The sequence below is a fragment of the Capsicum annuum genome, chromosome 7 (assembly GCF_002878395.1).
Source record: "Capsicum annuum cultivar UCD-10X-F1 chromosome 7, UCD10Xv1.1, whole genome shotgun sequence".
Lineage (NCBI taxonomy): Eukaryota > Viridiplantae > Streptophyta > Magnoliopsida > Solanales > Solanaceae > Capsicum > Capsicum annuum.
Window position 1 is genome coordinate 150,519,247 of NC_061117.1, and position 72,089 is coordinate 150,591,335.

The window sequence follows — 72,089 nt, forward strand, 5'->3', positions numbered from 1 at the left end:
CCATAATCTCTAGCTACTATATTTCTAGTAATCAAGGTTCATTAACTAGTACATTAGATTCCTAGCCATCAAGTACTATAGTCACTTAATAGACAACTAGTTACCACAAAGCTTAAACCTTATTTAGAAAGAACAGTCATAAGATTGTATTTTATCTAGAATCACATCAATTACAGATATAATAATCATGAATATACCAAATCTATGCATGTCATCACCAATCCAAATCAATAAAGTCGTAAGCAACATACTGCATCTTCCTTCATCCCATATCAGAGAGATATGTATATAAACATATATATGTATATTCATAAACTATAACCATATCCTTTAAAAGGTTAATGCCCATTATCATTTCAATGAGGAATAACATTGCCATAACTCATAAGTCACAATCTGCAGAACATCATTATAATTTACCAAGTCACGAAGTAACCTTATACTAAGCATTACTATTCTCAATTATTCCTAACATCCGCAACTAAGTCCACAAAGCTAACACAAGACTTGGCCTAAGTGGGCCAAACAATCCCACTTCTAATCCTCAATTTCTATATTTAGGCAAACTATTCCCCAAACTAGGCTAAGGTATCTAGTTCAACTTCTAGATGTCAAGTAAGCTATAACCAATCCTAAAATAAGAAATTAATCTAGGAACATTGGCAATTATGTCAATTCTACCCCAAGATATGATTTCAAGATCACTAGACTAGCCCACTAAGGTTAATCACACTAACCATTATTCCAATGCTAAAACCATATCCCAAACCTAGCATCATAACAATCCCATACTACAAATTAATTCAATCAAGGAAGAAGGCAATAGGATTTTATAAGGGGTCATAAACATACTACCTTATGGGTCCAAAACCCTCATCTAATCCCCAAATATCAGTAATCAACTCGAAGTGATTTTACACATAATCAACCTTAGCATTCATATTTGCATGGAATATATAATACATATTATCTTCGAAGAAGAGTAGGTAGAAGTCTACCTCAAGGTCGAACCGTAAAACCTCAAATCATTCACCATACATCCATCTTTACTTCACAATCCCCAAAATATCATCACACTATCAAAATCATAATCTACTCATCAATTTGAGTCTAACAATTCCCATATTGCACTATTGTGCTGCACATCTAAAAATAACACTAAAAACCCAAAGTGGGTTTCAATTACGGAAAATGTGTTTCGAGGTCAATCCAACACTCATACATGAACAAGGCATCAAAACCCACAAAATTGGGTGAAAATCAAGCAACCTTTGGGCTAAAATCAATCTCAAAGTGGATTTGGGGTTTTGGATCAAGAACTAAAAAATTCACCAATAAAGTGATGAACTCTTACCTTAATTTGGATATAATCGTGATAACAAATGTTAAACAAGATTGTAAGATACCCAAAAGACTTAATTTTGAGTTATTACACTCATTTAGGGTTCCTAAGTCCCAAAAATGAGTAAAAATGGCTAAAATGTGGCCTATGTGTAAGACCCTGCAAAGTCCTAGTCATTTCAGTCCTATATAGCATGCCAAAAGATATTCTAGACTTAGAAAATTTTAGCTAAGTGTTGACACTTAGTCTCATTTTTGGCATCGATATTTCAATGTATCATTTATGATATTTCCATCCTTAAATTGTTGATTTTTAAATTGATTCATGAACAAGGATGTCAATAGGTCATATTGGGCGAGTTTTATAATTTTTGGACATCATTTGAGTCGTGTTTGGATAGCCAAAAAAGTAAGCCAATGCGATCTTGATGTGTCGCATTGGATATTGCATCTACGGCATCAACTCAGCGCGTCGGCAATCACGTCGACACTATCGCGCGGCACATCGCCTGCCGCATCGCTGGGAACATTTTTTCTCATTAAATTCTGAATTTCCAAGGGCAATTAGGTCCTTTTCCGCTCACCCAATTCAACTAAAATACAAAATTCAATCTCTCAAAGGGATAAATTCACTCATTATCTCACAAATACTCTCAAGAACAAAGCCCTAGTTTTATCAAGTTCAAGTCCCGAGAATTAACCATAATTCTCATGAAATCAACAATCAAGGTATGTTAGGTGTTCATCCTTGGGTCTCCTTCCATCCTTGGAGTTCAAGAACCCTTTTTAAAACTACAAGATTTTAGATTCATAATTTAGACGCACAAATTGGTTTATATTCATGTTTGTGTTGTTGTATGGGTTTTCAATTCAAGATTTAATTATAAGTTTCATGCATGTATGTTGATTGATGTAATTCCCATGTTAGAACCCTTGAAATTGCAAGTTTAAGTTGTAGTCATGATGTTTATGTGTTGTTCATTATCATGTGCATTAATCATGCTCCCCAAGTGTTTAATAAAATGTCCATATGAGTAAAGTATGCATGGTAACCTATTTTTGTGTTGCTAAAGTGGTGACATGAATTTATCAATTATGATATCAAGTCCTGGGGGTATTTATTACCCGAAATCTAGTTGTTTACTTAGTTGTAGTATATATAGAATAGTCCAATAAAGGTCAAGAACAATAGTACTCAGTTAGTAATAGAACTCAATGAACTCAGTCCAGTTCAGTCAGTCAACATGCTCAGTGTTAGTTCAGTCAAGCCTACTACGATCTATTGATTAGTTTAATGTCAATTCAATTGGGAGTAGGATTCAGCACCGATCGAACCCAGGGATGGGGGCATTCCTACCAGTTGAGGGTTTGATCCTTAGTAGGAGTCCCTGTATTACAGAACTATGTAGCAAGCGTAGGGTAAGTTATCCTCTTGCTAGAATAGGGTTGACACCATCATATATATATTTTATGAGTCTTCCTACCAGATTTGGGTTGACCCAGCATTGTTAGTAACCCATGGCAAGGTGCTAACAGCCTTCTAACTGGGGTCACAGGTTGGATCCAAAATCATTCTATATCAGCATATGTCGGTTAGATGAACACTCCTACAATTACAGTTTAGTCTTAGTATTCAGCAGAGAACACAATCAGTTATACAGAACCATGGCTATCAATTATTAGTTACTCAGCCATCAGAATTAAGTATTCAGTTTTAGTATAATCTCAGATACATGATGTATACCTACATGTGTAGTATTGCATTATCAGTATGTTCAGAAGTTACAATTTTGCATGTACTCACCTCCAATTACTTCATGATATTCATTCAGTCAGTTATCATCTCATGAATATGAACCCATGTATATCATCCTTACCTAACTTAGCATACCAATACATTTCATATACTGATGCATACTCTCTCTTTTGCACTATGATGTCTCATATCATAGGTTCGGACGCTCAGGTTTCTAACAGTAACAGTTATAGTGGTGAGTCCTCATATTTCAAGGACAGAGTTTATCTATTTCAGTATTTTAGTAGTTCAGTAGATATTTCAGTTAGAGTTAGTTGGGGGTTTGTCCCATCAACTCCATGTTCAGACAGTTAGAGGCTTTCAGACTAGCATAGTCAGACATTCAGTTTTTATATGTTATTATCAGTTATACTAAGTTATTATTTCAGTATTTTGAGAACCTTATGGCATTTACAGATTTCTTCCGTATATATATATCATTATTATATTTAGTGCTCACAGCAGGTACCAGTCATGGGTTAGCTTGTGGTCTTTCGAGATTGTAAGCACCATGTGACGCCCAGGAAGTAGTATCGAGACATTACACTATAGGGTCCTTAAATACACCTACCAGATTTATAGATACCTCAATATCAATCTAGGGGATGCTATGTTTTTGGTGCGATAGCCATATTATTTATCGCGATTGCGGTTGCTCCCTTAGGCACCAGATGACAGAAAAATCAAAATCTGGATTTTGACCCTCGAAACCCAAAATACATGATCCAATAGTTAATATTAAGCATAAACCACATTTCAAATCCATTGGAATCATTAAAACTTTCATCCAAGATCATTTAGTTCAAAAGTGGGGCCCACACCTATAGTTTTATTTTTTATAAAATTCGCTCAATAAATCAAAATAAGTCTGGGAGCCTTAGGACCTGACCAAGGGTCTCCCTAGACTAAAATCAATGTTCTAGATGCGATGGCGAAGTTGAATTTTAAATATGTGGTCTTTTTTGCCCAATGTGGGTCCCATACTCGTATTGCAATTTTTCAACTTTTCGACCAATAGATCAAAATGAGCTCGGGTGCATTGGCACCAAAACAAAGGTATACCTAGCCTAAATTTGATATTTTGAATCTGTTCGCACAGTCAAAATTTTTATCCAAGATCATTCCATTGAAGTTTTTTCCCAGTGGCCATTTAAAACCAACAAAGACTTCAAAATAATGAATTTGCTCTAAAAACTAAACGAGTTGTCCAATAACTTAATTGTTGGTCCTAGAAAGTCATAAATGACTTGGACAACTATGGAGAAGATCAAATGGTGAAGATAAGAAAAATATGAAAAATAATTGGAAAAGTCATTACAGAAATAGGTGCATTTACCACTTTGCCCCGAACATAAACCAAGTAGAAAACATAGTTTTAGTTGGTTTTGGAGTGTCTCTGTGTGTGTGTTAATTTCATGTTATTCACTCCCCAAGCATGTTACACCCTTCTTTTCTAAATATTTAGGTGTTTAATTAGCCCCCATGTAGTTCAAAATAAGTCCCATAGGGATTAGGTATAAGTGCCATACTTTTCCAACACAAATTAGGACTTTAAACCCACTTTAACTTGCTTTTACAGAGTGTGTGCCATAAAGCCTATAGCAGAATCAAACCAGTTGCAAATTTCAAGTTTTGTGTGGTACACAGCTGAAATAATGATCTTTTAGGCATGGTGGATCAGCCCATTCTATGGCATGAAGTGTGCGGAGCGGAGGGCGGTCCAAGTATGTACAATTTTGTCCAGCTCCGTCTCTTTGTTCATGTCAAGCTTGCTCGTGTTGCATCATCACTTGTAGCTCATGTGCATCTTCCTTTATCACCTATTAAACACCTAATATACTCCTAAAACAACTTATCACAAGCATTAGATCATACAATACACAAAGCACATTAAAACATAGAAGAACAGGTATAGCTTCGTCCAATTGAACTAGTTATCTTGTCTAATCTTTCTTTGCCCATTGTGGCTCTTAAATTGATTCATATACACTAAAAACCACCTAAACATGAGGATTAATACACAATTACACTACTATCACTAAGTATTCACATAAACACACTAATTCATCCTCCAAACTAAGTTAAACGAGCATAGATAATGATATTTAGGTGTATAAATACTCCTAGGATCACCACTCCACACTTGAATCCTTGTTCATCCTCGAACAAATCTTTACACACATATTTCTCATGGAGTACTCTAACATCACCAATTGAAATAGGTGATGCAAGCTAGCACTACAATGACTATCATAGGCAGCAAGTTCACAACAAACATGTTACATAATCAACTTCAAACACAGGAATGACTACTCAAAACCTCCTAGCCTTGAGACTTGACTCCACAAAATTAGAAAACTCATGCATAATACTCAACAAATACATCATATAAGTCAACTATATTTCATTAAACATGATCCCTTGCAATATGAGAGTCACCCATAATCACTCATCAATATGCAATTTAACACAGGAATAGGTATAAGAATAGAATTACTCTCACACTCACAAAGAATTCACATGCAACACAAGATGAAGCATAAGCTTAACCTTATGGTAGTACTCCACTAATATAAGTATATCAAAGCTCAATATAAAGAAGATCTTCAAGGTTTATAATGTAGGTCTATGGGGTAGGTAGTAACTATTTTAGATAAAAATAGTGATAGACTTTCAAAAGCTCTTTATTACATTACACTATTTATTTAGCTCATTATTCAACCACCTATTTTCCACCTCTTTTCTCTTCTACGTCTTTCTTTTTATTTGCCCCTCTTTAATATATCTTACACGTCTTTCAGTAGGTAGGTTTTGACTATCTGTTTAAAAAACTTTAACTCTTTTTATTTTACTCGCGCCATCAACACATACACTTTTTCAAAATACTAATAGCTATTATTTTGGGAACTTCAACCTCACTTTATCCTTTCTTCACTTCTCGCTCCTTAATATCTGAACTTTTCAACTAGAGTGCTTAGGAGTTTTGGATCAAATTATGGTCAATTGAAATAAAAGTAATAAGCCACATATGAGGATACCAAACAATTATCTAAAGGTTCAAGAAGACTGACTAAGATTATGCATTATGGATAGATTAAAAAGGTATAGAACATGGCTATCAAAAGAAATTTCTATATCTTATTCTAAACTCAACATTATTTAATTCACATTGTAAACACATTACGCAAGTCCTATACTTCAATATGCAATCATGTAACACAAAAAAAAACCTCACACACACTTGACACATGTTCAACTAAAGAAAGATCCCAACAGATTCTCAATCAAGTAATCGCAAGAATTCAAATTTAAGCTAAAATAATAAAAAAGACAAAAAAATGAGCCTTGGTGTCTGAAAAATAGTCATTCAATTCCTTAACATGCTTTGCAATTCACAAAACATGCATCATATAGTCATATAGCCTACAAAGAGCATATATTATCCAACCAATGAAAGGGTTCTACTTATTAAATCATGATGACTCATTTTTCTTCAAGATGGTTGTCATCGATCCATCATCAAGAAAAAACCTTAAACTAAGAATAAAAATTTTAAAATTACTCCTAGAAAATCAAAAAGGATAGTCGGTTCAAAGTTCACCCTCTTAGAAAAGAACCAAAAAGAAAAACCAAGGGGTAAATGAAGTGTACTCCTGAAAAAATTTAAAAAGGGAATAAAAATAAAACTACTAAAAGAGAATCTTTTGTATTTTCTATTTTCTTAATAATATAATCAAAAAATCAAAAGACTCCTATACCACACTCCATCTTAAGCATAAATAAGAAGATTTCCCACTCCATAATTAAAATCACACTATATCCCTAAAGTATAAATCAGTAATGAAGAATAGAAATACTCTCTAAGGCATCTAGGCCTAGCTAGTAGATTCATATCTATAAAGAAGGTCTGGATGACCTCATACTTAGTCTTTATATGCTCCTTATCTTAGATCATAGGTACTCAGACTTCCCATCAATTTTTCAAACAAAATAAAATAAAAACAAAGGTGATACTAAAAAATGAAAGATAAAAATACCTTTACTTGGGTTGCCTCCTAAGCAGTACCTGATTTAATATCGCGACACGACACACATCTCAATTGTCTCCATGGTCCCTCATCCTTTTTCTCCATTTTGGGGCCCATATTCTCCTTCTTTTCTGAACTCTTTAGTGCTCACAATCAAAGTATGCATCTTTTTTTACATTCACCTTCGCAAGATTCTATTCTAGTTTCTTAAGTTCAAGCATATTTATCAATTTGGGCAACTCTATAAGAGAATCCAAAGAGTTAATGGGAAGTCTTCTCTCCTCCAGCCCACACTCATCCACCTCCATAACTATGATTATGCATAGATCTTTGTAGTATGAGAGCATGTTGATTTCTTTCTACACTATGAGGACCACCTCTTTATCATTCAGTCTCATCTTAAGTGTGCTCTATCTCATATCTATCAAAGCTCCACTGATCGCTAAGAATGGATATTCCAATATGATTGGTACCCTGTCATCTGCATTATAATCATGAATAATAAAGTTAGTAGGCATAATAAACTTACCAACCTTAATGAGAACATCCTCTATAATTGAAGAGGGTTTTTGCATCAACATAAATACAAATAAGTAAAACATCTCTATAAGTATGAACTTTAATGTAAAGAGAATATCCATGATGACAATGAGTATATGCTTTATCTTGAAATTACTTGTTGATGTTACTATTCCATGCTTGCACAGCTTTCTTTAATCCATATAAAGATTTTTGCAACCTCAACATCTTATCATCTTGATTCCTAACTACAAAGCAACATGGTTGTTTAACATAGGCTTTCACTTCTATATCCATTCAAGAAAGCTGACTTAATATCTAGTTTATGTGTTTTCCACTTTATTTGCACCCTGAAAGAGATCGATAAATAAATCATCTCCATACATCCAATTAGTTTATATGCTTTCTCATAGTCAATGCCATGCCTTTGGTTTTATCCTTTAGCTAGAAGTTTTGTCTTGTATCTCTCCATATCTCCATGCGCATTCTTCTTGGCCTTGTATACCTATTTGACTCTAATTGCTTTATAACCCTTAAGAAGATTTGTTAAATTTTAAGTGTTGTTCTTCTCAATTGACTGGATTTCCTTCTCCATGGCTTGTCTCTACTTTTTATCTATAATCTCTTGATCAAAATTCTTTGGTTCACTATCAGCAAAGAGATAACACAAAAAATAATAATTACTAACATTTTTGGTGTCATCATAGATGAAACACCCTAGGTTTAGGACTCTTAGAAAATTTCATGGATTTTTGTTTTTTGGTCAAGATACAAATGGGAGTACAGGTCGTATGCTAGGGTACGATTGGTAAGGCTTGGTCGTACACTAACTAGTATTGGTTGGTGGGTTGGTTGGTTTTTGGAATAGGTACGAGTCATATAGTTGGATATGGGTTGTATAGTTTAGGTTTTTCCTTTACTTAATTTGAGACTCAGTAACTTAACTTAGATCTAAGTACGATGGCTCATAATGAGCCATAAGATAGGGTACGAGTCATACCATTGACTCATATGGTAAACAGTGACCAAACCTCCTTTGATTCAATTCTGCCAGAGATACGGTTTAGGGGTACTGATCGTATGGTTGGGTACGACTTGAGTTGGGTAAGTCATATGGTGGACGGTGTTAGGTCCAATAGGAAGACTAGGATACGAGTGATGGGTACCAGTCGTATTGGTGGATACAACCGATATGGGATGGTTGTACCCTATGGTGGGGATTTTTTTGCAGCTTATGTGTTGTATTCTGGACATTTCCTCACTTAACAACTTAAGTCCCCACAACTTATAACTGTATTAGAATATTATTTTCCCTATTATTCTAATCTTACACACTTAGGAACTCCCTCTTATTCTCTTTAAGGCTCTTGGGTAAAGAAAGTCTAGGATTTTATCTAGCGGAGCAATTTGGGGCTTGTTGGGTAATTTCTCTCCATCATCTTCGTAATCTAAGGAATTTACTCCTCCCTCTTTGTTAGTTCCAACTAAAGGCATGGTGTATACAATGTTTTCATGGCATAATTATTATATGGTTTTAGGGATTTCAAATATATGTTAGGGTTATGGTATAAAATGTTTGGTTATGATTTTCCCATGTTTTAATTATGCATTTACGTACTTTAATGGTGTTTTGGAAAATTGGTTGCAAGGTAATAGTTAATTGGTAATTAGAATTGGTTTTGAAAACAGAATGCCCCCAACATGTTTGATAAAATGCCTATGATAATGCTTTTACTATATTATTGGACTTTTAATGGAACTATTGCATGATATGATATGTTTTGGTAATGGAACTCTAAATGATGTAAATGGTTTAAATGGTTTGTAATGGTTAGATGGAATGGTTTGGTGGTCATGGTTATGGTTAATTAAACTTTCTTGTGGGGTACAGTATAATCCCCCAAAGTATAAATGAGAATGAACAACTTGTGGGTTACATGGGATTCCGCCAAGCAAATTTAATGATAGAACACTTGTTGGGTACATGGGAATCCTCCAAGTTAACTTGATAATGTGATTTATGGGTACATAGGAATCCATTTTCATAAAAAGGTTGGCTAAGGACATTGCTTTCAAGCTATAGTCGATATGACAATACCACTACTCAAAGCCTTGGTTAATAATAATGGAATAATGGTTTGGTTAGATGGTAATGGTTTTAATTGGGCAATAATATCGAGGTATGATAGCTAACCGTGAAGGTGAGAGTCCAATGGATGAACACTGGAAACTCATGTTTGCCAATATGAGGGTTGTTCATAGCGACCATAGATGATACTATGAGGTACATGGTAATCCTCTAAGTACACTGTACATATGTATCATGGAGAGCAAAGGGTACTTGGGAATCCCCTACTCTTATGATATCTCCAATTCATGCGGCTACATACATCGAGGCCCATTTAGGGGGTTACACTGGACTCATATAGCCCATATGTGGTTCTAGGACAGTTAATCTATACATACCCGAGTTAATGGTTTTAAATGCATGCTAAACCCGGCTCCCTTTCCCGGCATGGTTATATATATGTATGGTTGTGTGTATGGTTGGTTTACTTGGTCTTACTGGATGATATTATTTTATCCTTATCCTGAATTCATGCTTGTATTCACCTACTAACCCATATTTTGGCAGTTGTATCCCCACGCGATGTAGGAACTAGCTATTCCACTCATTCTACTTAGTGGTTAAATTTGGGACAGCTAGTGGATTAAAATGGTGAGCTTTCATATTTTGGAAGGCTCCATCTCATATCATGGATGTCTTTACATACTTTGGTTATTTTATAGATATTTGTTATGCATATGGCTGGGTGCATATCCTAGTCGGATATTATTTTTCTTTTAGATAGAGGCTTATGTGAGTACTATGGGTTAGAATGGTCAAGATCGGTATAGGTTTTAGCCTTAGTATTGGCATTGGTATTGGGGTTGATACCGTTGGACTGGATTTATGATTGTTCCATCCTTTTTTATTTTAGATTATATATTTATATTGGAATTTATTTGGTTCACGGTTTGGTACAGTAATAGTTATTGGTTGGATAATGGATGGTTGGACTTGTTTAGGTTGGTCACGGTTATAGACCTATCCCAGAGTCTTAGGTTATGCTTACACACTATCTTGTTAGACATTTGGGCTTCATCCAATTTAGGATATGCGTAGGTTGGTTGGGATGGGTAACGGAGGTAGTCCTCGATCCTTGTTGGAATTAGGATGTCCATTACGATAAGGCCTCGGGTCGGGTTGGGTCAATAGAGTTCTTGTATTCTTCTCATACTATGTGGCCATTTAGTTAAACTCTCTTGCGAAAAAAGAAATGTAACATTTTCTAGTGAGGGAGGTAGGGTTGCATCATGTGTAGGTGTAATGGTCTTCTGTTCTTCTTTATATCTAAAGTATGGAAGAAAATTATATGTTCTTTCTTCCTGAGCCTCCTACGATTCCCAATTTCATGTTACTTCTTCATCAAATTCAACATCATGACTTACCACTACCTTGTTGTTGCATGGCTTGTAGAATTTATACCCTTTTGAACTTGCATCTTTGACACTTTTATTGTCAAGTTTATCCTTCCCTTTATATGGAACATGATCATATGCTATGATGCCAAAGATTTTCAAGTGCTTAACACTTGGCTTTCTCTTACTTCATACCTCAAGAGGTATTTGATCCCTACCATTTCTTGTTAGAGATCTTTTGCTTAGATAGCGGCACCATAAATAGCGTCAACCTAAAATTCTCCAGGCAGATATTTAGTTTTCAACATATATCTAGCCATCTAAAAATTCTACTTTTCTTTCTTTCTACTACTCCATTTTGGTTGGGTTGAGCAAGGTATCAATAGAGGGTGATGCATTACATGAGATTGAGAAAAGTCATTAAATTCTTTTGAAGTAAATTTACCTCCTATAGCAGACTTTAATGCTTTTATTTCATAGTCGCTCTCTTTTTCTACAAGTGCTTGGAAATTTCTAAATGCAACAAAAGCTTCTGCACTTTGCTTCATCAACAAAGAGCAAAAGTACTTACTTTTACCAAAAGAGGGTAGATCTATAGGACCATACACATTAGTGTGAACAAGCTGAAATGTATTGGTTGCTCTTGAAGTGATCTTCTTTAAAAAATTCCTCCTTGCATGTTTTCCAAGAATAAATGCTCTACACAACTGATTGGGATCATTTATTGATAGAATTCAATCAACCATGTTCTTATCTCCCATTGAACTAGGTGCTTCAAAATTCAAGTGCCCAAATCACATGTGTCAAACCTAGATTCATATTTCACATTAACCTTCAACACTTTGCGCAAATGGTCTTAATATTCAAAGAAAATAATCTATTCTTTCCCATATACACTTTATCAATTACATTGTTACTTAAATCACTAAGCTAAAGATGCAATTTTGTATATGAATGTCATATCCTTTTTTAAGAAGTTTCCACAAACTCAAACTGTTACTTTTCAGTTTTGACACATAGTAAACCTTATTAATCAGTATGTGGCCACCATCTTTACAGGAGATAAAAATCATATCTTTTTTAATTTGAATCTTTAAGGTATCTCCAAAAGATGCATTACATTTCACCATCTTCTTGATCTTCAAAAACTTGTCATTCTATCCATATATATGATTTCTTGCTCCGTTATAAAGATATCAGAAACTACAATAATCTGTATCATCTTCCTTGAGTGTCATTAACAACATTGAGTCATTTGCCTTTTTTTTGTTGTCAACGAAGTTAGATTTTTCTTCAACATTACTATGACATTTCTAAGAGTAATGTCCAAACTTATGACACTTGTAGCACTCAATTTTAGATTTTTCATGCCTCATTTTATTGGTACCTTGATAATCTCCATACCTTCTTCCTTTTTGTTGCCCACAAGCACGACCTCTGAATATTCGATGGTTTTTATCTTCATTGTTGAATTTTTTAACATAACTCTTTCCTCTTCCTCGACTTTTATGACCACCATGGTCTCGCCATTGTCCATTTTCTTAATAACTTTTTCACCTCCAAAATCTTTGAAGGATGCCTGAGTTTTAAGAAATTGCTCTAATTACTCTTCTTTTCTCCTTTTTATTTTTTCTTTGTGGGCTTATAAAGAACCTTCCAATTGCCCTATCATCTTAGAGTCTATAGCATTAGACCCCTCAATAGCACACATGACATAATCAAATTTAGGTGTTAGAAAGAGAAGGATGTTTTCTACAAAACACACATCATCTCCTTTTTCCCCATGCCTTTTTAGTTAATTCATAACATCCATATATCTTGAATAGAAATCCCAAAAGATTTGGATTCTTTCATTTTTAAAACTTCAAAATCAACCCTTAAATTTTGAAGTTTTACCTTCTTCATCTTGTTAACTCTGTAGAGAAAATTTTTTAAAATATCTAAAACTTCCTTTAAGGTGGTTGCATCAGCCACCTTCTCAAACATACCATCATTCAGATATTGATGGATGTAACTGAGGTTGTATTAATTATTCTTTGTTGTCTTTATCAAGACATCTTTCTCATATTGAGGCAAATTCTCCTCATTAATGGGTTTTGTATACCCTTTGTCTACTATTTCCCAAATATTTTGAGAGCCAAGAATGGCTTTCAGTCATACACACCATTTTTTATAATTTTCTTTTGTGAGATGGGGGCCTGAAAATATAGAGGATTATTATTTGTCATGGCTTTGATACTGCGTAGTTGGAAAAATAATAATCTCACCCAGGATAATATCTACATTAAATACAAATAACAAGAAAGCAACAACAACACCATAACACTTATTACAACTTGGACTTATCAAAAGACTGCTACTTTTATAAAAAAAAATTATTTCACACAACTCACTACAATATTACTTCTACACTATTTTCTCACAGACTAAAAAATAGCCTATGAATTTTTCTCACTGCTCTCTATTGCTCTCTCCATTTTGATTTGCTTAAACTGAGAGACCAATACTCCTATTTATAGCAAAAGGAACCGTTGCCTTGAACAATAAAAATGAATTGGTTCTGACACCTACAAGTTTATAAAATGCAACTTGCTAACCTGCAAATTGCACAAATTGTCCATAATTGTTGCGCTTACTTTATTTCTCTTTCCTTCACCTTTTTCTGCTTTCATTTTATTTTATTTCATTCTCATTTAAATATTTGTGCCCTACAATTGATGTTTCGAAGATAACTTGAATTTTATGGTAACACTAACTTCTTGATAATAAATCAGCTTACGCTAATGACACATGATCGGTTACCTATCTTCCGAGGGTTGAAGATATGCTTTCATTCAGACTTTCCGTTGAAGTAACTATTTGCATGGTTTTTGTTATTATAATTGAGTTAGATGGGCATCTTCATTTGATCACTGTACAGAAATTATCCTAATCTTGTGGCGAAAAATGCATATTTATCTCAGTAGCACATTGTTTTCTTAGTTCAGTAATAAGTATCCAATGTTGGAATTTTACGTGAAGATAAGGATTTAGCTATGAACTTAGACAATCTTGTAAATATGCATTGAGTGTCACTGCAATTTAAATAGTTCGCTCATAACTGCATTGTTCTATTTCAACCATCCGCATGAAAGGAAAAATTTAAAATGGATTACTCTTGTATATTCACCAATTCATACTCGACCAAAAGGAGGTTCTCCAAGTTAACAACAAATACCTTTGGTTCAGTAACCTCAACCCATTTTATGAAGTAGATTTCTTGCAAGAAAAATCCATTCATTATCAAGGATGATGCACAAAGATAAAACAAAATCATGATGATGGAGATAGATAAATGTACCAAAAGGGACATGTTGTGGCTTAAGAGGACTACACATAAGCAAGTTGGTAAAAATTCCTCAATTGGATCAAGTTTTTAATCAAACAAATAACTTAATGAACAACTACCAAGATGAAAAGTATACATATTACCATTAAACTACTTTTGTCCAGACCCCTGGTGGCCTTCCTATACCCCTCTTCAGTGTTGGATTTGATATTTCCTAAGTAGATAGAGGTAATACATCCCCCTAAATTAAGCACCATAATTATGAGGCCTAACCCTCTTTCTACAGATAGGCTCACCATGTGTCAGTGCTGATGATGCACCAATACTGCATCTAGGTCATATAGTGTTTGTGGAATCAAAGAGCCATTATTACTAGATTGAAAAGCAGTATTATTAGAAGTATGCAATAAAGGCTAGTGCCTTGTATAAGAAAATGGCACAAAACCTAAACTTTAAACGTTCAAGAAAACTTTACTATGCACCTTAAAGATCTTTTTCAAATACCAGAATGCATTTGGATCTAAATTTCACCTCCCAACAATCTCGATAATAACAATGGAAAGCTCATTCAAGAACAAAGCCGAGTACACCAGAGAATGAGACAAAGTAAATTAAGAAATAGTAACAAATTCCTCAAAATAGATATAGGGTAAAACACACTATAGTGAGAGAAGGAAAGGAAAAGAGTTTCAAGTTTAAAAAGTTCAACAGGATAGCAAAACAAGAGGCTATGATGAGCATAGGAAAAGTTATACAAGTTCAAAGAAAAAACGCCAATATTAAAGAACAAGCAAGAGCATTAAAACTTCTAATAGGTTGCCAAAATTTCCATCTTCCCTTTATTTGAAGTTTTTGGGTTTCTGGCAGTGATCTAGATCTTAGTCATTTTTATCAACCAAAAGACAAATTCTACATATTTGAAAATGAGGAATCTTACTAGCTCAGATGGTTGGTGGCATGAACTTTCACCTCCCCTTTTTCCCGTAAAAAGAAAAAGAAAAAAAGTATGTCTTAGAGTATTCAAAAAATATCGGGTGTGTGTAGGACCCTTCAAAAGTAGGGTATTTGTGAAGAACCCAACATAGGTGCTACAATATTTTTGAACAGTGTGGGCAACATTGTAAGAAAACACTTTTTCTGTATATATATATTTTAAAGAATTCATAAATAGCTTTGAACTTAGTGTGCGCTGGTATCTTTTACTGTGTCCAAATGGTAGCAGAAATAGCTACAAATAAATTGTCTTCACGTTCATAAATGGAGAAGCATTGCCATAGTTACTTCTACAAGCATCCCATGGCTAACTGGAGCTGTTGTCAATCTTCTGTTTCGTGCAGCCTATATTGCAAATGATGGTAGGATCAAAGTCACTTTGGTTGTTCCCTAGATACTACTGATAGATCAAGAATAGTTTTTTCCTAATAATATCCTGTTAGATTTACACTTGGAGCAGGAAAAGTATGTCTGCCAATGGGTCGGAGAGAGGATTGGATTTGTGATGAATTTCAATATACATTTTTATTTTGGAAAGGTAACTCAAAATCTGAAATATGAATAAGTTACTCTATTCTACTTTCTCTTCTTACCAGGATGATTTATAGTGTGTCGGAGGAAGCTACTCTACATACATTTAGAATGTATTATTTTCAATATAAAGTTTTGTGTATCCCGCAAAATAAAAATTTTGTTTTCATTTCCTTAGTTTGGTTGAGAACAAATAGTAATGAAGGAAATTCCCATGTGGGACAACCTGGATGTTCACTACAAAAAAAGATGTATTTTTTGGAGGTTTTATTGTGGGGTCGGTATTAAGCTCCACAAATATATCAAATTGCAAGGGTTTATATACCCCTATTATTTTAATTATAATTGAGGCGGTTAAAACTCCCGCTATCATTAAAAATAAACCGCCTGTTATAAATGTATTTACATTATATATAGTGAATGTCTATCAAGATCTACTTTAATATCTATTAGGATTTGAAGCATCTGTCTTTTACTCAGACTAGGAGTAAATTTCTCCTTTAAATAGAGGAGTTTTGTTCATTGTATTCTCAATCTTATAATCTCTCGTCCATCAAGAGAAATAAAGAAATCTCTTTTTTCTCTCTCTATTTATTCTTCTTGTTCTTTCTTTATATTTCATAACATGTTATCTGCGTGAGACTCTGCCAAACAAGATGAGATAATAAATCTAAAGGTAATTTCAAGGTTAGTAATTTCTTATGTTATCTGTCTTTTGCTACTAATAATATAATTATTGTTGGATTTGAGGAAAAATTATTGGTTTGGAACCATTTATGTTTTAAATTTATTCCTCGAGAATAATATTATCAAAGAGGATGATAATATGTTGGGTTCAAGTCTCATTGATTTATGCTTAAGACGTCTTTATATGGGTAAGACGTTGAGTTTGAATCTCAATGCACCATATTGATGATATTATGATGGGTAAGGCAAAATAATGTGTTTTTGATGAAAAGTCATGAAACTTGTCCATTGAATATTCCCTATTCCAAGAAGTGAATGTGGTAGTAATATATGATAAATCTGAAATATGACAATTTGCTTCATTCTTGAAGTGAATGTGGTAGCAATATAGAGAAATTCTCTCTATCATATTTATGCCTCAATTTGCTCCTGAAGTAGCAATATCATGAAAGAGGTTATAATCTATCATAATTTGATAGGCTTAAGGCACAATTATATTCCATTCCCAGGGAATGAGAACCTTATTAATGCAAACGTGCACTTGATTGTGATGGTATCACAACTCACCTCCAAATGAGGCAGAATAACTGAGAAAAGTTATTTTGAAATCTATTTCTAAAGTAGTAAATCTGAAATTTATTCATATAATAGTAAATCTGAAATTTACTAAAGCAAAAGCACATATCATAGTAAACTTAGAGTTTACTAGATTAAAAGTTCATAAGTTGACATGAACGATTGTGATATCCCGAAGATGTGCATACTGAGTGTTGAACATATATTGAAGAATTGGAAAATTCTTTATGAACTTTAATGTTGCTTGTTCTCATGATAAGTTGATTGGACCAACTAATTTTGGGATTGGATCCCTCAAAATCTGAAAAGAATAAAAGGTGAATAAAGGCCCCTTCACCTATCATGTGATATGTTGAAAAGATGCATCAATAAGATGATCACATGTACATTCATGGTCAACCTACGTTTGACATTCATAAAGTTACTTGTTCAATATAAATTGAGCATCATTTTCAGATTGTTTAATCACGATAATTCATCTTGATGATGATGGTTTAGCATTGAATGCCTTCCATAAATAGCTGAACCATTACTAATGAGAATAAGGTTTCATGTATTGGTATGAAATATGATATGTTGCATACAATAGCACTTGTATGCATTAGACTAATAAATGATGATTTTTTCTTCCTTCTTAATTGGTTCAAGGTCAGGAACCAACTATTCCATCTAATAATTTTGATATGCGGTATACGATTAATGAATATACCAAGATGCACGAAGATGCAATCCTCAAAGAAAATAGATGATGTATGTTATCTTTCCTAACATAAGAGGGAGATTATAAGAAGCTATGAAATATGTTAGGAATTATCATCGGATCCTCATTCAAAAGATAATTCAAGTCAAATGCCGAAAGTATCTCATATTAAGCTGCAAGTGCTCCTATTTTGTGTTCCTAAAGGATAAAGTCTATGCATGTGTGAAGCGTGGTAGACCAACCGGTTCTAAATGAAGTAATCCTTAAAAAAGATAAGGACCAAATAATCATAATAAGAAGGCAATGCTCTTTTGAAGATTCTATGACATAACACTTCATAAAACCTTATGAAAGGTTTAGGTACCTGAAAATAATGAAGTTATGAGATCTCAAAATGTTATGTCATATTGTGAACTGATATAAAATGATATATCATCGACGATATTTTTGATACAATATTGGCGCAATACTGTGAAAGATTACGAAGATCTGAATTCTATGTTTATTTAAGCATGCTGACTTGGAAACATTATCAAGTGACATGAAAAGATGAATTTTGTTAAGCGTAAAACTTATTTTATTTGTAGTTCAGACACTTGAAGATGTCACTCATGAAATGTTGAACATTGTTACTTGACAAAACTTATGTGAAAAACTTTTAAGGATTCAAAAGGCTTGAAGCATATAAAAGTTTCTGGAAAACTTATTTACAATCCTTATATTGAATAAGCTTATAGCTTGAAAATCATTGGAACTCTTAGAGAGTTTTCAAAGCAATAGATTATTTGCTGAAATTAGAAATATATCGAATTTGATTGGTTATGAAGTACCATATCTTAGTGTAATTGATGCACTCATGTACCTTGCAAATACTACAAGGCCTGTAGCCTTTTTGGTTAATATGTTAGCAAGGTATACTTCTACTCTTACTAGGAGACATTAAAATGGGATAAGATACATGAGCTTTATTTTATTCAAAAAATTGCACTCCCGATCTTTTGGTCATGCTGATGTTGGGTACTTATCTAACCTACATAAATCTCGGTCTCAAACATGCAATGTGTTTAGCTATGGGGATACTGCCATATCTTGGAGATATACAAAGCAGTCTATCATAGCCATCTCATCAAACCATGCGAGATTATAGCTATTTATGAAGCAAACCAACAGTGTGTGTGGTTGAGGTCCACGATACATCTCATTCCTGAAAAATATGATTTGAAATGTGATAAAGTTCCCATGATTTTTATGAAGAAAATACATCATGAATAGCACATCTTAATGGGGGATTCATAAAAGGAGATAAAACGAAGCACACTTCATCAAAACTTTTTTACATACATGAGCTACAAAAGAATGGTTATATCAACGTGCAACATATTCGTTCAAGTGACAATGTGGCTAATTTTTTCACCAAGTCTCTTCCAATTGCAGCTTTCAATAAGATGGTGCATAAGATCGGGATGCAAAGGTTCAAGGATGATCTCATTAGGAGGAGTTAATACGCGTTGTACTCTTTTTCCTTTACGAGGTTTTGTCCACTGAGTTTTCCTTATAAGGTTTTTAATGAGGCACCCTATCTGCATATTGTTAGAGATGTGTACTCTTTTTCCTTCACTAGATTTTTTTTCCATTTGTTTTTTCTAATAAGGTTTTAACTAGATACATTATCTATAAATTAGACATTCAAGGAGGAGCGTTATAAATATATATAAATTTATTTACATTATAGTGAATGTCTATCAAGATCTACTTTGATATCTATTAGGATTTGAAACATCTGTCTTTTACTCAGACTAGGAGTAAATTTCCAAAGGATTTTATTCATTGTATTCTCAACCATTTTCTCACCTTGGTAAAGTAAGGATCAACCTCACGCTTGAGTCAAGGGCAATAATCAACAATTTTCTCACCTTGGTAAAGTAAGGATGAATTTTGATTTATTTTCTTCATTTATTTGGTACGAATTATTGCAATTTGGATCAGTTGAAATTAAAATGTAAATTTAATGTGCACTTTTTGTAAATTTTTATGAATTGATGAAGTTGAGTGTTTTTGTGCTTCATTCTGAGTGCTCAAATGTGTTTATGTTAGGATCGAGTTGAGTGTTTAATGTGTTTGTGATGGACAGACGCTAATTCTTTTTTCTCTTTTCCCTTTATGTGAGGTTCATATCTGTCATCTTACCGATAGAAAGATGCATTCTTTTCTTTGCATGTAGAAATTTGGTTTGTCTATTTTAGTTTGGTTAGCACTATTTCAAAATCGCTTTACCATTTAAAGAGTATGCAGTGGCGACTCCATTGAGTTGATTTTCTATATCCCTTTATTCCTTTAACGAAGATACGTCGTGGTGACTAATAGAAGAATATATATGGTGCAACTATATGGCTCCTTGTTTCTAAGATAGAATTGATCATAAGTCATAAAACCTTCTGCTGCTCGAAGTAGCCTAAGAAGTCCTGATGTTGGTGATGCTACCTTCAACTTTGACAAACTATACATGGAACTACAAAATGATTATTATAATTATTCATCTGGCAATGGGATATAATAATTTCTCAAGTATGTGCTATTTCATTCTATGTTAGTGGTCCAAATTCTTTTTATAATGTCATTATATATTTCTCATACTCCAATTGCCAACAGATTAAATCATGTTGATTTGTCTGTTTAGTCAGATATGATTCTACTTCTGTGCTTGCCCGATAATGTCCCATTGAAGCTTTCTTGAATCTATCCTTTTAATAATTGAACTTTCCCTGATTGTCTTATGTGTCATTGCACTGTGGAAAAGTCATTTGTGATATGGTCCTTCATTTGTACTCTTATCACTTGGTGGTTGCTGCTCTTCCAAACATTAGCACCTAAGGTGTAGAATTTTGTTGCAGTTACTATTACTAACAGATTTGACAGTCAATCTATTGTGTATATAGAATAGAATTAATCAGATTATTGAAAGGCTTAAGAGCTAAGTGAATCCGAAAAGGATCTGAGGAAGATGTAAATCATAGAGAAATATCCATAGTTAGATTTTGTGATGTTTCAGTTTCCTATTATTTAATCCCAGTTGTGTTTTGTTGAAATGTAGAACCAATTTTTTAATAGAATTGTCATGTTATGGTGATATGGAATTAGAGGCGATTCTATGATTTTACTCTGTTTCCAGTTGATCTAAATAACCTAGAGCAAACAGATGGTGTAATAATCTATATGTGGTTTCTATATTCCCTTGGCTATGTGATTCTGAACTTTTAGCTTTCTGTCCTAATGGCTCCACAACCCAACAGTTTATAGTGAAGTAACGATGAGTATAATGAGTATAATCATGTGATGAATCTATTTGAAATGATTTGAGTTGATAAGATTGATTCAGATTGTGACTGTGTATGTATTGTTTTGTTTCTATGATTTGTTGCACTTTGGAATTTCTTATGAATTGATGAAACTGATTGTTTTTGTTCTTTATTCAGAGTGCTCAAATGTGTGTGTTTATAGTAAAGTAAGGATGAGTAAATGAGTGTAATCAGATGATAAATCTATTTTAAATAACATACTTTCTCTCTTTGATAATCTAACTTTGCTTTATCATTTGCACTCTTAATTATGTTGTAGATTAGTTCTTAACATATTTAGATGGATAAATCTTGGATTGGAAAGCCCAGGAACACATCTGAATATAAGTGTGGTTTGACTCAATTTCTAGGATAAGACCTTTAACCCACTTCAAAGCTGATCTGAACTTATGGCTAATGTTCCAAATAAAATTTCACCGGATCAATGGACTTCTTATGTTGATTATAGTTTGGACAAGAAAACCCAGGTATCTTCTTAAATACTTCATTTGAAGCCAAAGTTATTATTTGTTTATTGAATTCAAGTATTTCTTTTCTAGAAAATGTGCAAGCAAAATGCTGAAAATTGAAAGAAATAAATTATTCCACACATTGGTGGCTCCAAGTCTAACGCGAGAAGAAGAGCTGAAATAGTGAAATATAATTGTTCACCATATTTTACTTTACTTTATTAAACATGAAACAATCCTTAATTTGTTAAGTTAATATTGTTTGTAGATGGTTGAGAATGGACATAAGCCTAGACGAGCAGAACTTTATCTTACTACTCATAAGAAAGAAGATGAATCATATGTTAATGAAGTGGCAAAAGAGATTTGTGTAAGTACTCTGTTGAGCAATTTTTATCGTTTTAACATTGTGTTGTTGAATCTAAAGTCTAGCGAAGCCGTGTGGGGATCTTTCAATTCACTAACATTGTTGCCTTGTTATTCATCTCATTTTCTTGTTCAAAACACAAACTCAAAGTCTAGTGAAGTCGTGTGAGGCCTATTTTGATTCACTAGCAACTTTTTTTTCATCTTGTTGTTCTTGTGTGAGTTGGAATCTCTTGACACACACATACTCTTGTATCAATACGGCATTAACATGTCCACTCAATAGATAAGGTTGTGAAATCCCTTGAGCTAGAATGAGGAGGTCCTGCCAGAGTACTTTACTTTTTTCTACTGTATTGAGCCCATAAATGGCCATAATTAAGAACTCATGGTGTTGGTTAAATAAGTGTAGAAAATTTGGTCTTTGTAATTGGCTCCATGTTGAATATGATGTCTTTGAGAAGTGAGATAGTTTCTTTCAATATATGAGAAGGAATGTGTGTATGATTCTCTTATAAAGTTACTTGAGAGTTTAAGGATGTAGTGTCAAAGAATGTGGGCTAACTAAATGTTAGGACTTTGTTCTCGGAGGACGGGTGGCTGGCTTGGTAGATTTTCAGATCAGGCTTCACATTTTAGTCCTTCGACCATGGTGTCTTAGTTGGTGAAATTTGTATGATCCTTTGCAGAAATTAGATGAACGTACATGTAGGAATTGGGAACTAAACGTGGTAGCAACTGATTATCCTAGCCACGACTCTTTATGTTTTGGCATGAATTATTGGATGGAAATTTGTCTCCCTAGTCGAATAAAAATCTGGAAACTGGCATCAAAGTTGTTTTTTTTTATGTAAGTTTATGGAACACTTCCTTTTGAAATAGCTTCTGTTAGCATTAGAATGACAGAATAGAAGATCTTTTCAAATACCAATTTCTGCATTAAAACCTTAATTTAATGTTTGTACTTCTGGTGTAAGGAGAGAATACCATATTGTATAGATATCCAGTTAATTGGTTAAGCCTTATTATCTATAGCCATTGGTGTTGCCTCATTTTTAGCTCCTCTACTCTGCATTTAGAATAAGGAAAAGAATCAGTATTATTATAATTTCCTAATCTGAATGATAACAATTTGTTAGTGTCACTTTGTCAACTTGCTCTAATTTGTTCATCTTTGAAAGATACTACCGTAAAATTGAGCATCCTTCTTGTTGTACTCTCTAATCTTTTCTTTAAGATCTTTGTATTCTAACTTGACATACCTAATCACCGTATTGCAGTATAAGCACAATAATCTCCGAGTGAAAAGTTGCAGTTTGCTAAGAGGAAAAAAATTGCATCGCTAGGACACTTCAAGAATATTGTCGGGTGTGTTTCAGATCCTCCAAAAGCTATGTTGTTTTGGGGGATCCAACATCAGTAAACCAACATTCTTGGAGGGTCTGAGCAGCATAGGAAGAAAAATACAATATTATACCATTGCCTATTTGACATTAGGTGTTTATTGTGGTGTCCAAGAGTTGTCTTCTAGATATTGATTTATTCACTTTCCTGTAAATCACATTAACATTATATGAATATATTTTGCGTGTAATTACTGTGCATGCACTAACACATTTGAAATATATGAGCATAGTACTATAAGCTGCAGAAGTTATTATATGGCAGTGCATTTGAAATGTTAAATATCTTTCTAGTTTGAAAGTTTCAGCATCTATCTCTTGCTTATTTTTTCTTTCTTCTTTTATTGTTCACTTCTAGATGAAGTTATACTATGGTTTGTGTTGTACTATATTTTAGTAAAAAATTGAACTCGCAGTAAGTCAAAGCACCATGGACGAGTCTGAAGTTTCTCCAAATGATGTTGTTGGTAAGGTGCTAGGAAAAGAGTATTCTGGAAGGGTGAGGTGCTTGGGATTAGGAGTTGTTCCTAGCAGATTCTTCAAACAAACACGTTCTCATTTTATCAGTATGAGTTCTTCAAGTAGTAACAGTTCATGTCCATCTAATTGTCAAGGAAACTACACTCAAATGTTAGATGGTCATAAGAATAGCCAAGAGAACTACAAAGAACTGGTGAATTCTCACAATCTAATGATGAACGCTTTCAAGGCATATATGATAATGAAAGAAGGCATGATGCCTGAACAGTTTGTAGGATTTTTCACTCCTACGGTAAATAATTTTGATTTGAGGAAAATTAAGTTAATGTATTGTTATAAAATATTTAGTATTCAAAAACCTTACTGTTTTTATTTTTACTTTTGTAGTCAACTGATGTCTCTAGTGGACCTCTTTCGGATGCGAATGGAAGATCATCTGGTGATAGTTATTCTAGTGATAATCATTGATATTTGTAATCGTATTAGTAATTATGGTAATGTTATCGAATCGCTGTTGGAGAAGTATTTTCTGTTTAAATTAGTTTTTAAGACTAATGACAATACTTTTGTGGTACATTTTTATGATCTAATATATTTTGATTTTTGTTTGGTCCAACAGTGTGATATATATTAAATCTATTAAATAAAATTCAAATTTAAATATTGATCATGAACAGTGTAATCTTTCTTTTTGAAAAAATATCAAGTGAATTGTGGGGGTTTTGACTCCTGCAATTTTTAAAATATACGGTGGAGGTTTTAACCACCGCTATATTTTTTAAAGTATTAATTGGGAGCTCATTTTAGTTTACATATTGTGGGGGTCGAAACTGCCGTTACTTAACTGCCACTAACTGATTGCGGCAGTAAATAACAAATCGCCGTAAAATGATTGTGACGCTCATAATTGTGGGGGTTTTGAAAATCACCTTGATATCACATTGCGGGGCTTTCTAACCTCCGTAATATGTAAATATAACCCCCATAAAGTGAGCAATTTTTTGTATTGGTTCAAGGAAATAGTACAGCTGGCAAGCATCTGCACAAATTTATCTGTTTGCGTAACATATTCGCAGGTGTTGCTCGTACTAATAAGGACAACTGGTCCAATGACATTTCAACCCTAATCATCACTCCTCTATTAAAGGAAAAGGATGCTTCTTCATCAAATAGTTTTTGCAGAAATCTAAAGAGTGAAGCGAAGAAAAAGGCAAAAACTACATTTCAATACTGCTCAAGTTCGTAATTGTATGTGTGTGCTTAAATAGATATGGTTCTTGAGTGAGGATTGATTTGTAAAGAATTACTCATGTTAAGAGTAATGAACTTTTATCTTTGACTAAAGAGTGCTTAGTAGAGTTGCCTAAGTTTGATACTGCTTAGAGTTAATCAGTGTAGAGGGTCCTTGATAGAGTTGTCTAGATGAGCTTATAGTAGAGTTATTACAAGCAAAAGGAGCCTAGATTTAGACTAAAATTGAGTTTTTAATAAAGAGGTTGATTATAGTGGATTTCGTTAGTGCTTGTGAGGGCTAGTTGTGGTTTTTCCTTCCTTGAGCAAGGGGATTTTCATGTTAATATCTTGTGTTTTTACTCTTCCTGCACTATTTTTTTTATTCTTGGTTATTTTATTGTGATTTACCTATGATAGACTTTGAGGGACCTGGTCCCTCACTGTGTGGTGCAGCCCCTAGGGTTTCAATAATTGGTATCAAAGCTAGAACACTCCAAAAGATTTACACCTAAAGTGTCTTGGTTAGTATGACTTCTCCACCTAACCTAGAAGAAGGGAAATCTGCCACTAAACCACCTAGATTTGAGGGACAGCACTATGGGTGGTGGAAAACAAGGATTTTTTACTTCATTATGGTTGAGGATAGTGAACTGATGGACATAATTCTTGATGCTTCTCATGTTCCATTCAGCTAATTCAAAGAAGGAAAAGTAACAAGAATGGTTGTCAAAACCAAGAGGGAGTTCAACGATGAAGATAGAAAGAAAATTGGAAAAGAACTACAAGGCCAAGAAATTACTAAGTCTATGGTATAGGGCCTGATGAACACAATAGGATTTTTGCATGTGAAAATACAAAAGAAATCTAGGACTGCTTAGAAACAACTCATGAGGGAACTACATATGTGATGCATCAGTTTTAGGTTGAGCTTGAAGAAAAATTACAGAATTCCTGAAAGCATCTTATATCTGCACTCTAGAAGAATGAGGAATTGGAGAGGGACCTGGTCCTTCTAAGGGAAGAACTTAAGAAACCCCTTCAATGGATTTCATCCTTACAAATCCTTTCTAATCTAACTGGTCGTGGAGTCAATAATGGAAAGGACCTTGGGATCAGCACAAACTTAATCGTCTGGGTCACAAGGTAAGGTTGTTCAAAATGTCAAAAATAAAGCATATAAATCCTTGTGCACTCACTATAGAAGAGATGGACACCTGAAAGAAGACTGTCAAAGCTGGCTCAGAGCAAGAATAATAAATGTTAGATATGTTCACCAGGGGAGCACCTATCCCAAAGGTTTAAGACCTTAGAAAAACATGAAGAAGTTTACATTACCTAGATGGACAAAAAAGGATCAAATCACATCTAAGTCTAATAAATGGGTCCCTAAGTCTAATAAATGATCATAAGTACGGGAGGGAGAAAGGGTTTGCAATCAGAACAATCTTCTTAAGATTTAGTTACTTAAGGCTATGAATGGAAGGTTTGATTGTATTCTCTTTCATAAGATGCTTCAAGGTAAAAGTGTTTTATATGATTAGGTAAAAAGGGTCAAAAATTAAATACAGCCGATCGAAATAGTCAAGAGACTAATAATGAATAAAGAAAATAATGATTGGTGATCCAAAAATCTCAATCACGAACATCGGCTCAAGTAGAAGAACTCCAAAGAAGTGTTTCATTAGAATTCATAGAGACCAGGTCCCTGTGGAACTCTCCTTGAAAGGACAAATTGGAAGACATATCCGCTCTTCTTACTAGACATGCTAACGTTATATCTGGAGGCAAGAGTTCAAATAAAAGCCTAAGTCTGAAATCTTTTTTTTTTTGCATTCTTATCCCAAGAATGAGCTCACAATGATGTAAAAGAGGTTGGCAAGGTCAAAGCAATGAAGAAGGAACTCTAGACATTTGAAGAATGCCAAATATTGGACTTGCTCCTCAACTCTATTTCCAAAACAAGTCGTGGTCTGATGTGGTATAATGAATCTAACAAGCTGATACTGGGAGTAATCAGATTAGCCTGACCTACTATTAAGTGAATCAGTGTCTCTTCAAAAATTGGCTATGTTTAGGAGACAGGTATCCTTGGTACATTAGGTATATGTTGGTCTAACATAGTATCATACCATTGCAGGTATACACCCATGGGAACAACTTTGGGGGTGGACAGATGTGACAAGCACAAAGTTGAGGATTTACTCAAACTAGAGAGGGACCTGGTCCCATCTCTCAGGTTAGTATCTTGTATGTGCAAATTTTGTATGTTCTGTAAAGAAAAAGTTTTGTTCTCTCCATCCTTGTGTCAGAAAAAGTTGTCCTTTTCTAAAAGGGAAGGTGAGTCACCTAAAATCTAAAATTGATCATATCTTGGTCACACAGAAAACCCTTCCTGGTGCTCATTATTCCTTAATATTGCTTCACCCACTCTTTCTCTTATCAAAGAGGAAAATCTTAATTCCAAATAGCCCTTCTAAGAAAGAGACTATCCTGATGGTTGTAGCTCTCCCATTTTAATGTCCTTCAAAGGATTCTAAGCTTAGCATTGTTAAAAATCCTTTCCCAATCCTTCTTGAAAAACAGTCTTCGCCTCCTACTTTTCCAAATTCTAACCCCTTCATCATTTAACTTGTTGATGAAAAATCATCTCTAAATCCTCAAAATTGTTTTGATGGTGTTGTGATGGATGAAACCTGGGTTGCTAAAAACCTCATATTATTGCTAAATATCCCAGGAAAGAGCATAGTTGATCACAAGAAAAATAGTATTAGTAAAACACCAAGATTCTCTTGGAAATAGTCTAGAATTTTTACTGAGAAGTAACTGACGCTTGAGGGACCTAGTCCCAAGAATTTGTGATCGCTTATACTAGAAGAAAGAATGCGGATAAAAGTAAGGGTGTATCCAAGAAAGTTAGAATCAGGTTCTTGAAGAATCAAAAGGTGTTAAATGAAAGGATTTTTAATTCAAATATGGTAACAAAACCCGGTATGGTGGAATTAGTTAAGTTGGTAAAACATCATGAATGGATGTATCTCATAGAAGGATCTATTCCCACTATTTTTGGTGAGACAGTTAGGGATTTTTATTTCATTTAGAATTCTCATAATATTTGTTGAATCTGACTGCCCAGGTCCATGGAAAGAAAATAAAGCTAAATGAAGAAACATAGAAAAGAAATCTGGAAGTCCCTATATATAGTGTGAGAATTGTCTTAAAGCTGCTGCCTTCAATAGAATTCTTAGCTAATGCATCAAAAGTCAAAGGAAAATTTATGGCTGAAGTGAATTGAAAATAACTCAAGAGTGAGTTTCAACTGGTCTTTGACTTTATGAACAAGGTGTTTCTTCCTAGATCACAAAGGAAATACATTGTCTTAGCCACTTATTTGTATGTGGTAAAATGCCTTAGCAGCTTTGAATTCATTAATCTACCTACTTTAATAATGGAACATATTGACAAAGTAGTTCTTGAAAAAATAAAAAATATGGCATGCCTTATGGATATTGGTTAAACAAGGTATTAAACCAATTTGGTATTGTCTGTTAAAATAGAACCCAAGGTACTATGCAACAAATACTTAACATGAAGACATTGGTCAAAATTGAATGTGTTAAATCAGGTAGCATTTCTCAGAGGGAGTTCAACAAGGAAATAGAATAACTAATGTTCAACCTAGCTGGCAAGGAAGAAGAAATTAGCAAGCTCCAGGTGACAATTCAGCATCTCTCCAAAATAAGCCCATGTGTCTCTAAAATGCTCAGAACTGAGAATGTTGAACTAAAGAAGAGGGTGTCAATCTTAACTAATGAGATCCTTAGCCTGAATGAAGAGATAAGGCATCTCAATAACAACCTGACCCTAATCCTTCAAAATATTTTTCCTGGTCCTTCACTTGTTAATCCTTTTGATTCCAATGGCTTTGTCCATAGAACAGTTAAATTATGTACTGCAATGATACTTATCCTCTATTTATGAATGAACCTATGCTTTGTGTATTATATTTGTTCCTTTTAAACTGCAAAGTTATGCTTTATGTTAGTGTTTCCCCAGTGGTCATGAGTTAACTAACTTGTGCTTATTTTACTCTTGGTTTACTGTTATTCCTTTTCAGTAATGCCAAAAGGGGGAATACTAACTTCATATATAAGTCCCAGGTATATGCATTCATGTTGATAGGGGACAATATGGTAAGGGGGAAGTGTGGTAAGTCACAGTGACAAGGGGAAGCAAATGTGCTCAAAGTTTTGTCTACAAATGACAACAAGGGAATAGGTTCCTGTGTTGCGTAATGATGGAAGCATGATGATAAAGGAAATATTCATCTTTAGTGTGGTAATCACACTGATTAAATGTAATGAATGTGCATTGATTCTCAAAGATTTATGGTTGGTTTGTCATCATAAAAGAGGGGACAAATGCTATATGCAGTTTTGATGATGAGAAAATAACAACAGGGGACCAGGTCCCAGGATGTTCAAGGTAATAGTATAGCTGGCACGCGTCAGCATAGCTTTGTCCATTTGTGTAACAAACTTACAGGTACTCTTGTACTAATTAGTACACCTGGTCCAATTATATTTCAGCCCTAATCATCACTCCTTTATAAAAGGGAAATGATTTTTCTTCATCAAATGGTTTTTGCATAAATCTAAAGAGTGAAGAGAGGAAAAAGGCAAAAACTCTATTTTAATACTGCTCAAGTTCTTAGTTGTATGTGTGTGCTTAAATAGATATGCTTCTTGAGTGAGGCTTGATTTGTAAATGAATTACTCACATTATAAGAGTAATGAACTTTTTTCTTTGATTAGAGAGTGCTTAGGTAGAGTTGCCTAAGTTTGATACTGCTTAGAGTTAATTAGTGTAAAGGGTCCCTGGCAAAGTTGCCAAGATAAGCTTGTAGTAGAGTTGTTACAAGTAAAAGGATCCTAAAGTGTAAGACCCCGCAAAATCCCACTCGTTTCAGTCATATATAGCATGAAAAAGAGGTCTTAGACTTAGAAAAAAATTTCAGCTAAGTATTGACACTTAGTCTCATTTTTTGCCTCAATATTTCAATGACTTTTTTTCTATCCTTATGACCTTAAAATATTGATTTCTAAGTTGATTCATGATCAGGGATGTCAATATGTGTTCTCAGACAAGTTTCAAATTTTTTGGATGTCATTTTAGGCATGTTTGGATGCCCATAATAGTGGATCGACGCGATCTCAATGCATTATATCACCCATCGAGTCGACAGTGACATCACCAGCTCAGGCATGCTTCTAGTGAGCCAACGCAATCTCGATGCGTTACATCAACCATCATGTCAACCTCATCTATGCGATGCATCAATTTGCGCATTGCTGGGTGCATTTTTCTGTAATTAAATGCACGTCCAGAGGGGTAAATAGGTCAGTTTTCCCACCTTTATTCAGCCCTAAATGATGAAATTAAACTATCCTAAGTGCAAAATCACTCAGTTTCTCTCAAATCTTCTCAAGAACAAAACCCTAGGTCGTTCAATTTCAAGTCCAAGGCTCAAGCAATCACCAACAACTTTCAGAGAATTAACAATCAAGGTATGTTAGGTGTTTATCCTTGGGTTTCCTTCCACCCTTGGAGTTCAAGAACCCTTTTTAAACTATAAGTTTATGATTTCATGATTTACATGTTAGAATTTGATTGTGTTCATGTATGTATTGACGGTTGGGGTTTCAATCCATGATTAATTGCAAGTTTCATGAAAATCAAGATAGTATGTGTGTTGAATTATGTGATCCTCATATTAAACCTTCTAATTGCAAGTTGAGTATCGTATTATGATGCTTATGTGTTGACCATTATCATGTGCATTAGTTATGCTCCCCAAGTATTTGATAGAATGCCTATGTGAATTGAATAGTGATATCATGATAAGTTAGCATGTGTTCCCATTCATGTATAAGTTCATGTCTCTCAAATGGTTAACAAAATGTCTAAGTGAATGCATTGTTAACAAGAAATCATTGTTATGCTTTCAAGATCATACCATGCTTTACTATTTATGTTATCGAGTCCTGGGGTATTCAATACCAAAAAATCTAGCTGTTTACATAGAATTACAGTAGCTACAAAATAGTCTCAGTAATGTCACAAACAGTAGTACTCAGTCAGTTATAAAATTCAGTGAACTCAGTCTAGTTTAGTCAGTTAACATGATTAATAAAAGTTCAGTCAAGCCTAGTACAGTCTAGTGATCATTTCAGTGTCTATTCAGTTGGGAGTAGGATTCAGCACCGAGCAAACCTAGGGATGGGGGCTCACCTGCCAGTTGAGGTGTAACATTTAGTAGCAGTCCCTTAGTTCTAGAACTATGTAGCCAGTGTAGGTTAAATATATCAACCTGCCAATTGAGGGTTAATAAAGTGTTCACCTGCCAGTTGAGGGTAACACATATCTCACCTGCCAGATGAGGGTGATTCTTTGGTGGATCCACATAGCCATTATTAGTACCTATGGCACAGTTCTAAAACCCTTCCAACTGGGGTCACAGGTTGGACCCCAACTCAATTTATAATTGGGGTATGTCGGTTAGATGAACACTCCGACAGTTATAGTTTCAGTTTTAGACTCAATATAGAACTCAGTTCAGTTCTACAAAATTAGGACTTTCAGCAACAGTCACCTAGTTATTAGTAATACAATTATCATAAATCTCAGATATCAGTCACTTAATTATCAAAATTCAGTTTTCAGTTCCAGTATGATCTTAGTTACAGCATATATATATGCACAACCTTGAATAATCAGTATTTACAGTAGTTTCATCTATCCATGTATTCTCATTCAGTTATATACTTATCATTCAGTCAATAATTATTAATACATACAAACCTATATATATCAGTCTACCTCACTTAGCATACCAGTACATTCAAAGTACTAATGCATACTCTTTCTCTTGTGCTATGATGTCTCATATTATAGGTTCGAATGCTCAAGTTCTTGACCGCGCTTAGCCAAATTTAGTTAGCAATAGCAGATTAAGTAGTGAGTCCTCATCCATTGAGGATATTATCTTTTTTTAATGTTACAGTAGATTCAGTATCTTATTAGTCGGCCTTAGTTGGGGGCTTGTCCCATCAACTCCACTTTCAGACAATTCAATAGAGGTTTTTCAGACTAGACTAGATCAGACAGTGTTTAGTTTTTAGATATTATTATCAGTTGCTATATTTATCAGTATTCAGATTATAAACCTTATGGCATTTCAGCCTAATTTTTGCATTATTTCAGTATTATTATTCCGTGTTTGCAGTAGGTACCAGTCAGCCTAAGCACCATATGACATCCGGGGTGTAGACTCGGAGCGTTACAAACTTGGTATCATAGCCTAAGGTTCAACAGAGTCCTAAGGAGTCTGAAACCCATATGAAGTAGAGTCTTGTGCATGGGTGTATAGCACGCCATACTTATGAACAAAAGTCTATGAGACATTTTTACGAAAAGTTTCCCTTCTTTTGGCATTCATGTCATGCGAGTAAGCATGATCTCAAGTTAAAATATATATTTAATCTAAGTTACGCTTCCGTTTATAGAATATGCCTCCAAAAAGACTAACAAAAGAAGTATTAAAAACTAGCCAGCACCTCCGCCCGTTCATGCAGATCCCCTAGATGAGCATGTTTCTCACGTAAAATTTAGAGCACTTTTCACCACTCTAGCCCATTGTATAGCAGCTCAAAATGAATGCCTAGCTACTCTTTAGGCTAATCCAGTGGCCAATACTGCTGCAGCTAGAATTCAGGACTTTACCCGAATGAACCCTCCTTTATTTTCAGGGTCTAATTCTAAAAAAAACCCACAACCATGTCTTGACATAGGGCAGAAGGTCACAGATATTATGGGGGTAACTGCTAGTGAGAGTGTTGAGTTAGCTGCATATCAATTACAGGATGTGGCTCATACATGGTTTAATCAATGCAAGGCAAATAGGGCCGCAGATGCAAGGCCTATAGAATGGGAAGAGCTTGCTACTACCTTTCTAGATAGGTTCTTCCCGTTGGATTTGAGGGAAGATAAGGTGTTAGAATTCATTAACTTGAAGTAGGGTAGCATGACAGTGAAGGACTATCCTCTTAAGTTTACTCAGTTAGCCAGATATACTCCTCATGTGGTAGCTGATAGCAAATCTAAGATGAGTAAGTTTGTGTTTGGGTATCCTACAGTGTGGTCAAGGAATGTAGGACCGTGATGCTAATTAAGGAGATAGAATTAGATAGATTGATGTTCTATGATCAGTAGATAGAGAAGCAGAAGACTAAGAAGGAAGAGAGGGAGAGCAAGAGCGCTAGAACAAGTAGCTTCAACTTCACTCAGCCTAAGTCAGAAGGTCGTATCGTCCTCAATTTCGCCCAAAATCTTTAGTTCCAGCCCCGTCCTCAGCCAGTGCTTTAGTACCTAAGTTCAGAAATGATAATAAGGATAGGGCACCAGGCTCTAAGTCTCAGGGTAGTGTTAGCAGTTCTCAAACAAATCCTCTTTGCTAGAAGTGTGGCTGAAACTATCAGGGTGTCTACAGAGCTGGAAGTGATGTGTGTTTCAGGTGTGACAAGCCAGGTTATAGAATCAGAGATTGTCCTCAGTTAAGTTTACAGGGTCAGTATAATCATCCCCCAGCTCAGTTCGATCGCCCGAATCAATAAGTGACCTTCCAATGTCACCAGCGGGCAACGCCCAAATAGTCTCTATACACTTCAGTGTAGATAGGATTAGGAAAGTTCTCCTGATGTGGTCACTAGTATGTTACAAGTTTATCATGTTTATGATTTGCTAGATCTAGAAGCTTCTTTATCCTTTGTAAATCTTTATATAGATGTTGAATTTGGAGTTAGTCCTGAAATCCTAGCAGACCCCTTCTCAGTCTCTACCCCAGTAGGTAGGTCTATCATAGCCTGGCAAGTATACAGGAACTATCCAGTTATGGTATCTCAGAAAGTTACTTTAATAGACTTAGTAGAGTTAGTGATGATATATTTTGATGTCATTCTTGGCATGAATTGGCTTTATTCATGTTATGCTTCAGTTGACTGTAGAAATAGAGTTGTCCATTTTCAATTTACGAATGAACATGTCCTAGAATGGAGGGGTAGTACTTCAACACTTAGGGGTCAAATTATTTCCTACCTTATAGCGAGAAAAATGATATCCAAAGGGTGTATCTATCATCTCATTTGAGTTAAAGACTCTAGTTCTGAGACCCCTAACCTTGAGTTAGTTTCAGTACCATTTGAATTTCTAGACACGTTTCCTAAAAATTTTCTCAGAATTCCTCCTGAAAGGGAAATTGACTTTGAATAGACCTTCTTCCAGACACTTAGCCCATCTCTATTCTGCCATATAGAATGGCTCCAGCAAAACTCAAAGAACTAAAAGAGCAGTTGAAGGATCTCCTAGATAAGGGATTCATCAGACCTAGTGTTTCCCCGTAGGGTGCACCAATTTTATTCATATGTAAGAAAGACAGTTCTCTCAGAATATATATTAACTATCGTTAGTTGAACAAAGTTACCATCAAGAACAAGTACCCATTTCCTAGAATCGATGATTTGTTTGATCAACTTCAGGGTGCCAGTTACTTTTCTAAGATAGACCTCAAATCGGGCTATTATCAGCTCAGATTTAGAGAATGTTACATTTCCAAAATAGCTTTTAGAACTCAGTATGGTCACTTTGAATTTCTAGTCATGTCATTTGGTTTTACCAATGCTCCAATAGATTTTATAGACTTGATAAATAGAGTATTCAAGCAGTACTTAGACATATTCATCATAGTCTTCATAGATGACATTTTGGTCAATTCCTGCAGTGAACATGATCATGCAAACTATCTTGGAATAGTATTATAGACCCTCAGAGCCCATCAGTTGTTTGCCAAATTTAGTAAATGCGAATATTGGCTAAGGTCAGTAGCTTTCCTTGGTCATATAGTTTCCAGTGATGGCATTAGAGTTGATCCTCAAAAGATCAAAGTACTGAGAAATTGGCCCAGACCCATCTCTCTATAAGATATCAGGAGTTTCTTATATTTGGTTGGCTATTACTAATGGTTTGTTGAAGGATTTTCATCTATTGCATCCCCTATGTCCAGATTAAATCAGAAGAAAGTCAATTCCAGTGGTCAGATTCTTGTGAAAAGAGTTTTCAGGAGTTGAAGAATCGACTCACTACATCCCCAGTTTTGACTTTACCAGACGGGTTTGTTGTGTATTGTGATGCTTTCAAAGTTGGTTTGGGGTGTGTTTTGATACAAAGAGGTAAGGTCATATCATATGCCTCTAGATAGGTTATGCCCTGTGAAAAGAATTTTCCCACCCATGATCTTGAGTTAGCAGTTGTAGTATTTGCCTTACAGATTTGGAGGAACTATTTGTATGGGGTACATGTTGGTGTGTTCACAGACCATACAAGTTTCCAGTATGTATTTTATCAGAAAAACTTGAACTTACATCAGAAGAGGTGGTTAAGGTTGTTGAAAGACTATGCCATGAGTGTCCTGTATTATCCGAGAAAGGCCAATGTAGTGACTGATGCTCTCAGTAGATTGTCCATGGATAGTGTTGCTCACGTTAAGGATGGTAAGAAGAAGTTAGTTTAGGAAGTTCATCAGCTTGCCAGGTTGTGCGTTCATTTGGCTTAATCAACTGAGGGTGGTGTCTGGTGCAGAATAGTTTGGAATCTTCTTTGGTTTCCAAAGTAAAAGAAAAATAGGATAGGGATCCCAGTTTAGTTTAGCTAAAAGAGTCAGTCAGAGATCAGAAAGTAGAGGTTTTCTCCTAAGGGAAGATAGTGTGTTGTGTTGCCTGGGTAGATTATGTGTGCAATGTGTAGATGGCGTAAGGCAGAGGATTCTTACATAAGCATATGGTGCGGGTTACTCAATTTACCCAGGGGCCACTATGATGTACCGTGATTTATGGGAAGTCTATTGGTTGAGTGAGATGAAGAGAGATATTACAGAGCTTGTGGCTAAGTTCTCTATATGTCAGTAGGTTAATATTGAGCATTATAATCCTAGTGGGTCCATGCAAGAGTTCAGTATTCCCATAGGGAAGTGGAAGGAAGTGATCATGGACTTCGTGATGGGTTTGCCTCGAACTCGTCGTCAGCATGATTCGATTTGGGTCATTATAGACAGGATGACCAAATTCGCTCATTCTTTCCAATTCACACCACTTACTCAGCCAAGGATTATGTCAAGCTCTATGTTAGAGAGTTAGTCAGATTGCACGAAGTTCCATTATCCATTATTTTTATAGAGGTACGCAGTTCACCTCTCAGTTTTAGAGATCGTTCCATAAGGGTCTTGGTACCCAAGTTCACCTCAGTACAGCCTTCCACCCTCAGACAGAGGGTCAAGCAGAAAGGACCATTCAGACTCTAAAAGATATGCTAAGAGCATGTATTATTGACTTTAAGGGTAGTTGGGATGACCACTTACCTTTGATAGAGTTTATGTATAATACATGTTATCAGTCCAGTATTCAGATAGCTCCTTTTGAGAATATTTATGAGATGGGATGTAGATCTCCCATTAGTTGGTTTGAAGTAGGTGAGGCCACAATTGTAGGGCCTGACTTAGTAGTTGATGTCTTAGAGAAGTTTCAGTTGATCGGGGAGAGACTTAAGATAGCTCAGAGGCAACAGAAATCATATGCAGATGTGAGGAGGAAAAATCTTGAATTTGAGATTGGCAATTTTGTGTACTTTAAAATCTCTACCATGAAGGTAGTGAAGAGATTTGGCAAGAAGGGCAAACTCAGTCCCCTGTATGTCGGTCCTTACAGAATTCTCAACCATTTCAGAAAGGTAGCTTACGAGTTTGAGTTTTCTTCAGACTTAGCTTCAGTACACCCAGTGTTTCACATCTCTTTGCAAAAGAAGTGCATAGGTGACTCGGCAGTTGTAGTTCCTATAGAGAGTATAGATGTTCAGAATAGTTTCTCTTATGAGAAAGTCCCAATCAACTTCCTTGATCATCAGATTCGCAGACTGAGAAACAAAAAAGTTCCTTTAGCTAAAGTTTTTTGGCAGAATCAATCCATTGAGGGAGCTACTTGGGAAGCAGAAGCAAATATACGAACCAAGTATTGTCACCTCTTCTCCGCAAACTCAAACTCAGCTCAAGGTAACAACCTTCCTTAGATTTACTCAGTTTCAAGCTTAGATTTTCTATACAAACTTGGTATCTTATACAGTTGCATATCATCCCCATGACAGTCATGCATTCATGAATCAGTTCAGATATGTAATCATGCTTCAGTTATGCATGTTCAGTGGGAAAACTTAGTTTATTAATTGTTTAAGCCATATAATCATGCTTCAGTTGTGCATGTTCAGTATGTAAACTCAGTATATCTGTATTCTCAGTTCAGTCAGTCTCATTTGAGGACAAATGTTCCTAAGGGAGAGATATTGTAAGACCCCATAAAATCCTAGTCGTTTTAGTCATATATAGCACGAAAAAGAGGTCCCAGATTTAGAAAAAATCTCAGCTAAGTATTGACACTTAGTCTCATTTTTTACCTCAATATTTCAATGACATTATTTTCTATCCTTAAGACCTTGAAATGTCGATTTCTAAGTTCATTCATGATCAAGGATGTCAATATGTGTTCTCGAATGAGATTTGGATTTTTCAAATATCTTTTGAGGCATGTTTGGATTCCCAAAACATTGGATTGAAGCAATCTCGATGTGCCGCATCACCCATCGCATTGACAGCGTCATCACCAGCTTAAGCATGCAAATTTCAGTGAGCCAACATGATCTCAACATGTCATGTCGGCCATCGCATTAACCCCATTGATGTGACACACCGGTCTGCGCGTCGCTGGGTGCATTTTTCTGTGATTAAATTCAAAGGGGTATTTAGGTCAATTTCCCCACCTTTATTCAGCCCTAAAACACAAAATTAAACTATCCTAAGGGTAAAAACACTCACTTTCTCTCAAATATTCTCAAGAACAAAACCCTAGGTCATTCAATTTTAAGTCCTAGGCTCAAGAAATCACCAATAACTTTCAGAGAATTAACAATCAAGGTATGTTAGGTGTTCATCCTTGGGTTTTCTTCCACCTTTGGAGTTCAAGAACCCTTTTTAAACTACAAGTTTATGATTTCATGATTTAATGTTGGAATTTGATTGTGTTCATGTATGTATTGATGGTTGGGGTTTCAATCCATGATTAATTGCAAGTTTCATGAAAATCAAGATAGTATGTGCGTTGAATTATGTGATCCTCATATTAAACCTTCTAATTGAAAGTTGAGTATTGTATTCATTATGCTTATGTATTGACCATTATCATGTGCATTAGTTATGCTCCCCGAGTGTTTGATAGAATACCTATGTGAATTGAATAGTGATATCATGACAAGTTAGCATGTGTTCTCACTCATGTATAAGTTCATGTCTCTCAAGTGTTTGACCAAATGTCTAAGTGAATGCATTGTTAACAAGAAATCATTGTTATGCTTTCAAGATCATGCCATTCTTTACTATTTATGTTATCGAGTCCTGGGGGTATTCAATACCCGAAAATCAAAATGTTTAACTAGAATTATAGTAGCTACATAATAGTCTCCCAGTAATGTCATGAACCATAGTACTCAGTTAGTTACAGAATTCAGTTAAATCATTCCAGTTCAGTCAGTTAACAAGATCAATAACAGTTCAGTCAAGCCTAATACAGTCTAGTGAATAGTGTCTATTCAGTTAGGAGTAGGATTCAACACCGAGCGAAACTATGGATGGGGGCTCACCTGCCAGTTGAGGGTGTGACATTTAGTAGCAGTCCCTTAGTTCCAGAACTACGTATCCAGTGTAGTTTGAATATATAACCTGCCAGTTAAGGGTTGATAAACTGTTCACCTGCCAGTTGAAGGTAACACATAACTCACCTGCCAGATGAGGGTGATTCTTTGGTGGATCCACATAGCCATTGTTAGTACTCGTGGCACGGTGCTAACACCCTTCCAACTGGGGTCACAGGTTGGACCCCGACTCAGTTTATTATCGGGGTATATCGGTTAGATGAACACTCTCATAGTTACAGTTTTAGTTTCAGACTCAATATAGAACTCAGTTTAGTTCTACAAAATTAGGACTGTAGCAACAGTCACCCACTTATCAGTGATATAGTTATCATAAATCTCAAATATCAGTCACTCAGTTATCAAAATTTAGTATTTAGATCCAGTATGATCTCAGTTACAGTATATATATGTACAACCTTGCATAATAAGTTTTTACAATATTTTCAACTATCTATGTGTTCTCATTCAGTTATATACTTATCATTCAATCAGTTATTGTTCATGCATACGAACCCATATATATCAGTCTGCCTTACTTAGCATACCAGTATATTCAAACTACTGATGCATACTCTTTCTCTTGCGCTATGATGTCTCTTATCATAGGTTCTGATACTCGGGTTCCTGACCGCGCTTAGCCAGATCAGTTAGCAGCAACAGATTAAGTATTGAGTCCTCATCTATTGAGGATATTATTATTTTTTCATTATTACAGTAGATTCTGTATCTTATTAGTTAGAGTTAGTTGGGGGTTTGTCCCATCAACTCCACTTTCAGATAGTTCAGTAGAGGCTTTTCAAGATAGACCAGTTCAGGCAGTATTAAATTTTTAGATGTTATTATCAATTGCTATATTTATCTGTATTCATATTATGAACCTTATGGTACTTCAGCCTAACTTCGATATTATTTCTGTATTATTATTCAGTGCTCACAGCAGGTACCAGTCATGGGTTAGCTTGTTGTCCTTCGGGGTCATAAGCACCCTGTGACGTCCGGGGTACAAACTCGAGGTGTTACATATATTTAGGATGAAATTAAGTCTGTAATCAAGAGGTTGATTATAATGTATTTCATTGGTGATTGTGAGGGAAATCTGTGGTTTTTCCTTCCTTGATCAAAAGGGTTTCCACGTTTAAATCTTGTATTTTTACTCTTCCTGCACTGTCTTCTGATTCTTGGTCATTTTACTGTTATTTTCCTGTGATAAACTTTGAGGGAACTGGTCCCTCACTGTGTGGTGCAACCCCCAAGGTTTTAACAAGTACTATACATATTCAAATTAGCTTATAAATAAAATTGGGAGATATACAACTATTTGTAAAGTTGTGTCTCTTTGGGTTGATAAAAGAGTTTTCTCTAAAGTGGAATGACATCTTTTCCCCCTCTCCAGAAAAATAAATGCAGAAAGGAAAGACTTTTCTTTCTTTCTCTATCAAGTTCTTGTAAAAGATTCTTTTGAAGAATCTTTTACGAAATCAAAATAAACTTCTGTTACAGGTACGCGTTATAGACTGTGGTTATATCGATGTAGTTCGTGTTAATATACATGTGATTAGACTATCTGACTAGTAAAGAATATTTAATGATCATGCTTCCCTTTTATCACAAAATTAATATAAATATATAATATTTAATTATATATATAATTCTCTAGACATGGATCCGGACTGACCCACATGGATTGCCGGATCCAATTTTCATTCCTACTTACACATAGTGGGTCAACTCTCATTCCTGTAACATTCATACTTAGCAACTAGATTGTGTGACCACTGGGTACTTTAAGAGGTTCGTTGTTATACATCTGTTAGGAATATACAACATCTTAATCAAATATTTAGAGTAGATTACAGTATGCAATACCATTGATCATTTATCACATTCATATTTCTCATCATCTATGTTGCTTAATTTTGAGTTCATCATTATGTACTTGTCTCATAGACAAACATAAAGGATGTCACGAACACAATTAATGTGATAATACTCAATGATCTTTCTCATTACAAGAATTTCTAAATTTCAATATGATATGATTTTCTAGAAATACCCTGCCAGACCAAATTGACCATAATCTCTTGGAAACATACTAAGATAGCAAGCACCAAAATTGAATCTCAAGAAACTGATTATTAAAGTCATGAGGGTACAGTGTAAAAATTACTTAGAATTTTGAGGGCTTGACACGGTAGTATCGCCTTTATGGTTCACTATAAGCATACATGGTATGAAACATGTATCACAATACTAACTCCTTTCATATAAAGTGTATGTATTTTGTATATCAAATATTGTGTAGATGATAGCTCAGACAACTCATGTCTATGAGCTTACAAATCTACTCAATTATTTTATTATTTAGAACTCACATTTGGCATTAGAAATAGATTAATTTATTTTGATCACGTATGATTGATTACAATCTAACAAATGACATTTTGATTATAAACTTTCATCCTTCTCTTGTCATCACTTCTGACAATAATAAATTTATAATTGTCTAATCGCTACTGATAACTTCTATAATAGAGGTGATTGTCTATGTGAATAGGCTAATCTTTTTTGTCTATTTGACATACTTTTTATTCTTAGAAATTTATCTTCACCACATAAAAATAATATATGTATATGAACTAACAAGATGAAAAATTAGGCATAAATCAGTGTTAACTTTTATAATGTGAATTTACTCAACATGAATGGAAAAAATAAAATATAAAGACATCAACATCTACGTAAATTCAATGACTTTTCATGTCTTGAATAAGCATCACATGTTGTGGGATTCACTAGGGGATCTTTTATCATTTGACACACACATATATATATGTCATGTTCACTTCTTTTTGTACAATCACGTCCCTTACAAAATTATACATTATATCAATATTTTTTATCTTTCCATGGTACTATGAATCCTTTGTATAGGTTATTGTAGCCTGACTATCACAATTGATTATAACAGGTCTAACAACGATATTATACACACCCAAGTGGACTAAAAAAATTTTAAGCCAAACAATTTTTTGCACAGTAGATGAAAGTGCTACGAATTCAGCTTCCAACCTTAAATAGGTTATACATGACTGCTTCTAGATACTCCATGATATGGAGAAATTGGTAAGCAAAAATGCATATCCAGAGGTGAATGTTCTCTCATTTAAGTCTCATCCTCAATTAGCATCAGTGTAATCTTTGAGTTGCATATTATTTCCTTGATAACATAAGAATTACTTGATTGTGCCTTTGAGATACCTCAAAATCCATTTAACTACTTTTCCGTATTGTAGTACTAGATCGTATTGATACTTTCTAACTAACTCAATAGTATAAAAAATATTAGGTCTAGCATACATTATTCCGACAATGTTGGCATAAGAAATTTTTCTCATTTATTCCTTCTTTTGTGGAGTATGAGGGCACATCATTTGGTTTAAAGCTTCACTTTCAGAATCTGAGTGTTTATGGATTTTCAATCTTGCATATTAAAGCATTCAGTAACTTTATAGTCACACCTCGAGATGAGGCCCTGGACGTGGAACGCACTCGATACTATTACTAGTATGAGTGAATGTTCTGGCATATCTTATGAGCATACTTTTAATACAAATGAATAAAGCAAAAAAAATATAAAATTTAATTAAGATTTTCTCAAGGTACAAAACTTCACAAAAGTTTTTTAGCACCGCATAATGTCCAATAGTACTAATAGTTATGATAAATAAAAAGTGAAAATTACAAAGTTTGCTTGACAACTACACCAGCCTGTGAAACCTCTAATAAGTACCAATACTGAAAGGAAAAAATATAAGGAAGTCATCATATCTCATCAAGCCTCCTGGTAAAAGGCTCACCAATAGCATAAGATAGATATCCTAATGACACACCTGGCCACAGACTTAAAAGTCAGAACTTACATTATGAAATAATATAGCACCAAAGATTATCAATACGCAAAATATATTGGTATGTAAAACCATTTTAGGAGGGTGGTACTACAAGAGATTAGAAATGAACATAAAATTCAAATGTAAGTGAAGACAACTGGAAAGAAACAAGAATATGAGTAAAATTTATAATTGATCAAGTAAGATAGATGTAATTACTTTGATTCTTTTCGGGAGAAAGTAGAGAACCGTCATAAACCACCATGCACCATGTGAGTGCATGGAGCCTGATCTTGGATCAATCAATGAAGCCATCCTCTACCTTTTGAGAAAAGGACATGAAATGACATAATTTACTAGTGAGTATCCATGGTTAACCCCTTTTGGGACACATGAAAAAAAAGAGTCATCTGAATTGCAGAATAATCTCTATCCTATATCAGCAAACATAGTTTCAGGCATTTATCGTTTAAACCTATGTCTTCATGGTCATTTATATAGATCCCTTATACTCATGACGTTATCTTATTTATTTATGTTCAAAGTGGAAGAAATCTTAGTGATCTGTGAGCAGCTGTTAACATATTTGAGGCTTTTAACTCTAAATAATTGCGAAGTCTTAAGCAACTTTTGGTTATTTTTGATCGTTTTCTCATGATATTGTAGTTTTACCAAGGATGGGAGGAAAATATAGGAAAGATGAACAAAATAAGTAAAATTTGGTACAAGTGAGCTGATTGAGTCTGATGACATTTCTTGCAAGCCGCTAGAGATGTGGTAAGCTACCAGAAAAAGGCGTCAGTAAGAATACTAAAGAAGAGTTGCTGGATGAAGGTGAAAACATTCTCAATATGTCGTCACAAGTATGGTAACCTGTCAGAAGATGCCGTCAAGTGGGATAGAACATGGTGAAATAAGTTGAAGGTCTGACGATATTTGCTACACGCCATCACTCCTCTGGTAAGCCATCAGAGGACATCATCAGAGTGAGGCAGAACAGGTTAAGAAGGCATGACTTCTGATGATATATCTAAGATGCCGTTAGAAGCCTGACGATCAACACCAATATGCCGTCACCTAAATCCGAGCCAACCTGTGATTTTATTATTTTATTACCTTAATTAGGCTTTAGTATAAATAGCATATTTTAGGGTTTCATTCACAACTTCGGAAGCAGCTTTTGACATCTTGTGACTTAGTAAAGGGGAGTTCACTTATTTTTGAGTCTCTTTAACTTAGAATTCAATTTTCCATCCTTTGATTTAGTTGTGGGAAATTCTTATTTTACTTGAAGGAGAAACAACTTTGAATTTCATCTTTTGTAATTTCACTTGATTTACGTTATGAATTTAATATTTGTTATCTCTTTCTATCTTATGAGCAACTAAACCCCACAACTAGGGTTGTGGGATCTGTGATTATTACTTCATTGATTTAATAGTTGGATTACGGTTTGAGTGATTGTGGGAACGTCTTGAAATTCTGTTGTTTTAACTTGAATCTATTGTTTGCAAACATTAGGTTATGCCTTAGGTTTTATTTACTTCTAATGGAGAAATAGACTAGAGGTCATGAATTATCAACAAGGACTCGGAAGCTACCAACCTTTTGTTCAATGATTGATCTCATAAGTGGATCAATCTACCTGAGATAACATCCGATTAGAAATAGATATGTTATCTAAGTTCAAGAGAATTAGATAATAAATTATATGGTGAGGTCGAGAGATAAGTCAGATAGTATCATCGGCAGGGATAATCTGTTGTTCCCACCTATCACGAGAATCATGAACAGGTATTATTCAATAGAGATTAATAGTAATAGTGATCACAACCCTAGTTTCTCTATATCATTGATTCAAAATATTGAAATCTAAGTTTTGAGTTCTAAAATAAGTTGAAACGTTAAAATTTGTTTGATTGATAAAAACCCCTATTTTGTATTTTCTTATTATTTATTTGAATTTAACTTGTAGCTATAGTTTCGAACTAGTTTAATTGCCACTCACATTGTTCCCTATGGATTCGACCCCAACTTTGAAGTTGGGTAAATATATTGACGACGACCGCCTTGTACTTATTTGAGGTGTAAGTTAAGCGTTATCAAAAATGGCGTTGTTTCCGGGGAACAATTTGGCGTATTGAGTTAATTTGAAATTTTAGCTTACTTGCTTGAATTCAAACTTGTAAATATTTGTTGTGATTTCCTTTGTTCTTGGTTAGGTAGATTTTCTTTATTTTTGTTTATTTCTTACTATGGCATCATAGAATGAATGTAAGTTTGATGGTTGGAAATCTTATCTGGATGATCCATGTCCATATTATGATGGACCCCACTTTTGGCAAGATTGTAGATATGCTCCCCGAAGAAAGATGTGTGCACCATCTCCATCCTACCAGGAGTATAATTGTTCTTTATGTGGTGGTCAAGATGGACATTGGAGTGATTGCCCAAATGCCCCTTCCCCCTATTGCGCTAACCCAGGTTATAGTTCTTCTTATAAGTATGGCAGGTCTTATGGTCAAGAAAAGAAAGAACAAAGCACTGGAAAGAGTGACATTGAAGCTATGCTTCAACTAATGTTGGATCGTATAGACACAACGAATGATACCATATGTGACATACATTAAGACATTAGGGAATTTAATGAGGGAAGAGAAAGGATAGAAGAGATAGATATCAAGGTCAATCATCCAAAACATTTTTCTACATTATGTTTAGATGATATCTTTTTTGTGGAATTATTTAAAATAATGAAAGAGTGTGACGATGAATATCAACATTCCTATACTGATGATGAGCTTGATGTTGATCAACCCTTGAAGATTTCCCAACCAATCGAGCCAACCATGAGGGATAGTGCCAAGATTGAGGGAATGGTGCTAGAGGTAAAAGAAGAAGCCAAGTCAATCTCTTATGAAGACTCTAGCCCAATTCAAAGTAAAAATATTGAGAAGATGAATAAAAATGAGTGTGTAGAGGATAGTGTAAATTTTGAAGTAGGATTTGTTGGGCCACACTCGAAGCATTTTTCCACATTATGTTTAGATGATATCTTGTCTGTGGAATCATCTAAACTAGTGGAAGACTATAAAGATGAGGAACAAGAATCCTATATTCTTTATTTTACACTTGATAAACAACATAAAAACACACCTCACTTTAAGGTCGAGTTGTTTACCATGCGTCATTCATTACTCGGCTTCTTAATCTTTGTAACACCTCCCTATGAGCGAGGTAAGAAGATGCACTCTAAGTTGGCGGTGAAATTCATATCCTTAAGGTGGAGGAAAAAGCTGTGTTGGGTCATTCCGTGACATTAAACTAGGCGCTTCTTAGGAGGCAACCCAAGGTAATTCATTGTTTGTATTCGTATTATGTGATTGACATCAGATCTTCGCACCCATGGTGCCACAGGTATGCCTCTAACTCTCTTATTTTGATTTGACGTGTTGGGAACAATGCATGATATTAAGTTAAGGGTGGGGCTACTTGTGGGTGTTGATGTCCTCCTGAGGTTTTTGTTGCCGTGCCTCTTTTTCTCGGAGTCTTGTTCCTAGTAGATCCGGCATGTTTAGGTGTACTGTGTTTGTTTTGTGATGTGTTTTGGTTAACTGGAGAAAAATAACTATATAGAGTAGTTAACATATTTTTGTTGATTTTTGAGACTAATAAACACCTCTCCATTGGTCTGTTTTATAATCACCATTGGTCTATTTTATAATTGTGTGATATATATTTATGAGTGACCACTGTGTATTTTGTTATGGCATTAGTACTAGTGACATGATATCCGCTGCTAAACAATCACATGAACCGGATAGGTAGTAGCTTGTGATACACCTTTGTGCCATGTGTGTGTGAGATACTACTTAGTTCCCTTTGTGTGTTAAATGCAAAACTTGCCCGGTTAGTCTTACCTTGGTTGAAAGATAGGGGTTAGGAAAGGATCATAGGCCGTTTTGATTTTTAAGTCACTTTTTGAGTAAATGGCCTTCCCTGTATGCATGATATCTCTTGATCCCTATTTTGAGCCTAAATTGACCATTTCTTTCTATGAAACCTATCACCTTCCCGTTTAGATCATAATGAACCTGTTTTGGCCCTGGTCCTTTATGGACACTGTGCACCTAGACTTAGCTAAACAACCTAAGTTGAGGGTGGCTATCATAGAGGTGCGTGATATAAACTGAGTATGAAGAAAGGTAGAATAAAAGGAAAAGAATAAGTGAAAAAGAATAAAAAGTTGGGTGGTGTGGAAGAAGAATAAGAAAAGAAAAAGAATGAAAAAGAAAAGCCACATCCATCCTGAATAATGTGTGATCAGGAAAAGGAGAAAAAGAAGAAAAAGGTTAATAAGTGAACCCCAAAAGTTAAGGTAGTGCCAAGGAGGCTTAGTCACTCTAAATGCCATTGAATATCATACCAGCCCTTAGCCTACATTACAATCCAAAGAAAAGACCTACAGTGATCCTAACTTACCTGTCTTGACACCTTGGTAATGAAAATAAGGGCAAGTATATGGTATTTAACATGCCTTGATTGGAATTTCTTTCTGAGAATGAGTGTCTCTTGACCGTCCCTACATTGACATGCTTAAGTTCATATATGAGTGAGGAGGGACTTCTTTGTTGTAAGGGCACATCAGTTGCATTGCAAGCTGTTAACTTGTTTGGATAGTGTAATATTTGTACATGCATGGTTGTTGTTGCTGAATTGATGCCATATCTTGATTCCTTTGGGTCACATTATTAATCTTCATGGTTATGCACAATTGGATTGAACGTGGAGAGTGGCAAGAGTTTTGAGCTAAACTTGATAATCAACTGTGATAGGTATCTTATGTGTCTCTTGGTTAAGCATCATAGTATAGTGTTATGTAGTTTCTTGAGGACAAGCAATTGTTTTAAGTTGAGGGTGTTGATATGTGAGCAGATGGTAACACATTTGAGGCTTTTAACTCTAAATAATTATGAAGTCTTAAGCAACTTTTGGTTATTTTTTATCATTTTCTTGTGATATTGTAGTTGTAGTAAGGATGGGAGGAAAACATAAGAAAGATGAACAAAATAAGTAAAATCTGGTACAAGTGAGCTGATATGAGTCTGATGGCATTTCTTGCAAGACGTCAAAGATGTGGTAAGCTACCAGAAAAAGGAGTCAGGAAGAAAAGTGAAGAAGAGTTACTGGATGAAGGTGACGACATTCTCAATATGTCGTCACAAGTGTGGTAAGCCGTCAGAAGATGCCGTTAAGTGGGACAGAACATGGTGAAACAAGATGAAGGTCTAATGACATTTGCTACACGCCGTCACTCCTCTGGTAAACCGTCGGCGGACATCATCAGAGTGAGGCAGAACAGGTTAAGAAGGCATGACTTCTGATGACATATCTGAGACGCCGTCAGAAGCCTGACGATCAACACTAAATACCGTCACCTAAATCCGAGCCCATCTGTGATTTTGTTATTTTATTACCTTAATTAGGCTTTAGTATAAATAGCATATTTTAGGGTTTCATTCACAACTTTGGAAGTAACTTTTGACATCTTGTAACTTAGTAAAGGGGAGTTCACTTATTTTGTGACTCTCTTAACTTTGAATTCAATTTTCCATCCTTTGATTTAGTTGTGGGAAATTCGTATTGTCCTTAAAGGAGAAACAACTTTGAATTTCATCTTTTGTAAGTTCACTTGCTTTAAGTTATGAATTTAATCTTTGTTATCTCTTTCTATCTAATGAGAAACTAAAACCCGCAACTAGGGCTGTGGGATCTATGATTATTATTTCATTGATTTAATAGTTGGATTACGGTTTGAGTAATTATGGAAACGTCTTGAAATTCTGTTGTTTTAACTTGAATCAATAGGTTGCAAACATTAGGTTATGCCTTAGATTTTATTTGCTTCTAACAGAGAAATAGACTAGAGGTCGTGAAATATCAATAGGGACTCAGAAGCTACCAACCTTCTGTTTAATGGTTGATGTCGTAACTGGATAAATCTACCTGAGATAACATCTGGTTGGAAATAGATATGTTATCTAAGTTCAAGAGTTAGATAATAAATTGTCTGTTGAGGTTGAGAGATAAGTCAGATAGTATCATCGGCAGGGATAATCTACTGTTCTCACCTATCACAAGAATCATGAACAGTTATTATTCAATAGAGATTAATACTCATAGTGATCACAACTCTAGTTTCTCTATATCATTGAATCGAAATATTGAAATCTAAGTTTTGAGTTCTAAAATAAGTTGAAACGTTAAAATTTGTTTGATTGATAAAAACCCCTATTTTGTATTTTCTTATTATTTATTTGAATTTAACTTGTAGCTATAGTTTTGAACTAGTTTAATCGTCACTCACATTGTTCCCTGTGGATTCGACCCCGACTCTGAAGTTGGGTAAATATGTTGACGACGACCACCTTGCACTTATTAGAGGTGTAAGTTGAGCGTTATCACTTAGGTTCATGCTCGTGGTTTATCATTTCTAGGCTCATGTTTATAATTTGGCCATTTTTTTAGGCGCAAAGTCATAGATTTGCCACTTTAGGCCCATGCCTCAAAATTTCCATATTAGGTTCACAAATCATGAGTTCTTACCATTTCATAAATATGTTTGGGAGTCACTAGAGGTAAATTTCATCATAATTTATGTCATGGCTCATTGTCTGATTTTTGTAACATATAGGGAAATTATGGTGTAACCTAAAGTATTCTTGTTGAGGGTGAATCATATCATGTCAAAAGTGTGAAAATTCTTGTTATTATGCTATATAAAAATAATTAAGAATTTACACCTTTTAGTTGTGAGGAAAAAAAGAGTTCACTCGGGATTACGAATAGTCCATCATTTATCAAATGTTCAAATTGAGGATAATTCAAGAAAATATTATAGAATTCATGGTTCATATAAAAATAATGGGGGTTTCAAGTTATGATTGTACAATAGCTTTTTTTTTGCTAGAAAATAACAAGAGCAATTTATGGTTAAGATCTTAAAAATCTTCACAAGATCCATCATTGATCAAGTTCATAAATTAGGAACTCAATAGACTTTAATATCGTTCATGCCATAATTCAAATCATAATACAAAATAACCACAAGGTTCATGGTTTTCACAAATATCATGAGTTTTAAATTTTCCAAACTCAATAGGCTATCATCAATGCATAAGGATTAGTCAAATTCATTTAACTTTTTGGAATATTCATAAAGTTGAGAGTTTATCCAAGAATTTCCCAAACAACTTGCTAAAAGAACTCTACTCTTTGACAAGGACATGGGAATTTCTGCAACCTAATTAGAATGAGAGTAATGAAACTAAAGGAGAACAAATTTTAAAAGAAACATAAAATGAGTAGTCATACTACCACAAATCTTCAGAGAAACTTAGTGATAGTGAAGGAGGTAACTAAGCTTGATTCTTGAGCCAATCATCTTGGATTTCTTAATCTTGAGTTTGAGATAAAGGAGAGAGATGTTAAGGCTGAAAAAAATATTTGAAACTTACTAAGAAAGAGTTTTAAAAGGTATTGGGGGTTATGGGAAAAGGAAAGGATGAAATCACTCCTCTAGGAATGTGAAAAGCTAAGAAAAGAATAGAAGATTTTTGTCCGGTTGGTTGTTCTGACTATTGTTAACAAAACACACGTAAATTTTTACTTGGGACTTGTATTTATGAGCTATTGGTGGCATTAGAAACAAGATTCAAAAATCTTTAATTTTATAGGTAATAGGTCATGTAACTCTAAGTATTCTAGGATAAATTCTTGTTTAAGTTTGATCCTTGTATGAGCCTATATGAAGACTTAAATCATTAAATGACCTTTCAATTCAAATTTATTTAGAGATTTCTTATGCCCTTAATTCCTATTCAATACCCCTACGAAACTTAAGAAATGACTTTTACACCTAGATCCAATAAAATTTCTAAATTCAGGTCTAAGTACATATGAAGAATTTGTTTTATTTTTAGCTCGAACATTCGGGGTGTTCCATTTATCAATGTATGATTCTTATGATAGAGATAACAATCTCTTTGAACGATCACTTGAAATCTTTACTTTAATAATGTATGATATTTCATCATTATATTTCATCTCAAAAGTAGAACATAAACACACTTTTATTTCTTTACAATATTCGATGTCACTTACAGCTATAAGTATGTCGTCCGCATACAATAATAAGATCACAAACTTATCTTAAAATCTTTTGATGTTATACAATAATTTTAATGAATCATAACAAAATCATATGATATTATTGCATTATAGATATGTAAGTATCATCGTTTAAAATATTGTTTATGGTCATAAATTTTCCTTTAAAGTCAACATACTTTATTTTTTACACCTTTTAGTATAAAATCTATGGGTTGTTCCTAATAGATTTCTTCATCTATTTTCTCATTGAGAAATATAGATTTCACATCTATTTGATGAAATTCAAGATCCAACGTAGCTACAATAGACAAAATTAATCTTATTGAAGTAAAGGATACCACATGTGAAAATTTTTCTTCATAATTAGTTTCTTCATGTTGTGTGTACCCCTAGCTACTAGGCAATGTTTAAATCTTTTGATACTACCATCTGCTTAATGCTTGAATTTTATAATTCATTTATTACAAAACCTTTTAGGCCTAGAAGTAGATCAATCAGTTCCCACACATGGTTAGATTTCATCTCCTCCTCCATTGTTTTTAACCATTTTTAAGTGGGGCATATAAGAGCCTTATTTATATTTCTTGTCTCTTCATCGTCCAGAGTAACGATAAATGCTTCCACTTTGATCTTAAATTGATAATGTGAAATTTGTAAATGACTAGTTCGTCAAGGTTGAGATTGATAAATTGATTTATCAATTGATATGTTACATCTATTCGGATCAGCAATATCACTAGGATTTATGTAAATAGGAATTGCTCCATTATCATCAATATGACTCCCACTCAAATTCTTTTTAATGTCATTAACAGAAGTGGTGTACTCTGTAGTTTCATGAAGATATAAGTGTTAACCTATCTCGCCATGCTTAAAAAATCATTCCCTATTAATCTAACATCATAGGACTCAACTTAAGTTACAGTTTTACTATCTTGATCACCTATGAACAAATAACTCTTAGATTGTTCAAAGTATCTTATAAAGTTACACTTCATTTTCCTTGGACCTAATTTTTCATATTGGGAAGAAGGGTTATGAATAAAAGCAGGACAATTCCAAGGCTTTAAAATTCTCAAATTGGATTTTTGTTTAGTTCATAACTCACACAATGTAGTTGTAACTGATTTAGAAGGGACATTATAAAAGTACAAATTGCAACAGTACGCAACGTATCACTTCAATAGGTGATTGCCATTTTTCTTGTTCCCTCATTGACCTGACCATTTCTAACAAGGTTTTATTTCGTCATTCTGCACTACTATTTGTTGTGGAGTGTAAGGAATAGTTAATTGTCTTGAATTCACTTTTTATCATACAATTATTTGAACTCATCAGACAAATACTCTGTTCTTGATCGGTTATTAGAGATTTAATTATTCTATCTAAGTAATTCTCATCTAAGTTCACAAACTTAATGAAGTAATTCAAAGCTTAAGATTTGTGAGGAATCAAATATATATAATTGAATTGAGTAAAATCATCAATAAAAGTGATGAAGTAAATAACGTCATGTCTTGCTCTTACATTCATTGGACCACAAATGTCAGAATGAATTAATTTCAATAAAGTATCAAGTCTTGTGCCTTTTCCAAATAATTTTCCTACAGTTTTTTCGGCTAGGCAAGATTCACAAGTAGATAATTCTATCTTATCTATACTTCCAAGAAGACCTTTTTTAGCCAAGCAATTCATTCTTTACTAACCAATATGGCCAAACCTAGCATGCATGTGTTTACATCATTCTCTTAATTAGAAGATGGCATAAATATGAAAAAACTAATATTATTATTGTTGGAACTTTGAATAACATCCACTACAAAAAATAAATCATTAAATAACTAATATCATATTTTGTCTTGACCAAATATAAATTCATATCATGTTTATGAATGAAAAAAAATAAATTCTAACTTAATAAACATTCTAACAGAAATTAGATTTTGGTATATTATTAGGGAAAATAGTACATCATGTATATATAGAGTTCGTTCACCACATATTTCAAGGTTGCAGGTATTGATCCCTTTGATCTCCTCTCTGGAGTTATTTTTTGCCTACACCTATTTGAATTTTTGTGGGATTCATCAAAAATCTTCGAAAGCATCTCTATTCGTCGTTATATGGTCAGTGGTTGTTGAGTCTACAATCCATATAGAAAGTTATTTAGTTACAAAATCTGAATAAGAAATATTTACATCACTATGTATATTATTAATAAGATCGTGTACCATTTTAGGCTCAGGGCAATCACGAGCAAAGTGTCTCTTATTCTTAAAGTTATAACACCTAAGCTTAGCCATTTTCACCTTTTTATTTTTCTTTGGAGTAGAAATATTTCCCTTTCCTTTTTGATCATTCTTAGGCTTCTTTGATATTTTTTCTTTTCCCTTCTTTTGAGAAAATTCACCATGCTTGTATTTGTTATTATGTCCACATTTTGAATCTGAACTAGTCATAACGCATTTGTAGCGGAATTGTCTACTCGATGTTGCTTCTCCTCGAGTTTCAAATGATGCTTAGCATATTCCATAGTTTTGATGCTAACATTATGTATTTTCATATTTTCCTAGCTTTGAGGTAAGGAGCAAATCATAGCTTGAAGCAAAATTTGAGTTTACTCCATGATTATTTGGGTTGATTAATTAATTTGGGACATACAAATTAATTAGTCTATTTTGTTATATTCCATATCAACAAGATGACCCCACATGTCCAAATGATGTGAAAACCTCATTCAAATTCAAGAACCAATCAAAAGTCGCCAAGTGTCAAAATGACATGTTTCTGTCAATCACAAGCAACCTGGCCTACTCCCTACAACTATAAATAGGAGATAACATAACATTCTAAAGGGGAATCTAAATAAATACTTAGACAAGCATTGACAACATCAACTACACAGTTATTCAAAGGAGTGGTCAACAGAGTTCTAACCGAAGTTCAATCAGAAATGACAAAGTGTTGCACGACGTCTCCAAAAATCGATCACATCTCAATGAGGTCTAAATTATCCTACATTTGAGAAACACGCTACTAACAGCCCTTGAATCACAAAAAATCGTAGGAGAGAAGAATCAAGAGAACAACAAAATTGTACTCACAAGATTCATTAATAAAAATTACTTTTTATTTTTTATTTATCATTTGTTGTAGTTAATTTTTGACTCTTTGAAAATTTGTTCCGAACAAATTTTGGTACACCTAGTGGGACTAACTCTGCTCTTCATCTCTTCCTTTAATAAATTGGAAATCACAAATTCAACTACTGCAGAGATGTCTACTACTGCCGTATCTACTGATATCAAACTTATTGGCCCCATCAATCAATGCAAACTCAATGATTGTGCTTTAGATGGATCTCAATACTTTACCTTTTTAGTGATAACGAAAAGGAGAAATCTCAAATTTGGGCTATAACTACAATCTTCGGGGGAATCCTTTCATCTATGTTATCAAATGAACTTTCTGAAACTGCCTTCAACTTAAGAGAATTTGAGGACCTAATGAATTCTCCAACTTCAAGGATAGTCAACACCTTCATGGTTAATGCGGTTGACATAGATGAGAAGTTTGCAATGATGGAGTAGATTATTGAAGCCTTTAAGAAGTTTGTTAATGAGAAAGATATTCAAATTACCCAACTTATAAGCAAGTTATATCTCTACATTCTTGGAGATTCAAGTTATAATCTAACACCGGAAGGAAAAGTTGATGGAAAATTTACTGTCAAGTTAATTGATAGACAATATGCTAATAAATCCGCTTCAGTGGAACACCATCAAGGCACAATATGGTGGTCTGACACAAAGTTTAATAGTATACTCAAATTCATATTTTCTGCTAATCGAGGTCTTCCCTATGACGATTGGATATCAACCGCTAAAGTTTTAACAATTTGATGGAAAGGAAAATTCAAGCAATACATCGCTCATTTTGTTGAGACTTGTAGCAGTGCTGGTACATATGGTGATCTTCTTGTCAAGTAGTTTGTTCGCTCTTTGAAAGGCAACGCCTTAGATTGGTTCACATACTTGGAGTCAAAATTAATTGATTGTTAGGAACAACTAGAAACCAGTTCCTATATCATTTCTACAATACCCGTTGTTTGGTCAGCATGATGGAGTTGACAAACACACAACAAAGTAAAGATGAGCCTATAGTTGATTACATCAATCATTGGCAAATATTGAGCTTTAATTATATGGATAAAATTTCTGAGACTTTCGCTATTGAAGTTTTTAATCAAGGGATGCATTAGGGCCTTGTGTATATCCTCTACGGAATTAATCCTATCACTTTTAAAGAATTAGCTACGTGCACACATGACATAGAGCTAAGCATTGCAAATCATGAAATAGTGTCACCTGTCTTTGATCTTAGAAAAGAATTCACAAGATTCAAGAACTCATCAGAAGATCAAAATAGGAAATCTATGGCTACAACTGTGAGTTATACAAAGGTTTCCACAAAACAAAATTGAAAGAGAAAGCTCCGAAGCAACAAATGCAAAAAGTGAAAAATCAACCAGCCTTGAAGGTGTTACAAGCAAACGTATATCCTTTTCCTGACTGTGATGTTCCTGCGATTCTTTATGAGTTGCTAGCCAAAGAATTCATTGAAATTCTAAGTCAAAATGACCTGAAGAATCAAACAAAGTCAATGATCCTAAGTACTACAAATTTCAATGCATTATTAGTCAACATACCACAAAATGCTTTATCCTAAATAAAAAGATCCTGACATTAATGCGAGAGAGAAAGATCATCATTGATAATGACGATCCAGTTGATGCAAATTATGTTAGTGCCGAACTACACAATATGAAGGGTTCTATTTTAAAAGCTCTACAACCCATGCACTATATGGCATCACCAAAAGTTGAAGGAATTGTCATGCTAAAATTTGAGAGTTTTGATTCAATTAGGGTTCCAGTCTTGAACAAAACCACAAGCAAGTCCATGGAAAATGACTTTCCTAATAGCAAGAAATATGATAATTGGACATTGATCGCTCGCAAAGGAAAAATGTCAAGGAACTTCTAAAAGATGACATGAGATCAAGTGCAAATCTACTTCAACCAATGCGGGCCATAAAATTCAATACCAAATTAAAGGGAAACAATACTTATCACAAAAGGTTGGAACAAAAGTTACATTACAATAATTCTTCCCTAAAATACTCCTTAAGTCACGAGCATAAACTGCATGCCACTCCTTGCCCGCAAGAGTATAAACTGTTTGCAGCTCAAATAAGAATATTAGCTAGGTTGAAAACCTCAAAAGAAGTGTCCTAGGCAAAATTAGGACACACACAAAAAAAACAAAAAAATCGCTCATCTTGAACTACGTTATGACTTGATCCTCTTCACCAAGGTACATAGGCACTTAGAGTTTCATTGTAAGTTTAGCTATATGAGTATAAAAAATGGTGTCACATGATCGCCATATTAATTCTCTCAAATAAGGAGCCATATGTAACTGAAAATAAATACAAGCAGCTTTTGGGAAGAGATGATTTTTGGCTAATATTCATATGTATTAATTCTTTTGCTGAGGGGACAACTTTATAAAAAAAAAAAGAGTCAGAACTATAGGACCTCCAATTGTCCATAAGTCCCAAAGTGATATGGACATTTCTCCAATAAAAGTGGAGAGAGTATTAGTAGATGGAAGCAAAAGCTCACAAAAAGCGTGAAGCACATTGTCATCATAGTCATACATAAACAAATACGTATTTATGGAGTCATAAATCTTGATGCACTCCAAATCTTCATTGTATCGAGGTAGCACGTCCTCTACCCATTCTCAGTAGCCAGGAGTATAGAAAATGTTTCAAAAACTAGAAAATGGAACATTTTAATTACTACGACATTCCTTAGAAGAAGAAGATTCAGTGGGTGTGATTCCCTTATGAATTATGGATTTTAGTAGGTGACCATTCACGCTTAAAGCCTGACTCGAGAAATTTTCATGACATCTTTGGTCTTAGCTTGTGACCATTCAAGTGAGAGTCTACCACTGGCAGGAAGAAGAACCTTCAAGGTAAGCTTTTGGCATTCAGATTCCATTGATCACTCACAATCTCTAGATGAGAATGTGGAATATCACGGTCTCCAAAATGCATCATGTCACAGGAGCCGTATAATGTTCCTCAAAAATCTGTAAAAGAAAGTTAAAGGAAAAAATTAGGTTCGTAAGGTCATAACTTTAATTTGGCAGTTATCTAAAGGCTGACTTCAAACAAATACTTGAAAGAATATAGATGTAATTAGATTGTGGATTTCATATATTATGTAGATTTATGAACCTTCTTTCCAACGCCGTAAACCACTAATGATTTCATTGTTCCTAAGTTAAGATAAATATTTTTTTCATAAGGCCACATAAAGCCGGGACTGTAGCTCACCAGAATTTTAGCATGAATTCAAAGTGTTACTTGGGACCATTTACGAGCTATTTGATTTTGGATTTCAGATATATTGTAGATTTATGATTCTAGTTTATGGAACATAAATTGATTAAAATTTCAGAATTTATGCGGCAAGATATGAATTTTCTACCATTGTCATGCAAAGCTGTGAAAAAGTGACAGAAATCATATGCAAAAGAAGGTATTACCTTATGGATATAGACTCAATTAAGTTGAATGGTGTCATAAATTGACAACCAACCACTGTAGGAATGTGGGTATTTATAGATGTCAAAAGAAGGTAACATAAGTCCCATCCTACGAATTATAGGAAATTATAGTTATGAAAAGATTTATTAGTACTGAAATTATGAAAAATTTCTCTTAGAGCTTAATTATGGAAAGTTTTCATGGAATTCAAATTATGGAAAATTTTTAGTGGAACTAAACTATGAAAAGTTTCCTTTGATGCCTAATTATCAAAAATTTTCTAGTAGAACCAAATTACGGAAAGTATTTGTTTGAGCCGAATTATGGGAAGTCTTGCATTAGAGTCAACATGTGAAAAGTTTAGAAAAAATTCACTATATACGCATGAACTCTTCCCATGATATTTGTAATTGGTCATGTCAAAATGTCATAAGTATATACTGTCTCAATGCCCATTGTTTTTCATAAATCACAAGGCCACCACATGAAAGAAATTTTAGTTAGATCACTCACAAGTAGTGGTCAAACTAGAATACATCGACAAGAAACAAGTACCTTTAAAGTTACAAAAATGAAAACGCATTCATGAGTACTTCAAGTATCGCCACCAAAATTCTAAAAGCCTACACGTCGACAAGCCTCGAAGCAAGGGTATTTGCAGACATACAAAATTCAACAAGTTAAATTCATACAAAATTTAGGTTTAATCTATCATTATTTGGGTTGATTAATTAATTTTTGTCTTACAAATTAATTAGTCCATTTTGTTAAATTCAAAACCAAGGTCCATTACATATTGGAGCCCAAACCCATGATACCTGTCAAGGTGACATGGCGTCCTTATCGAATTAAATACCAGCAAGATGACGCCATATGTCCAAATGATGTGGAAGCCTCATTCAAATTCAAAAACTAGTCGAAATTCGCCAAGTGCCAAAATGACATATTTCGTCCAATTACAAGCAACCTGGCCTACTCTGTATAACTATAAATAGGGGTAACATAGCATTCTAAAGGGGGATTCAAAAAAACACTTGGAAAAGAATTGACAACATTAACTACATACTTCTTCAAAGAAGTGGTCAACGGAGTTCTTTCCTAAGATCAACCCAAAATAACAAAGTGCTTCACAACGTCTCTGGAGATAAAACACATCTCAAGGAGCTATAAATTATCCTACATTCAATAAATACACTACTAACCGCCCTTGAATCATAAAAAAATATAAGGAGAGAAGAATCAAGAGAACAATAGAATTGCACTCACAAGATTCATTAATAAAAGTTAATATTTATATTTTATTTATCTTTGATTGTAGTTAATATTTTATGCTTCAAAAATTTCTTGCAAACAGTCAACACATTACCAACATCGTTTAGTTTATTCACCATATTTCACATATAGTGTAAATACTTACGCATAGTATAATCAGAACATTTGTTATAAGTATAAAACTTAACAACAAGAGCTGTTAACTTAGTAATGGAAGTATGACCAAATTTTTCTTCTAATGTAGACCACGTTTCCTAAGCATCATGATACTTTCAAAATTTTCTCATGATATCACTATCTATGCTGCTTAGCAACATTACTCGAGCAAGAGAATTCTTTTTTTCAAACATGATATAACTCAAGATCTTTCACATGTTGGCGGGATATCACTAGTTTTAGGAAGTGTAATAGACACATTAAGTGCTTCAAGAGCCTCTTTCTCTTCCAAGACATATTGAATTTTCATACTTTATATTTCATAGTTATCACTGTTAAGCTTATCACCTTTATTAAGCTCAACGACAATAATCTTTGCAGTAGTTAACATATTGATGTAAACAAATATAAAGTATCATGAGACAACTATGTACATTATTTTTACCCTAAATTCATATACATAATAATTCTTAAAATAATCAACTATGCCAAGATTCATTTGACATCAGGTTTAAATTCAAAAGTTCACCAAGTTCCCAATCATCATCCGAATTTTAATATCTCATAAATCCAACACAATCAATCATCTAAGAACCACTTATCTTAATCACATAAATTCAATATTAAAAAAGCATAAATTCTATAAAAATATAAAATACTTAATGATGATAATTGCAAAAATAATATTAATTCATACAAGGAATGTTACATAAAACAATTATTATACAAAATAAATGCACATATCACAATAATATTTCAATGTGAACAAAAAAATAGAATAAGATCTATTCGCAAGTCTATTGACAAGTAATTCTTCTTAGGCATCCTGTGAGAATGACACACAATCTTCTGAAGCTTCAAGTCAATGTACTTATTTATGAAATCATGTAATAACAACTTATAATATCTGAACATTTTGAGACCTAACTTATGTCAAGATTTGTCAAGCAATTTCTTTTGAAAATAATTAAGCAATGTAGACCGTAAAGCTATATATTTCTTCTCCACACTTAATAGACCCACAACCCACACAACTTCTTGAATTAACTTATTAATTATCGTTATTTGCTCCATAAAAGTTGTATGATCATTATCTTGAATATTTATTTCTGGTGAGAGATTAACCTATTTGTCAATCAAACTTTTCACCTTATTCTTCTGCTGCTTTGTGGAAATTTATCTGAGTGTCCTCTTATCATCACCATGATTTTCTGTAACAAATACAAAAAAATATTAGACTTTCATAAATACATGAACACATGTATATATTAACTATTTTATTTTAAGTCTATACTGATGAATTTGTGGAAATTTACAGACAAACAATGTCGTATTCCAAAAAAAAGATTATATGCAGCCACACGCAATGTTAAAAAAAAAACTAACAAAATTTCTATTTAAGCGGACCAATATGGACTAATAATTTATGCCCTTTGAGATGATCTAACAGTAACAAGTCAAAAAATAATTATTAAGTACTACTATAGTTCTTTGTCTTTCGGCATGAGGGGAGTTTGCTTTGTAATGCTTTTGTAGCACTATACAACCCCAATATTGACTGGATAGATCAACCTTCATCTAGGCAATAAAACAACAACAACTAATTCTGCCAAATAATTTTCTAACTAGGAACCACCATGATTTAAAATTGTAAACTCCTTTTTCTTTTTTTCTCAAACCCACTTTCACATTTAGAAGGAAATCTCACATAGAAACACTATTTTCTTATTGTAATGAAAAATCTAGGGAAGAAATAAACACAGAACAAGAATTTTTCAACAAAAAATTTCTCAAGAAATTAAGGATAGGAAAACAAATAACCTATGTAGCCCTTAGCTACTAGGAAGGCTTTAAATCTTTTAATACTACCATCTGCCTTACACCAATTGGTGATTGGAAATTTTGCTTGCACAATCATTGACCAAACCATTTCTAACAAGATTTTATTTCATAATTCCATAACACCATTTTGTTGTGGATTTTTGTAGTAGTTAATTGTCTTTAAACCCCTTTTCATTACACAATCGTTTGAATTCGTTGAAAAAATTCTCTCTTCCTCGATTGGTTCATAGAGCTTTAATTTTAATATCTAATTAATTCTCAACTAAGTTCATAATCTTAATGAAGCAACTCAAAGCTTCAAAACTATAAGAAATCAAATATATAACCAAATTGAGTAAAATAATCAATAAAAATAATGAAGAAAATTGGATTAGGTCATTCATGTGGGCCGACCCAGATTCATGTCTAGAGAATTATATATATAATTAAGTATTATATATATTTAAACTAAATTATTAATTAAAAAAAAAAGATACAAGCCTATTTGATAAGTTGTGCTTCTTTGGATTTATAAAAAAGGTTCCTCTGAAGAGAAACGACAGCTTTTCCCCCTCTCTAAAAAAAATGCGGAAATAAAAGGTTTCTTCTTATATGGAGGAATAGGGCACTGATCACGTACTTTTCATCCGCCAAAGTACCCGATTGATCTCTATCAGGCATCCCTCAAGAAAATAAATTATAATGTAGAAGCAAACTTTATCACAAAACATAATGTTGAGCCTATGCATTTGGATGTTGTATATTTCTTTGAATTCCCTAAAAGAAATGTAGATCACCTTTTTGGTGATAGATCTGTAATGATCCAAGTATTTTACGTTTTTATTTGTTGTATTAGTTTATATTTTTATTAGTAGTGTTAGCCTTGTAAGAAAATAAAATGTGTAATATGTTGTTTTCTAATAATATTATTATATTTACTTTGTTTATATTTTCATCTTGAAGAATATATAAATACTCCACAAATTTTATTTGGATCAGTTATCAATCACGAGGATATTTATGTAATTGATCGTGGAACAATGCACGTCATAATTAAAGATGAGAAATACCTTCCTACTTTCTTAGAAGAAAAGAAAATGTTACTGTAAGCTCCGGTAATTCAATATTGATTGAACACTCTGAAAGAGCTACTACATTTCTACCTAAGGGGATGAAACTTGTTATAGAAGATGCATTGTTCTCTTTTAATTTTTTAAAAAACTTGTTTAGTTTAAAAGGTCAAAATGAATATCATATTGACACAAAAAAATAAAATGAATGTTAATATCTTGGAATTACCAAGAATGTCTCATGTCAGAAATGTGTCTCAGAGAAATTGCCAACTTTGTCTTCTAGCTTATATTATGCAGAAATTAGTACAGTTGAAGCACACTTTCCTAAATCAGAAGTTTACCAATATAAATATGTTTGTGTTTTGGCATGATCGAATAGGTCATCTTGAGTTGCAAATTAATAGACGAATCATGGTAAACTCAAATAGATACCCATTAAAGAAACTGAAGATTCTTGCAAGTAATGAATTTTCATGTGGTGCTTTTTATCAAGGCAAATTGATAACTAAGTTATAGCCATTGAAAGTTAGCTTCGAATTCGCACTTTTATCTAAAATGTATATATGGGGATGTATGTGAACCTATTCACCCATTCAGTGGGTCATTAGGATATTTTATGATTCTAATAGACACATTTTCAAGATAGTCTCATGTGTTCCTCTGTAACGATCAACTTTTTAATAAAATATATGAATTATATATTTCTATGTGATTTAACTATTTTACCCCTCTCCATAATTTTATTATGATATTTCTAGAGTATGGGGGTGATTGGCATGGTTTTTTAATTTATTTTGATACCATTTATATGATATTGTGATTTTTGTTGGCTTCAAGAGCCTTATTTTAGACTTATGTGGATACCTTTTGATCTGTGATGGATGGCTGAATAGACTATGCCACAGATCCAAAATATTAATTTTAGGCTAGGTAGACCTTTAGTTCGGGTCCCGGTGCACCCGACCTCATTTCAACCTGTTAGTCAGAAAGTTGAAAAATAAAAAATATGGGTGTGGGACCCACATTTAATCAAAACAACATCAGATTGAAAATCTGATATTTCTATTAGATCCAGAATGTTAATTTTAGGGTGGTAACATATTTGGTGTGATTTTACGGCTTTTAAATCTCAATTAGACCCTCAATTTAGAAAATTGTGATTTTGGATTTGGGTAGTCAACTTTATGAAAACATTATTTTTTTCAAAAATTTGATATTGCCATTGAGTTCAGAATGTCAAATTTAGTGTGGTTGCATAATCTTTTTGCATATATCAAACGCTGAATGAATCTCCGGTACCCCCATCAATGTTCGTTTAATCTTCAGAAAAATCTGCTATAATGTAGATTTTCTGCTATAAATAGCCTTATTTTTACCCCTTTTTTATCCATTTTATCCATTCTTTCATCTTTCCTCTTGAAAATCAAATTCTAAAATAATATGGGATCTTAAAAATGAAGCTTGTGGGAGCTTGGGAAGTAAGATTAACATCTATTTCTTGATTCTATTATGGATTTAAGGTAAGAATTCATCATTTTCTTACTAATTTCTTGATTAATTTTTCAAAACCTAAAAAATCTTAAGAATTAATTTTAAACCCAAATTTCACTCTTTTTCACTTGAATAATATTTTCATCTTATAATTACTAGTTTTTCATCAAGTGTAGCGTACCGGTTTTAATTTTTGAGTTAGGTTATGGCTTAACTCTTTCAGATTGGGATGGGTACTAAATCATAATACAAAATGCATGCTAAGGGTGGAAAATAATCATGACGAATGGATATCTATGTGTTGTGCCCCTGTGGGGGCCCATATGTGATGTAATTATCAAAATTGAGATATTATGTGATTTGTGTGACCGTGTGGGGTCCTATGTGATACTAATAGCCTTAAATACATGTAAATAACTGTATTGTATTTTTAAAATGCTTAATATGGTACTATTGGTGAATTTTGATTATATTCATACTTTATTGGCATATGAGACATGTGAAAATTCATGGATGAAACGAAAATACTGAGTGAATATTGGCTCACATAGTTGTGGAAATGTACCATTATGGTTGGTTATTAAAACATCATGTACTCACTGTGATTGATTATGAGCATTACATCCTCATATCACACTCATTCATGAAACATTGGTACCACCGTTGCAACACCTGAGTAATACTGGCAACACCTTTTTAAAAACCCTCCTCGAGAGATGTGTTGGGGAGAAAATATTGTAACACCTTATAAAGCCCTTTTTAAGGGATGTGTTGGAAAGGACATATAAGATATGTGGAATATATACGGATTGACGAACCCCCCATGTATCCGACGTAGGGAGACTACCTTTGTAAGTGCATATGGGGATTGTGCGATGATCCTGGAGGTTGTGTAATGACGTCGTGCATTATCATTATATACATTGAACTTACTTTATTATGTTTATATTGTGTTGTATCTCCATATTGAGTTGCCATCTATGTAATTATCTTATCTTCTTTCACTTGTATTTGATGATCTTGTATATGCATGTTCCCCTTATTCTACTTATATGTGATATAATCCTTACTTGTATTTTATCTTGGTATGATGTTACTATATATGTGATATATACGAATTGTTAGTGAAGGCGATGTCGGCTACCGTTGTGGGATATTTTCTGACTGCAGGTGACGTACCCTTAAAGTATATATTGTATGCCTTATTTACTACTTTGCTTTCTCGATCTATGATACCTATTAAGTATAAGTGGACCATACTCATGTCTACTGTGCCCTTTCGAGGTAGGTCCTAGGTTTGGATTAATGCATCCTGAGTTCACCTCTATCTTTTCTGTATTAGTTATGTATTTATTAGTATTTAGAGATAAATATTATTCCTTTGTGATTATTTTTTTGATGTATTTAACTCCTGGATTGTATTAGTAGTTCTTACACTATTGATACTTGGTTTTTGGCATAAATAGTATTTTGGATAAGTTCTTTCTACATTGTTATAATTATTTGTATGGTTTGGATTTGTTCTAGAAGTTTTACCTTGTAGGTATTTATGTCATTTACCCATTGTGTACTAATTTGGGTGATAGGCTTACTTGTCAAGGTAAGTTACGACATGGGCCATATGACCCTTATTTCTGGGTCGTGACAAATTAGTATCAGAGCCAAGTTACATTTATTGGTCTCAACAGTGTAAAAATGGAATGTCTAACAAAGTCTTACAGATTGATATATAGATGCCTGTATCTATCTTCAAGAGGCTATAGGATGTCTTTAGGAAACTTTTTTTATTTTATCCGATATCATGCAAAGTTCTTTCATATCTTGTGTTCTGAGTTGTGTTTCACTCTTTCTGTGTGGATGTTATTGCTTATATGGCCTATTAGTTGAGAGATATTGCTAGAGTTTTAAAGAGGTCACTTATGAGTTGTAGGCCTTGTGATTCTCCAGAGATGACTAGGGATCAGTTCGTCGAAGCTTTCCTAAAGAGATTTGTGCCTTTTAGTTCGAAAGATCATATTTAGGATGAGTTTGATCATTTGGAGTAGGTTTTCATGACAGTTGTTAAGTATGAGGCACACTTCTATGCCTAGTCCAGATATTCCTAGGATAGCTTTTCCATCAGGTTTGAGAATATTTAAAAGTTCGTGAAGGGTTTAGATATTTCTCTTTAGTTGGCTATATCTCAGGTGGTTGTGCTTGGGGCTTCTTTTCAGGGTATTATGGATCATGCTAAGATGACAGAGGGTATTCTTAGTACGTCTTAGGGAAGCACCAAGAAGGCATAAAATTTTGGTAAGTTCAGGAGTCAAACCTATCGAGGTAGATATTTTAGAGGTTCTCATGGATATCATGGTAGGCCAGTGCAGGCGGCTTTAAAGAGTTTAGGTGGTAGATCTTCTAGTTCATAAGTTCAGGGTGGCCGTTCAATTCCAGTTGTACCTTCTCTTATTGAGATTGGTCATACAGATTGTTATATGTGTGATGAGATTGACCATATGGCCAAGGACTATCACCATTGAGTGATTTGGACTTATCCTATTTTAGTTATAAGGGATAGAGTCGTAACCAGAAGTTCAAGGAGTAGATACAATGGAACTTGTGGGGATGTTCATGGGACCACTATGGCAGTTGGTGGTTATGGGGCTATTCAGGCTGTTGGTTGTTGTTGTCAGTCTTATGCTATACCCACCAGGCCAGAGGTGGAGGCATCTGATACTGTGACCATAGGTATCATCCCTATTTATTTTAGACCTGCATTTGTGCTATTTGATTCTGAATCGACTTTTTCCTATGTGTTTGTGTATTTTGCTTTGAGTTTTGATTCTGTTAGTGAGCCTCTTTCTATGTCTATTTGTGTATCTACCCCATTAGGTAATTCTTTAATGGTGGATTAAGTGTACTGATCTTGTGTTGTGACTTTTGCCCGGTGTGAGACTTTGGTAGTCTTGCTTGTATTAGATATAATCGATTTTGACGTTATTTTGAGTATGTATTAGTTGGCTCCTCATTATGTTGTCTTAGATTATTTTGCTAAGGCTATGACTTTAGCTTCATCGGGTGTGCCAAGGATAGCTTAGAAGGTGCACTTTATTTGGGTCCTAAGAGTATAATATCTTATGTTCAGGCTCATAAATTGGTTAAGAAGGGATCTTACTTGACTCATATTTGTGACACGAGTGTTGTTTCACCTCCTTTCTTGGATTCTATTCATGTTGTCCATGAGTTTATGGATGTGTTTCCTACAGACTTGCCTGGTATGCCTCCAGATCGAGATATTATTTACGCTATTAATGTTGAGACTAGCACCAAGCCCATTTCTATTCCTTCTTATAGGATAGCCCCAGTAGAGTTGAAGGAACTAAAGGATCAGTTGTAGGAGTTGTTGGATAAGGAATTTATCCAACCTAGTATTTCTCCTTGGGGTATGTTTGTCTTGTTTGTAAAGTAGAAGGATGGGTCTATGTGGATGTGTGTTGATTATCGGTAGTTGAATAAGGTAACAGTTCAGAATAAGTATCCCCTTCCACATATTAATGATTTGTTTGGTCAACTTCAGGGTGCTGCAATGTTTTCAAAGAATGATTTGAGGTCCGATTATCACCAGTTGAGGATTAGAGCTTCAGATATTCCAAAGACAGATTTTTGGACTTGATATAGTCATTATGAGTTCTTGGTTATGTCTTTTGGGTTGACCAATGCCCTTACCGCATTCATAAAGTTAATGAATTGGGTGTTTCGATCGTATCTTGATTCCTTTGTTATGATAATTCTAGATGATATTTTGGTTTATTGCAAGAGTGAGGCTGAGCATGTGAAGCATTTACGGATTATGCTTCGGATATTAAGGGATGAGAAGTTGTATGTAAATTTCTAAGTGCGAGTTTTAGTTGGAGTTTGTTTCATTCTTAGGCCATGTGGTGACTAAGAAAGGTATTATGGTTGATCCCTCCAAGGTTCCAGCGGTTCGTGATTGGGCTAGACCTACTTTACCCACCGAGATTCAGAGTTTTGTTGGCTTAGTAGGTTATTATCGGCATTTTGTTAAGAGTTTTTATTTTGTTGCTGATCCTTTGACTAAGTTGACTTAGAAGAAGAAGATTTCCTTTCAGCGGTCTGATGCTTGTGAGACGAGCTTCTAAAAACTCAAGAATTTGTTGACTTCAGTTCCTATATTGGCTTTGCCCAAGGAAGACATGGGATTTATCGTATTTTATGATGCTTCAAGTGTTGGATTGGGTGTGGTGTTGATGCAGGAGGTCAAGGTGATTGCTTATGTGTCTCTTCAGTTGAATCCTTATAAGAGGAATTATCGTACCCATGATTTGGTGTTCTGCGTGGTTGTGTTTGCTTTGAAGTTGTGGAGGCACTACTTGTATTGAGTCCATTGTGAGATTTTCTTAGGTCATTGTAGCCTTTAGTATTTCCTCACCTAGAGAGATCTTAATATGAGCCAACGTCATTGGCTTGAGTTACTTAGGGATTATGACTTGACTATTCTCTATCATTTGAGCAAGGATAATATGGTTGTGGATGCCTTAAGCTAGAAATTGACTAGCATGGGTAGCTTGGCGCATATTTTGGGTAGCATGGGTAGCTTGGCACATCTATGTCAGGGAACTTTTCCTGATCATAGTGGGTCTGAAGCGCAAGAAGTCTATTCTGACGCTGACCACTACTGGCACCGGAAGGGGCACCCTGCTGATGAAACTCTCTATATTATACAGTGTTCTATGACCTGGCCTACCACACCCAAAGCACACATAACTGTCGGCTCTACACACGCCTTAGTGGCTCTTGCCACACTTTCCACAAAGCGGATAGATACGAACACCACTAGCACTAATCTGGGATTTGGGGTCTGGCGCCCCATCATGACTGACATCCCCGAACTTTGGTGTGGGTGCACTAGCTGAGGGTGGAGCTGGGACTGATAACTTTTGACTATGCTGAGAACGGCTACCCCCCTGGGATCCTGCCTGAGAGAAATCATGACTACCTGCGCTGGCTTGTTTACTCACTCTCTCTCTTTCTTTCGTCTTATCTGCCTCAATCTGCTGCGCATGCATTATCAGTATAGCAAGGTCCATATCTCTATTAAGCATAGCAGTTCTACACTCTTTCAGCACCAACCCAGACATACTAGTCACAAACTTACTCATACTCACTCTAAGGTCAGCTATTAAGTCAGGGGCATACTTAGCTAACTGGTTAAACTTAAGACAATACTCTTTCACTGTCATAGAGCCTTGCCTTAGGTTCATGAACTCCTCTACCTTTGCCTCTCTCATCTCTAGTGAGAAAAACTTATCTAGAAAGGCATCCTAAAACTCCTGCCAAGTCACAGGAGTTGTATCCTCCCCTCTACCCTTCTTCCACATCACAACCCAATCATACACAATATCTTTCAGCCTATAGGACGCTAACTCTACACTCTCCCCCTCAGAAACATGCATAATATAGGTAATCTTCCCCACCTCCTCAAGGTAAAGCTATGGGTCCTCACCTTCTACTGACCCATAGAACTCTGGTGGGCTTATTCTCATGAAATCTCTAATTCTGGCGGTGGCTGAACCCCCATCTTGCTGAGGTGGGGCCACAGCCTGACGGTTACCCTGAACATTAGTCACAGCTTGGGTTACTGCCTGAAAAGTTGCCTGAAATTCGGTGTGTGACACACTCTCATTCTCAGGATCTACTGGCTGAGATGACTGGTCATTAACCCTATGGTCATTATCTCTGCGAGGAGGCATTCTCTGTACATAGAAGAAAGAGGTGGATTAGACTGAGGATCAATTTGAGATCATGCTCACTCACACGACATGAATACTGAAAGAAGGGAAACTGCTCTTAAAACATCTTATAGCCTCTTGTACATCAAGTGGTGCGCAACACACCCATGTACAAACTCTACTAGATGCGGCTTTTCAGACTCCCTAGGACACTATTGAATATTAGGCTCTGATACTAAGTATGTAACGACCCAATTTTCTGGAACCGAAATGTCACACGGTGCTCATGATCTCGAAGGACCACAAGCTAAACCTCTACTGATATATTTACCTGAACACTGTATAATATAGATAATAAATGCGGAAACTGGCCATAAGGTTCAAAAAATCTAAAAATACTCAAAATTAAAAACTGAATACTGATATATCTGTCCAAAAAGCCTCTAAAATGTCTGAATTGTGGAGTTGATGGGACATGTCCCCAACTAACTCTATCTACTAAAAATAACTAAGTCTGATACGATAATAATAAAAATAAGGATCATTCTCAACTGAAGAGGACTCACTGTTATGTCTACTACTACTAACTAGGACTGAGCTGCTAAGGGTACTCTGGATCTCGTGCCTCCGAACCTATGGTCTCAAACATAACACCATAGAACAAATGTGTCAGTACAGGAATGTACCGAGTATGAAGATAAGGTAAGGCTAAATGCAAAGGCTCATGCATGAACAATTACTTAACTGAATAATCATGAGAGTACTGAATAAGAACACATGCATGAATGCATGAACCATAACTGAAATCATCATGACTCAAAATACTGAACCTCAGATACTACTTTAATGCCATTTGAACCTACTACTAATGCCTGAGATACTGAACACTGAATCATCTAATGCTGATAATTGAGTACTGGAGTTGAGATCAATCCTCTCTAGCGAGGGATCTCGGAAACTGATGTTACTGAAGCTGGTTAACTGAATCTACTCATATCAATGACTGAAACCTGAGCTTACTACTCTCGGTTGTCTGAATCTGAGATCAAACTTCTCTAATGGATGATCCTTGAATCTACTATCAATGATAAGAAAAGATTATGTTTGAGATCAAACCTATCTAGCGGAAGATCTCTGAATCTGATAAAGAGAATACTCAACTAAATCTGAGACTGAGATCAAGCCTATCTAACAGGTGATCTCTGGATCTGATAATGATATTACTCAATTGAATCTTAGACTGAGATTAAGCCTATCTAATAGGTGATATCTGGACCTAATAATAAGATTACTCAACTGAATCTGAGACTGAGATCAAGCCTACTAGAGGGTGATCTCGAGATCTGATAATAAGAATACTCAGCTGAATCTGAGACTGAGATCAAGCCTATCTAGCGGGTGATCTCTGGATTTGATAATGAGATTAATCAACTGAATTTGAGACTAAGATCAAGCCTATCTAGCAGGTGATCTTGGGATCTGATAATGAGATTACTCAATCACTTTATGTGGAGCCATGCCTATCTAGCGGGTGGCCCATGAATCAATGGAACTATCTGAGTTCCTCACTAAGATAGATGACTGTATCTGACAGTCTTGATTTTTGAGTTCTTTTCGAAAGACTAATACTGAAACTGTAACTGTGGGAGTTCTCACTTAACTTACATGCCCTGAATCTGAACTGGTGGGGTCCAACCTATAACCCCAACTGGAAGGGTGTCAATACCGTGCCACGGGTAAAGACCTCTCTGGTTAAGCCTCTCTAATGGGTGACCCTCGCAGGAAGTCAAGCCTAAGGCAGTATCATAGTCAAGCCTATCTAGCAGGTGAAAAGCCTTTTTTAACGGGTGACTCCTGCATCCTACGCTAGTTACACATTTCTGGAGTTCAGGGATTGCTCCTAACGACTCTGTCTTTCAACAGGAAAGTCGTCATCCCTGCACTCGCTCAGTGCTAGCTACTCCCAACTGAAAGACTCTAAACCGATTCTTAACTGAACTTAAAATAAGATGAATCTGTTACTGATCATTTTTCTCGAATGATTTGACTTAGTTACGCTGAATTCACTTGGTTCCGTATCTGATGAAATACTACTGAATCTCGTTATCTGACTGCATGATACTGAGCTCGGGATAGATTACTCAAATACTACTAAGGACTGAACTGAACACTTGAATACTACTAGATTTGAGCTGAGTACAAAACTGAGGCCAGATTACTAGCGATGCTGAGATTACGGAGATTACTAAGATTTCTTAAGTTCTATATCTGTCTGAGAGTACAGATTTCTATAACTCACTGAGTTTTAAGAATCACGGCTTGACTGAGATTATCGAGAAAACTGACACTGGCTCTAGACTACAGCTAATTTGTCGGGTATAAATACCCCCAGGACTCGATAACATAAAAGTAAAGCATAACCATTCTTGAATTATCAAGACCATGGACATTCATTCACCATCACAATCACTACAGCATCTTTTCAAGCATTTAGGAATAATAAACATGTGATAATATAGGGAGATATGCTATTGGCTCATACTCTATTCAACAAGATCTTACATCAAACACTTAGCATGTATTAATGTCTTAGCATGTATCAAATAGCACAAAATTGGGGAATTTCATGCTATCATGTCACAATTCATTCACTAAGGCTTTTCAACAAACACTTGGCATACATGGGCTTGCACACAATTGGGGATTTCTAGTCAACATGCTATAATGGCTTTAATTCCTTCACATGAGCATTTTATCAAACATGCAGGGAGCATG